This window comes from Anopheles maculipalpis, chromosome 3RL (genome assembly GCF_943734695.1).
Source record: "Anopheles maculipalpis chromosome 3RL, idAnoMacuDA_375_x, whole genome shotgun sequence".
NCBI classification, from domain to species: Eukaryota; Metazoa; Arthropoda; class Insecta; order Diptera; family Culicidae; genus Anopheles; species Anopheles maculipalpis.
This window is the reverse complement of record NC_064872.1, coordinates 92197236-92268506: the sequence shown is the minus strand read 5'-3', so window position 1 is coordinate 92268506 and position 71271 is coordinate 92197236. Positions and strand designations below refer to the sequence as shown.

The 71271-nt window shown below is 41.8% G+C and overlaps 5 protein-coding genes across 10 annotated transcripts in view; 1 reads left to right on the top strand and 4 right to left on the bottom strand.

The window, feature by feature from the left end:
• Positions 1-402, bottom strand: part of LOC126562862 (14-3-3 protein zeta) — a 15061-nt gene extending 14659 nt beyond the window's left edge. For 2 of the 3 annotated variants that reach the window (XM_050219455.1, XM_050219456.1), the window contains exon 1: positions 253-402. The gene's annotated coding sequence lies outside the window, so the exon portion shown is untranslated. Of the gene's footprint in view, positions 113-252 lie in introns of those variants that run through there. The other variant, XM_050219457.1, reaches the window with a different exon arrangement.
• A 465-nt stretch (positions 403-867) lies between these two features.
• On the top strand, positions 868-1859 carry LOC126562768 (mRNA turnover protein 4 homolog). The gene is made up of 2 exons (XM_050219351.1): positions 868-959; positions 1019-1859. Exons 1-2 carry the CDS (start codon positions 932-934, stop codon positions 1840-1842), a joined length of 852 nt encoding a protein of 283 aa, XP_050075308.1. The 5' UTR covers positions 868-931; the 3' UTR covers positions 1843-1859.
• Positions 1860-2229: 370 nt separating this feature from the next.
• LOC126561319 (mucin-5AC) lies at positions 2230-7843 on the bottom strand. Its single transcript, XM_050217393.1, has 4 exons — positions 3998-7843; positions 3756-3929; positions 3349-3680; positions 2230-3271 (listed from the first exon to the last, which is right to left on the bottom strand). Exons 1-4 carry the CDS (start codon positions 7835-7837, stop codon positions 2230-2232), a joined length of 5388 nt encoding a protein of 1795 aa, XP_050073350.1. The 5' UTR covers positions 7838-7843.
• Positions 7844-34905: 27062 nt separating this feature from the next.
• LOC126561557 (multiple C2 and transmembrane domain-containing protein) lies at positions 34906-49560 on the bottom strand. Of its 3 annotated transcripts, none has more exons than XM_050217776.1 (15): positions 49363-49560; positions 39728-39930; positions 39140-39656; positions 38927-39069; positions 38673-38864; positions 38211-38359; positions 37825-38143; positions 37558-37754; positions 37253-37433; positions 36979-37157; positions 35991-36110; positions 35672-35771; positions 35455-35561; positions 35180-35387; positions 34906-35112 (listed from the first exon to the last, which is right to left on the bottom strand). In XM_050217776.1, the coding sequence occupies exons 1-15, from the start codon at positions 49505-49507 to the stop codon at positions 35032-35034; spliced, it is 2841 nt and encodes a 946-aa protein (XP_050073733.1). In that variant the 5' UTR covers positions 49508-49560; the 3' UTR covers positions 34906-35031. The 3 variants fall into 3 exon arrangements, with proteins under 3 accessions (XP_050073733.1, XP_050073734.1, XP_050073735.1); XM_050217777.1 differs by having other exon boundaries at positions 38211-38350; XM_050217778.1 differs by having other exon boundaries at positions 39728-39909.
• Positions 49561-58068: 8508 nt separating this feature from the next.
• LOC126562105 (uncharacterized) lies at positions 58069-60765 on the bottom strand. 2 transcript variants are annotated; one of them, XM_050218523.1, is made up of 5 exons: positions 60534-60765; positions 59829-59973; positions 58931-59680; positions 58573-58849; positions 58069-58502 (listed from the first exon to the last, which is right to left on the bottom strand). In XM_050218523.1, the coding sequence occupies exons 2-5, from the start codon at positions 59865-59867 to the stop codon at positions 58069-58071; spliced, it is 1500 nt and encodes a 499-aa protein (XP_050074480.1). In that variant the 5' UTR covers positions 59868-59973; positions 60534-60765. The 2 variants fall into 2 exon arrangements, with proteins under 2 accessions (XP_050074480.1, XP_050074481.1); XM_050218524.1 differs by having other exon boundaries at positions 58931-59677.
• Between the last annotated feature and the right edge of the window lie 10506 nt (positions 60766-71271).

Below are 71271 nucleotides of genomic sequence, written 5' to 3'. Positions count from 1 at the left end.
ACGAACTTAATTTGACCGTAGCGACTGGTATTCAGTGTGGTCGCCCTAAGACTCATTCGCTCAAAATGGCTGCCCTGACATACACATCGACATGGGCATGGGGTGTGTTGGATGCGTCACACCGGGAGAAAATTTTTCCACCCCTGATTTATACCACCACTTCGCCAATAAATAAGACTTGAATCTTCGCGCACGGTCCTCAACTCGATGTGCCCTTGGGAGCTGGAGATAAGCTTTAACGAATTTACTTACTTTTGGTAAGAAGAGACAATAGTTAACCGTACAAAATTATGATGGCACACACGACTTCTTTACACGGCTCACAGCAGAATTAGCAGCTCAATGAAATCTTTGACAGCTGAAAAAACGCTTCATGAACGCTTTACATTTCAAATCGATTTGGGAACGCGGGTGTGAAGTCGAATAATTGGTTTTGTAACAGAATTCATAATTTACACTGTCGTTAATTATTATTCTGCAAATTTCATGAAGTAAAATTTACACTTTAAAATTTTTTAGGAAGAAAATATCACAAATAAAAATATAGAATGTAAAAAAGTTGACGTTGAAATGGCTATAATTTCCAGTGTGCTACACAAGGTACATATAAACCGATTCATCCAGACCCCACATATTTTAAGTTTTATTAAGATCGTAAATTAGTCGTGAAAATTTTAAACTGCTTAAAATTTTGTATCCTGGCTGGAGAGAAGTTATTATTCAACCAGCAATAAAAAAATCAGAGTTTCAAACATATTTTTTGAAAAATAGTATTTAATTTATTTATTGAATTTATTGAATATGTATAAAACTTGGTCGAAACACACAAATTGTCAAAGCTCACATGTTTGCAAATGCATTGTAAACATCCCGGCTCGTGTACCACGTTTTTAAGAATAGTTCTGTGTAAAGTAATTAATTACTTTTTACGATGCCTAAATCGAGACGAGACAAGAAAGGTATGTGTCTTTTATGCTGGGCTAGAGTGGCGCATAATGCTATACCTGTTCTCCATCAGTGTCCCTCACCAAGACCGATCGAAAGGGTCTGTCCAACAAGCAACAGATTATCGAGGATATTCAGCAATGCCGGGAAAAATACGACAATATATTCCTGTTTTCTGTACAAAATATGCGCAACAGCAAGTTGAAGGATGTGCGAACAGAGTGGAAAAATTCGAGGTTCTTTTTCGGTAAGAATCGTGTGATGCAATTGGGCCTGAAGCTGGTAAGCGATGACGAAAACGAAGAATCCACAAAGCTGGAACACGGTATGGAGCGGCTGAGAGAACAAATGATGGGACAGTGCGGGTTACTGTTTACGTCGGAGAGCAAGAAAACTGTGCTGGAGTGGTTCGAAACGTACCAGGCCGAAGAGTTCGCCCGCAGTGGGTTTCGCGCAACTCAAACGATCAAGCTTATGCCGGGCCCGTTGGAGGACTTTTCGCATGCAATAGAGCCACATCTGCGCTCTTTGGGTATGCCTACCAAGCTAGACCGCGGTATCGTAACGCTTTATAAAGACTTTACAGTGTGTGAGAAGAATAAGTTGCTCACACCGGAACAAGCAAGAATTTTGAAGCTGCTCGGCAAACCGATGGCCAAGTTTAAGGTGATTATCAACTGCTGTTACACGAAAAAGGACGGATTTGAGTTGATCAACCAGAGAGCTATTGAGGTGACGAAAAAGACAAAAAAAATAAAAAAATCGGTAAATATTGCGGGCCTCAAGAATACGAAACAATCGCTAGATGCTATGAGCGAGGACGAGGACGAAGTTGATGATGCGATGGATGAAGATGATGATGATGATGACGATGAAGAGTCAGACGATGAATCGTAGATGGGTCCAAGCCGTACAAATAATGCAAATAAACAAACAATCTATCACTATTTTCTTGCGTTTGAATTGCTTTTAAAATCCCTCTTGGGAAAAAGATATTTGATAATAAAGCGTTGCGTGTAAAATAAATTGTATAAGCATCCTATCCACAAAAAAAAAAAATAAATAAAACAGTTCCAATCCGAGAACCAAAACAACGACGAGACGAACAATTAGAAAAAGATTCTAGCATCGCAGTACCGACCGATCGTTGGAGGATTCGATTTGATCATTCTTTATTGAGCTAATCACTAAAATAAATAACACTCTACACTTATTACAGATTATCGATACACGCACAAACATTGTGTGCGATCAAACGACACGCCTCGTGTCCGCTTTTAACCCTTAGTTTAATTTGAACTTCCGCTTTCGTTTGTCGTCTTCGGTCTTTATGCAACGACCCCGATAGCATATTTCTGTCTCGTGTGTGATACCGTTTGAAACGGATGTCGGTATAACGAGCGAGCCCATAGGATTGATGAACGTAGGCGGTTCCGCGGTTACCTGCACAAACTGCGTTTCACTCGGACTGATATCGGTGGTGGACGTAACTTGTTCATCAAAGCTACCCCCGAGTGAACGTGGATCTTCTGTTGGTTGCACATCCTCATTCTCAATCCCATCGATCCTCTCTCCACCGTCAATAATTTCTTCCGTTTCCGTATCATGCTCGGCCATTTGGTACAAATCGGAAATAGTTTTTTTCACTTCATCAAAAATTCCGTCAGAAACCCTATTTTTTGTAACTTCGCCTTCCGCGAGAAAGCTCGATTCGTCATTGTACACCGCCTCTGGTTCGACCGTAGTCGGCGTTCCGGTGGTAACTTCTGCGTCATCGTGTTGCTCCGGCAGGCTTGTGGAGCTGTGCTCCATGCTAACCAGTATCGGTACATCTTCCGTAATCTTCGTTGTTATGGTCGATGGTGTTGATGTCGTGCTTGTTTGTGCTTCTGCGTACCCTGTTATCACTTCCAACGATGCTTCTTCTGTTTCGGTGTCCTCTGCAGCATTCTCGGCAGGTGCTACGGTAGCTTGTTCTTGAGCCGTATTTTCCTGCTCTTCAAATCTTTCCCGCTGTTGGGGTGCATTCTTGCCCGAAAGCCCAACGTGATCGATATTCTTGAGCGATTCGCCAAAGCGTGACGGTCCATTGTAAACCTGAGCCGCCTGATTAATGTGCTGTGATTCGGCTGTTTCAAACGAATCCACAGCCTTTGAGCGACCTCGTTTGCGAAGGATATTATTACGGAAGTTCGCTACAGGACGTCGCTGACTCTCGGTACTAGCTTGATCCTTCCCATTGCTGTTGCGTTCTGGTTTCTCCTGACTGTTAGCGTCAATGAAATCCTTCATAACATCATTCAACAAGTCAGCAAATGAGGAAACACTAGAAATCACCATAGAATACGAATGATATAGCTAACTTTTACATGTAAAACCATCAACTATTTCCATCGTGCTTACCTAGTTTCTGTGCTATCCTCTGCATTCGCACCTTGCTTGCTGCTATCCTTTTGCCCGTAGTTAGACGATACATTTAAAAAGTACATTTCGTTGTCTCGTGCGGCAGTTACGATTTCCGGTTCTGGTTCAGTTGATACGTTTTCCTGTTGGATATCGTTGGTGCGTGATTCGGTCTTAAGCACCGGCTGGAAGGAGTTTTGGTTCAGTTTGGTGGACCACTGCGATTCCTGTGGCTGCAGATTAAATCGAGTGCGTTCTCGGATGCGGAATCGCGGTCCGCTGCTGACTGGTGCCAACGTGCTTGGTTGCTGCGTAGTAGCCGCTGCGGTTTGCTGCAGAAAAAAAAAAACAAACAAACCGGATATGTTACAGACAATTCATTGAATACCATACCTCCTAGTATGTACCTCCTGCCTGGAGCGTAGTGTTGGTGCAATACGGCGCAAATTGCTGCCTCTGCCAAAAGCTCGTGTCACCGGAGCCTCCGGAGAGGCGGTCGTTGCTGCTGGCGCTGGTTCAGTCGTTGTAGTGGGTCGACGTGTACGGCCTCGCAGAATATCTTGACGATTCTTCGTACGCACCTGTAGACAAGATATAAACATACAGTATAGTGTACGATCACATTGTACAGTGTAGTGTGTGATCTTACGGTGTTAGTTCCGTACGTGGACTGCTGTTGTTGCTCGCTGCTGTATCCTGCGGTCGTGATAGGGCTGACAGTCGTTGTGGCATAAAGTCTCGAAGGTCGTCGCACAAATCCCGGTCTGCGTCCTGCAGCTGTGCGTGATCCTGTACCAGACACGGCCGGTTCTGGGGTTGTTGTACGAGTAGTTGTGGTACGTTCCGTGGTTGTGCGCGATGCATAGTTCTGCTGTGTCTCTCTCTGGCGTGAAACAAGTCCCGGCCGACGGAGGCGAGGCGTAATCTCCATCTTTGTAAGTTCCATCGCTTCCTCGAGCGGCTGGCCATAGGCGGTGGTGAGTTTTTCCTCACTTTCTTCCTTCTCCGACAGATATTGAATGGCTGGTGGAGCAGTTTGTGGGGATGCTTCCGTGACGGGATTTTGTGTCCTCAATGGAATCACTGAATGGACCGATTCTGGATCCCGATTCAGAGGTATAACTTCCTGAGGTCGAACGTATTTCTCCTCTTCCGGCCGATCATCCGTTTGAGATCGGGTGCTATACGAGGGAACGTAATAGTTCGACGTTTGCGATGGCAGAACTGTCGTCATGGTTGGTTCCTGTTCGTAGGTCGAATCACTATAATGTGTAGAGTATTTTCGTGTTACTTGTTGTTGCAGATCTCCTATGTCTTGTGGGGCCTCATTGATGAGGGTCGTGGAGAAGAGGCGCTCTGACGTTTCTTCATATTGTTCCTGATTATAAAGTGTAGTCGAAGGCGTCGTAGTCGTAGCGATAGTTGTCGAAGGTGGTGTTGTAGTTGAGGCGGAAGCGGCGTGTCCCTGTGGACGAATTAAAGGGTAGTTTTGCTTTAACACGTCTCGTTGATAGTCCAGGTTTTCTTCCTCCCTTCGAGGGCCCCGCGGAGTTGTTGTGCGACTGCGGCTACGCCCACGGGGTGACGGACGTTCCTCGTTATTCGGTACATAGCGTGAACGTGATCGTGAGATCGGTGCTCGGGTGCTTGTACCGGAGGTCTCGCTCGTTTCGGCGGCAAAAGATGGGGCAGGAGTAGTACGCGAAGGATGTGGACGCCTTTGCCGCTGAAGGGGCCGTCTGGTGGTTGTGGTTACTGGTTCTATGTCGTACGAATCAACAGCCGATGTTGGCTGAGTAGTTGTACGATGCAATTGCTTGCGGAAATGAGGTCCTCGCGTGTTTCCAGCTGCTGAGGCAGTGTCCGATGCTTTTGGTGGCCATTGATCATCCATGAGCGCATTCACGAGTCCCGGAAGGTTAGCACTGATCGGTGGTAACTCCGAGGGTATGTTGTAATGCTGCAGATCAGTTGTGCGTTGTGTTGTTTCGGATGTGCCTGTAGACGGTTCGCTCGTCGTGACAACTTCGACCGTGTAGCGTAGCGAATCACTGTTCGTATCCGTTTCATACTTGTACTTGTTGATGTAGCTTGTACCGGTGGTTCCAACGGTGGTTGGAAAACTGGTTTCATACTTCGGTTCACGCTCGTAAAACTTGCTACGATGATCGAAATCGCGGAAGAACACATCCTGAGTAGTGAATGTTGAAGGTGTAGTCGTCTCGGTCGTAGTACCGGCTGCCGTTGAAGATGGGTTGTAGTACGTGCTGACAAATTTACTGTGACTGTTTGCCCCAGTATCCTCGTTTACAGCGGCTGACGCTGTGTAATAGTTATTCCGGATGACTTGCCGCTCTGCACCAACACTACCCGGAAGGCTTGTGGTGAACGTAGTCTTGATCATCTCGTCTGTATGCTGCTGCGATGGATGGTTAAAGAAGTCCAGGAAGCCGTGATCTACCACCGATGATTTAACATTATTTGGACGAACTGAGTCTACTAGCTTGAATTTGTGTACAAACTGTTGTTGTTGTTGTTGTTGTGGCTTTGTTTCGATCAGTGATGCAGGAGTGGTAGATTGATGGTGATGTGGACGGCGACTTCGAAAGTTCTCCTCACGGAAATGCGTTCTCATGCGTTCTGCTTCAAACTGCAACTGAGCCGTGGTCGGACGTTCTGTTGTCGTCGTTGTCGTGAAAAGGGTTGTTGTAGTATCATCTTCTTCTTGCGGATAGAAGGATGGGGGAATCTTTTGATCTGGCATAGGCTTGAAATCGAACTGACGTGTACTACCGTATGATCGAAACGGATAGTTGGGAGTGGTCGAAGCTAGGGTGGGTTTTGTCGTTGGCTTCTTGGTTTTGGCAAGGTTAAAATATTCTTCGTTCACGCTAGGATGGCGGCTTGCCGGCAGTGGGTTCGGGTTGCTGAATGAACCAAAGTTTCCAACGCCTCGATCATTCGCGGATGGCGCTGTGACGGGTTTGCCGGTAGGCGAGGAATAGTGATCTAAATCGTAGATCGGTTTGCCGGAGTTGCCCAAGGTGATGGGGGCTTTAGTTGGTGTGGCATTATCATCAAAGTTTAACGTGGAAGGAGTGTAATACTGAACATTGGTAGGAGCCGTTGGTCTTGTGTAAAAAGTACTGTGTTCCAAAGCATTTCCACTGCTTGAGCTGCTCTGGCGCACAATGATCGAGCCGACATGAGGCGGAGGAAGTGCAATTTTCGAATATCCACTGGGAGTTTTGTAACTCAATGGTGCCACGAAGAATGGTAGGTCTTCGAACTTGCGGTGGGCGCGGTTTGAGGAAAGATCCACACTGGACAGATAAGGAAGATCAAAACGGGAGTAGCTCTTGGAAGGTGCCAATCCATAGGGCCCGATGAAGACTTTCGGAGTGTTCTTACCGAACGCGTCCAATACCGCGATCTCGTTGATGTTCTTTAGCCCCATGAGTGCATCTCCGGTGGAAAGCTTGCCCTGGCGGCCATCGTTGTACAAGAACAATGCAAGTGGTGGTTGATTTGGTTTCGGCTTGGATGAGATACCACCGAGCGTGGATGTTGACGAGCGAGATAAGGATGGAGCCGGGGTGTCAGGGGCTGTTGAGTAGTGTGGTGCAAAGGTAGCTGCACTCGTTCGTGGAGCTTTCGGTGTGGTGGTAGTGGTCGTAGCGGCAGTATAGAAATCGTTTATCAATGATGGGCTAACCGGTTGCGGAAGCGTATTGAACCGATTGTTTTCGGGTGCTGGTTGCGGTTGCTTCTGGTTGTAGAGCGTCTCGACTGGCACGTATAGTAGCTGCACTTCTTCTTGCGAAACAGCACCACCACTCGGACCGGATTGTGGACCGGGCGGGTGAGAGTCAGAGTCTGGCTGACGTATTGGTTGGTACGAAAACGGTTGATCGAGAAGTGATGGTTGTTGCTGCTGTTGGCGTTGTTGAAGCAGCGATTGTTGCTTATCGTCCTGGATTAGCGCTCCGGAGACGGGTGGTTTTGAGAGGAACTGTTGTTCGAAGGGATTCGTTGAGGAGGCCGGTTGTGGTAGCGGTGGTGGTGGATGCTGTATTGTTTGTCCCACAAATGGTGCTGTTCGTTGGAAGCTGGTCAAATGGAACGGTTGTTCAATGAGCTCTTGGGCAGGTTGCTGTTGAGGTGTAGGCTGCTGCAGCAAAAAGCGGTTCGATTGTGGAAATTGATGGTTAAGGAAGGTGAAATGATGCTGCTGTGCTTGTACTGCACTATCCGGATCGAGAAAAGTCTGCTGAGGGGCGGTAAAATAGTTCAGCACGCGAGCACCTGCCTGGCGCTCGGAACCGGGCCGAGACAGTGGAATCCAATCATTTCCGGTCACTGGTCCTCCCGTGAATTCTGTCAGCTGGCGTGACCATCTTTCACCACCTGATACCGATGGACATATCGTGATGGCGAATGTCGCTACCGTCAGTGTGATAATCGCCCAAGAACCCAAAGCGTCTCCCATCGTTGTAGTTGTGTTGTGACTGGCGTCCTGAAAGGGGATCGGGGATAAGTGAGGAAAAGCAGTGAAAAAAGTGCATTATACCTGTGCTTTACTAATCGTTACAATGCTAATTATTGTTGATACCACTATGGCGTGCTGATCGTACATATCATCAAGTTGTGTTGTGCATGTTAAACTTCTCCCTAGTGTCGCTTTCTTGGAGATATTGGTACGCGTTTGACCAAGCGTGTCATACTCGTATTGTGTTCCAATATCTCGGCCACAGCGGCTCCACTGTAGCGTAATTACAGTGGCCGCGGCCGAGTGGGTGTTTGTGCTTTTCTTCACACTGTGCGAGCTGTATGAATGTGTGCGTGTGTTAAAAGTGCATTTTTCGATTATTGTAGATTTAACGAACAGTGTGATGCCAATACAGCATGAAAGCGTGAGCAGTGAAGGAGCCCAGTGGAAAGCATCTATACAGTAAATAGATCGTAAAACACACCACCTGTTCCGGTGGCTGTTGGTTATGCCCGAGTGTTATTGCTTGTTTTCACAAAATTTCTATCATGTTAGTGGTGGGAAGATAAAGGCAAGCACGACCACCGCTTTAAATAGTATGAAAAAATGGCACGATCGTGTAATGCCTTTGGTTGTATGTGTGTGTATGTGTTTTTATGGGACGAAAACACACCAACTCATCGCTTTTATCGACTGCTGTTTTAAAGTTTCGCGACAGGATATAGCTTTTACGACTCGCAGTTACGTCCAGCAGACAATGGTTACGGATAACAGCCGGAACTAGGATCGGTACTGGGTACTTTCCAGTACCGACATTGGATTGCATTTGCGTATAGAATTGCACTGCACTGTTACATCCTGCTGCGAGCTGAAAAATTTATCTGTGTGGCATGAAGAAAGGCAAAACGAGTTCCAGATTGCTTAACTATTTATTTTTGCTATTGCGGGCGCAGATCCGGCCGCCACATGTATGATGTGGCATGTGAATTTCCCTCAAAGAGCAAAGGCAGTGACAATCTTGGACCGACAAAAGATGGTGGGGATGCAGCCCACTGCACACTGGACGTATGGTCGCTGGGGGATGCTGGCAAACTAGTAGAAATCCGGTTCCATTCAACAACAATCAACATACAACGTCATCGATGATCCGACGTACCCGTTCCTGCCCCAATGAAGGTGAAAGTGATTGGTAGCAGTTCGTAGGGTAGTAATAATGGAATCGCCCCTTCAGCAGACATTCGTTTTGATATAAAGCAGGTAAGTGTGATTGATGCTTTAGTCTTGAGCCTTGGGACGCCAAACATCTTCTGGTGTTCCTTGATTCTTAATAGTTTTGAAGTATCAAATGATATACATCAAATCTTACAAATGGGGCATTATCATTTCACTAAAACCCGTGAAGGATCAGGTGCAGGGGGCGGGGTAAATGGATCCTATTACCAAAGGCAAACCGATTTCTGCAAAAGCGAAAGTATATAAACCTATGGAAAACAACATGAACGTTTTATGATTGAGAATGAAGACAGGGTCGGAATGCACGTATTTGCACCCAATTTAACGGTTCCTTTACACGGCATGCAAAAGTGCACATTCGTTATTTGACTTTAGCTAATGAACGAAACAATAATCCTAGGTGTTTCGGATGGATTGGTGTAGCAAACAAAGTGAATACCGACATAGTGGGAAACTAGATGAGTTTCGAGCAAGCGAAAGTAAAAGCCGAGCCAGTTGCATTGTTTTTCCCTGCCCCATTCCATTCCTCTTGTGGGAGGTTTGGAAATGGAAAAAGTCAAAACAATCGACCGAAGGCGCAAGGGAGCAAAGCTCGCCACAGCAGGGAGTATACATGATCATAGCACGGTTCGCAGATAGGCTTAACCAGTAAAAAACGCTGCAGGTGCCATAATAATCCGTGGGAAATTAGTTGTCGGCTCCACTGACGTTTTAGTTCACACATAAACGCGTTCTTTTGGATATCTCTTCTGTGTATTCGTCTTGATTTTTAACGAATAGGTACATTACAATAGTGCTCGTATTGGTCTGGAAGGCTAATTTCGTAACCTCAAGAAAGCTCACGGGCACGGTCAGTTCCCGCCTTAGGTTCTGGGTATTTAACTTTAGCGACACACGACGTACTTCTGGTCACTTATTCCCATGAGGATCAGTGTTGTGTAATTTATGGTCTGATCGAGCATTGCGAGCCAGCATTAACGATTACATCGGGTTGAAATCGTTTTTGTTTCTCTTTCTACGTTCTGATTGAAGAAACAACTTCATGGTTGTACTATCTACTTCCAAGCAAGAATAATAATAACTTTTCTACAGAGCTGTATAGTTGATGATTAGAAATCGTTGGCAGCTGATTACGTTAATGGTTTCCTCGTTCCTTGGACATTAGACGTGTAAAGATAAATGGACGGGCTCCAGCTGTTAAGTGGAAATCGTCATCACCGGCTGCCTCAGAATGCCGTCATCGTTTATGTCATTCGATTACGCGCAAGCTTTCGCTTTCGACTGTACAATCAAGATCCACGGCGGGTTGAAGATCGTGGCACCGATTGCATTAATACTACGACTGATGGAAGCTGTTTTTTATACGTTTTTGATTGACGACAGAATCTTTACTTCATACGTTGTAAACCGATTATGTTACGGATGATTATTACGTTCTTCTTTTACTTATTTGTTCTTAGCACAAACCACTAACGCTATGGTCGTCGTTATCGGTTTCGTTTGACGTGCTATAAAATTTGTTGCACAGCATTAACAGGAATTTGTAATCATAAAAAATCTCTCCTAATCACACTGGGTTGAATATATAAAAATATGATTTTTGCTAGGCTGAAACTAGCTTTACTGACCACCAATAACAAAACGCAGACATTTTTGCACCTGGAAACTATAGATAGAAAGTGAACTTTCTTTCAGTATTACATACGCCGAGAGCGAATTATACTGTAAATATATATTATATTATACCCTTTCATCGTCACCTTTCGTCTTCCGCAAGCAATGTTGAACGTTTTCACCATAGGAGATTTAAATGCGCTTAAGAAATTGAGCAGAGACGGATGTCATATTTCATTGATTTAATTTGAATTCTCAAAGAACTCCAGTTAAAAACGGCGATGAACAGCTGAGAATGATGAAATTTATTTAATCAATTACGGCCGGTTTTCAGGCGTGAAATTTTTTTCCCCGTGAGTTAATTAATGCACCGATGGATCGATTATTAATTTCGGCCTGTTTAGATCGTGACTGATATAATCGAATAACGACCTTTCACTGCTAGGGCCTAGTACAATGGGTCGGTGTGACATGAATGAATTGAAACCCTTTTTACCACCGTGTTGAGTTAGAGTAGCAGATGAATTTTATTGTTATCGATATCATTTATTTTGCCACCGGATGCTGTGCTTCAAAAAAAAAAAAAATGCTAAAACGATTGAAACACAGTTCAGAGATATATGAGACATTTTATTCAACAACCTCATGAAGGGCTGTAAACCACATGACCTTGAACGCATCATTTCAAATAGTGCTCGATGAACGACGATTTCGCTTTTCATAGCTTTTGTTTGTGCAGCAGTGTTACCTCAATGAGTCACCAATGCGATATCAGACATGAAATCATTCACAATCATGCACTCATATTGATCACATTTATCTGACACTGTGCTCTGAAGCAAATTTCAACGCCAGACAGCCTTGGAAGCTTGAAACACTCGCACTCCCAGTCGCACCGGAGGCTGTATGTATTTGGGATGAAAGCGAAACCGGACTCCAGAGTAACGCGAGTCAGCCTTCTGCAGTGGCGTGTGGGGTTGCGTTGGTATGTTCGTTGCATATGTATTTTTTCCTTGCGTGTTCCTACTTCATTGTATGGGCCCACATGGAGGTAAACACTCCTTTGTCAGAGAGTTTCTTTTTATTTAAGAAAAAACGGTGTGAATGTATTGCTCCTATCTAAAAGGGTTACTCATCATTCGCTTTGTATAGAGCTTAATTCACTTTACATTTGACGTTGTATGTATCTTTGATTAAAATGAATTTAATTTTATAATTAATTTCGCATTATTGGCACTTAAAGGTTAGCTTTTAATTGACAGCAGTAAACATGACCAGATTTCAAAACGGTAGTCACGATTGAGATTGAACTTGACAAATTGGTCCGCATGTATTCGTTCTGTGCATTGGAAACAATTGAGCAAACATATGTTCTACGTTGGCATCTCATTGACTATTTATTAGGCTTCTCTTAATTTAACCATAAGTTCCTTCTTTGAAGCCACACGAGCTGAAGCTGACCAATCCCACCGTACGAACCAGGGAATTAAACTTTTCTTGCTGCGGTTTAGAAGGTGATTTCCATAAGCCTAGGGGAACGGTTTTGAGGTTGGATGTAAATTCCTCGTAACAAGCAGCACTTTCACCTTCGATTATGAAATGTGTTTACGGGTGGTAAACTTTGTCCGGAGTTTTAGATCGCTTTCGTTGCCTTTTGCGAGCTAGTGCCCTTATGTGAAAGAGTTTCAAAATCGGGTTCGATTTTAGTGCAATAAAAAACCTATCCATTCAGCGAGAATGGATGAATGGAAGATAACATCGCGAAAAGCAAAATGAATGTTTTAAAATTTGGCATGATCGATTAAATCATATGGACGTACCAGTCCTCTTGGAAAAAGCCCGTTGGTCATTGTTTCGGAAGTGTCAAAAATTATCACTTCACACTCAACCGTGAATGAGTGTTTGGTTTCGTTTATTGTTTAAAATTTAACGCTTCACGGTCGCCGACCCTTTTTTTTATGTGACTGCTTTTTCTGCATTACAGCACGAAGTAAATTATTACAAAGAAAGCAAAAATTAGCACAAAACACAGGTGGCAATTTATGGTTTTGTTAATTAAACGTATTCGGTCGCCGAGTGATGAACGAAGGTAGAGCATTATTTTGTTTGCTTCATCGCATTACAAATGCGATAGCAGCGCCTATTAATTAATAGCGCCTATTAAAGGCAATTGATTGCATGGTGAAACAGAACCAAATCGGAAAGATTGATAAGGAAGTAACACTGCTTCCGTGTTTGTCAGAAAATGTGAGAAGTCTCACATGCATTGTCTTCAACTAAGCGAAGCAATTGTACGTAAAAGTATCGAAACAAAATGAAAAAAAATCTTCAATGTCACTGAGAAGGTTATGGACAATCGATCTTACTCACGAGTTGTTCATTAATAATGATATAATTTACGGCAATCCAATTGTTCCAAAATAATGGAAATGTCAGAGCTTGATGAACGTGCATGATTTTGAAACATTTTGGTCACTCAATAAACTAAACTGTTACGATGTAAAATGCAAGGCAAGTTTATATGGGTCTCTCATAATATGATTAAAATCACATTCAACTCCAGTGCTCGCGTTTGATGGTGTTATCGATTCATTTGAAATAAACAATGATTTCTTAAAAACAGAGAGCGAGATTTGCGTAACCGATATTTGACATGTGCCGTGTAATGGAATCCAAATATCTAGCTGCTCCGGAAAAATGGCTGTACTAGGATGGCCAAAGGTAGACAGGTCGCTTAAATTGTGAAAAACAAGTGCGGCCGCATTCCGAACGCCAATTGTAGACATCGAAAGCACTTGGGTTATCCAACATCCTAAGTTTTGTTTGAAATAGGGTGCGTCCTTGAAAGACCTCAGATAATGTCGCCACGACAATGATTTGAAACTGATTGCGTAAGCGCTATGATTTGATGTGATGCGTGGCACCATCGGGAATATGAACAATTTTGATCAGCATGTATGGAGGTAGAGATAGGGAACTCGTAGGTAAGGTAGGGAAAAGCAAAAAGAGAAATCCGGTTCCGGTAGGAGAAAGTGTCGCATTCTTGTTTGGCACAATCGTGCTGCTGCTGATGGTGCGTACAGTCGTGATGTAATAGTATGGTGATCATATGAAATCCCACGTTCGTCGATTGAGATCACATTCGAACGCAACAAAATTCGATGGGAACGCATGGAGACAGATACGGATTTTGTGGGATTTTTTGCTATTGTCTATATTTCTAGTACCTTACGGCGCGGTGGAAACATTTGTTGGTTCATTATTTTCGTGTTAAATTCCTTGCTTTTTTAACGACAAGATAGAAAGAGATCTCTACTGTGCACATTTGTACGCGCATTTGTGTCAATTCGTTTCATTTCCTTGTAGTTTAGCTACGGCACTGTTGACATCTTTATGGACGGTCCAGATTGCAATCTGTGACATTATCGTTCGGACACACGTTTTCTCTCGGATCACCGGTGTTTTCGATTAACACAAGGTACCAGCAGGAAGGTGATTAAAGGATGAAGCAATTATTGCAAACCATGCAAGAAAAGGAACCACCTAGGAGGCAATTGTTCATCGTCAACAATAACGGGCATTAATGTTTCAATCGGCACACGGGGTCACAAAGCTCGCCTCGGTTTTTGTTCCGTACGCTTCTTTCTTAGTTGTTTGAATTGTGGCATTGTTGCGTCATGTCAGTCGTTTGTTAACGAAATGTCGCAGGTTTGCCGCTGCTACAGATAGCCCTGGGATGTCTTCGAGCTTGGTTGATGTTGGTACTACTGTTGCTGCTACCATCTGTAGCTTGGTTGGCAATTTCTATTTCGTTCTCTATGTTTGCGCACCAACGAAGGGGCGTTGAAGATTGTGCTAGCTCATGCGCAAGACGATATTAGGATTTGGAAGGATGCCTTCGAGATGTAAGAGCTCCATGTAGTGGTTTTTTGTGACGAGGTACACCGCAATATATATGCACAGTGCACGCTCAGCCTAGGATGAAAAAAAAACCTATCGTATGCTATACTCCATAGCATAACTACTGCGTGCGCACTTGGCAAAGGAGAAATATGGCATTATTAGTAACGCCTGAAACGTACTTAACTACAACGCTTTTACCTTGGTGCTGATGGATAGCAAAAAAGAGACTGTTAATCGTTGTTTAAGCACAACTCTGGCGGGAGAGAAACTTAAAGCAACATATGATCGTGTTGGTGTTTAAACAATCATCTTCACGGTGGTTTCTTCAGGTAAAGCCTTTCAAGAATCAACTCACTTGTTTGGTTTGTTTGCTAGCACTATAAGTTTTGATCTCTCTTGTCCAATACGAAGCGATGAGCGCTGTCGAAAGACACAAAATCTATATAAGCAAACATAAGATGAGGAAGAGTTCCGGTTGTCTAAATTGTCGTACAAGAAGAAGACATGTAGACGAAGATAACCTAACACAAAACCTTTTTCAAATTGGATTGAATAAATAACGCCTCCGGTAGGGCGGCCCGGTGGTGTAGGCGACAGCAGCGCCGGACTTCAAACGGCATGACCGGGGTTCAAATCCCATCCGGACCGTCCCCCCGTAGTGAGGACTGACTAACCAACTACGTGGTATCGTCAGTATAGAAAGTCATTTCGATGGCCGGCATGACCTTACAGGCCGTTAAGTCAAGAAGAAGAAATAAGGCCTCCAATCTGAGGCATGTTTAATGTTAATTTGTAATTTTACCATGTTATATAAAATGTTGGTATATGGCTTGATTTGACGAAAGTGCCGAAAATCAATACTGAAGAATAAAATAAAATACAAAATAAAAAAAAGTAAAGCAAAATTCATATTCCGAACACTACACCATCGTTTGCATTAATGATATATGGAACGCGTTTAATTTGAGTAACGAAAAGTAATGTATAATACCTTCACAACTCGAAAATTGCGTTAAGCTCTTTCGCGTCTTAATGAACTTCGTTTAACAGTTCATCTTTCGGTGGAAATTGGTTCGCATATTGCAGTTTCCCTCGCGCGTGCACTTTTCAATCTTTGCTGAAGGGCGATCTATACCGGCGAGGTCTAAGGAAAGCACCACGGGATGCTATGTATTTTTTGATTGCGTTCATTTTGCCCAGCTCCTTTAGAAAGCTAATCATTCATTAAATGCGTCTATGCGCTTTTTAACAATGGCGCCAGCCGTAGTTATACAGTGAGAGCGTGATGTAGAGAAGAAAGAAAAAATGCATCCAAATCACCGAACTCTGGCGGGATTTTACGCTACACTGACCATAGGAATTTTCTGCCCCTTCATAAACGTCCCATCGTCTTATGGAAGGAGTATTTATGAATGTAGGAGAAAATGGAAATGTTTACGAGCAAAAACGGAACATTTTCGCATTTTCCCTGCACTAGTGGTCGTTTCGAAACAGCCGTTTGCCGTCGTTTCATTTAGCATGAAGCAGGAAACTGTCCTCTAATCCTGCATTGCTTTTTTTTTTGCAAAAAGGAAAAGAAAATTTAACCCCCTTTCGCCCGCTTGGTGGCAATTTTTAAGCACATCAGCAACGAGACCGGCAGGTGTTTAATCATCGGTTGCAGTTGAGAAATCATTAAAATGTCACATCAGTCGCAACAATGACTCGCGCAGCATGAAAAGAATTACGTCCGTCATCGTGAGGGAAGCAGAAACAAGCAAATCTCCAGCTTTTCGGTGTTTGCTTCTTATTTCATTTTCCACCTTAAAAAATGTCAAGCGAATGTCATGCTTTCTTACACTTTCACTGTTACTTTCGAAAGAGTTTTCCATCGAGTTCCGTCCACATTTTTGGGGTACACGGGTTAGCTTGGTGGGGGAGAAAACCGGAAATTTTGTTCGTGTATAAACGATACTTACCACTTCTGTGAATCAATTTAGAAGAGTTTCCAGCCAGCTTTAGAGATGACGACAGTTTAAATGTTGTTTTACCCAACTTTTAGTCTCACTGTTTAACAACAAGAGCGTATTATTTACTCTGTGTATCGTTATAGCAAATATAAACGTACAATCGCACAAACCTTCCAGCTATTAGCTGCCAAACACTTGCACTTTCATTTGAGAAAGATCGACGGAAACGTTACTTCACGAAGAAAACAGAAAGAGAACGAATTTTTCGCACTTCACTAGTCGGTTTTTTCCCAGATCAACGAGCTTGGCGAGCGTGCGTTAACGACGATGACGCGAAGTGTATGCAACTTTCGCTTTCGTTGAAATCTTTCACTCACTGAAGGCACTGATTATCGGAACTTGAACCAAACAAAAATCACACAAAACTGTAGTAATGTCACTTGAGTTTCAGCTAGTGTACGAAAATGACTGAGGAGTTCTAAACGGAGTTTGTATTAAAACAAAGCAAACCGTTTGAAAGTGAAACACTCGCCAAGATCGTTGTGCTTGATCGAGAGCAACAACGATCAACAGCGAAATCGTTCGCCTCGCAGTGGTGTGGAAGGCGTTGCGTGTGTTGCTTCCAGCGTGTCCAAGCGCAGACTGACTCTGCACGACGCCGGTAGATAGAAAGGCATTCGCGCAGCCTTCGCAGGCAGCATGCAGCTCCAGGCAACTACTCGTACCAGAGACGTTCGGTATCTCGATTGCGGTGCACCTCGAGTGGGGAAGCGAATGAAACCGTAGGAGATCTGGGGGGAATTGGTTCGCAGTTTGGACGACTTCTTGGTAGATTCCTGGAGCTTTGTTTTCTATACTACCATACCGTGCGTGTCTTGTGGGGCTCTCCGTTTCTTAATGGACATCGTAAGCTGTGAGTTTGTGATGGACTACTACGTACATCAAAATAAGTTGAAGCATCATCCTGAATCTGTGTTCAAAATTGTGAGAAGTTGTTGTAATACAATCTTCAAAAAGGATCATCGGAATATAAGTAGTTTTGTACAGTGTGTTTGAGCAATACACTAATCTGTTTAAAAACATTGTTCTTATTGCCAATGACTTGAGGAAACCAAACAGTTTTCAAAATCCCTAGTCCGATTGGCAAGAAATCAGTTTAGAAATGGGGTTAAGTATGCGTCAGCATTGGTAGCGTATGATTCAAAGCGTAAACTATATAATACCATGACATAACGTATGACACATGCTGGATTTGCACGAACGTTTAAACAATCCGCATCAAGCGAAGGGAAGTCAGTTAAGATCGGCAAACCAAGCGTCTCTCAAGGCCGTCGACATTTTTCTCTCGATTTAAGGTACGTTGGGTGGAATGTTTGTAACATGGTGTGATTGGGCAGAAAGCTTCCAAGCTTGGAACGACCGGTTTAAAATATTAACATTAGCTTAATTATACCCAAAAATGCCGTAATACACATCACGTTATATCTTGTGCATCAGTCCTATATTGATAAGATTAACTTGAGTGTAATGATGGATTCGTTGGGAAGGTACCAAATCTAAGTGGAATGCCATTGACAGCCACTTTAAATGCTGGTACAGATTTATCTTATTATCTCAACATCAACAGCATTCATTTTGTTGGTGGTCGCGCGCATCTAAAGTACTCGTCGGATCGTACATGTTGGATCGTACAAAGTCAGATCGTACATGTTGTAACTTTCTCTACCGCGGTGGAACTGGGTGCAACTATGTGTACGTTTGCGATGTGCGATGTGTACGTTTTGAACGAGCTTTTATATAAATTTGACCCAAAACTATGTCTCACTTAACTCACTAATTCTAAAGGCCGGGCTACATTGATCGTACTCGCAAGCGTAATTTTTATATTCACTAGCGCATCTGGCGGCGACCAGCGCAAGCTAGATGTGGGTATAATTTAAGTGCCAAAATTATTCATGCTTGGTGTCTCATCAATTTTCGACCAGGCTGTCTGTATGCCGTAACACGTGCTATTTTTATATTAAATGTATACAAATAGGCCGGTAAATTTTGCTTACAATTTTATAAAAAAAAAAGTTCTACCAAGCAATATGACAAAGCCGTTCCTCATGAATAAAAAAACTCGCTCTATACTAAAAACCGCTACAATACCAAAACGAACAACCAGTTTCACACACTCTGCAATGTAGTTTAAATGATGAAATAGATGGACAAACCCTACAACAAATTATTTAAGCACTTGTGAAACCTACAAACACTACATTTTTCAATAAAATGTTCAGCTCAATTGCGGCCCCGAGCCGAGCCGGCGATTCACAGACAACAGTTCACACACACACACACACAATTTTCGTTAAAAACAGTTGTACTTACTATTTTTTCATTGCGTCCACTGCTTCCTGCTTGTTCCATGGCTAGAAATACAATATGTATGTTAAATTACCACATATTTTCAAAAAAACATACACGACAAAATATCGAACATACTCACCGAGCTGTTTGTTTACTGGTTTGTGATCAAAATTATAGGCTCCTCGACCCAAAACGCTTTTTGACAGATAAATTATACCAGCCTCTAGCTTCGACCCGCCGCCGCTAGATGGCGTATGCGTTCACAAAAATTACACTCAGGAGTACGATCAATGTAGCCCGGCCTTAACTACTATCTATTTTGTTGTTTATTGTCTATTTTATATTCATGAAATTTTTGTTCAGACTCGATGTTGTCGTCGGTGTCGTCATCTGGCCATGAAGAAAATGATGGTGATTTTATTTCAAGAACCATGTGGCGGAGAGATTTTAATTTTTTTTTTCTACTGAGAGGGAAAAGGAATTTGCTACAAAAGTTCGATCAATACGAGGCGTAATGGTGCGTTTGATGAGTTCGAGGTGGCAAAAAATGACCTACTGCTCCTTATTTTAGGATGTCAAATTATCGACTGTCCAAACACAAAGATAGATCGGCCGTATCCAGTATGATACGATGGTATTTTTGAAATCAGTGAAGGTGTTTCATTATCATCACAATTGCTGACTATATTGAGCCATATCAAATAAAAGCCAAAAAGCTCACCGAGGTATGCGAAATTGCACAATTTTTGTTTATTGATTTGCAAAGCAATTGTGAGACAAACGTCGGATAAATTGTACCCTCTCTTCTAATAATGAAACTAGTTCATCAATTCACACCTGGCGTTCCTTTGCCTTTTTTGCAAAAAGCGCATTCGTCAGAAACCGCAACATATAACGGTAGAGATTGAGATCAAATTTGAAGCGATCGCATCGATCAACGGATGATCGGTAATGCATTGCGACACGTTACAACGATGCATGTTTTCAACAGCTTTGAAGCTCGGTGACCCAAGGTTGATTGAGATAACTCCAGAAAGCAAACATGCAAATACCCATTCATTCAAAACTGGTACCCATATTTTGCCACTCGATTAGACCCACGTACCTCTCGCTTTTTCATGTATTTTCCACCTGTAACCGAACAATTTGATGGTGAGAGAAGTGGTTCAATAGCAAGGATAATTCGGTAGCATTATTGTAGATGGTCTATCTTTTGGCATCATGTGTTTTGCGATCTCGATAGATAGACCTCATGCATTGGGAGGCATTATGTATTCGGTTATGCTGATACCGTTGCCTTGCACTATGTTTGGGAAGCAGTACAGACTACTCTTCCCTTGCGATACAATGTTGCTTCTATGTTAATCTACTTATTCGTTTCGTGCCATTATTCGGCCCTGTGTTACGAAAAGATGGCACTATTCCAAGCGAATCAACGTTCAGAATTTGCAAGTTTGATATGATGCATGGGGAAGAGCAGGAAGGGGTGGGGTAGGTGTTTGTTTGATTTTCATTACTTTTCGTTTTGGGTGCATCTTTATGAATCGCGGGATTATGTCATCGCGTGCTATGTGGAATTTGAAGCGATCAAAAAGAAAACCCAATAGAATGCCCTGAATCTTGAGCTCTTCTCGTGCCAAGAAACAGGGCATAAGAGAGATGGTTTTTGTTGCTGACGTGAAGTATATAACGATGGGTGTTTGAATCAATCTGCCGAATAAAAATGGCGGTTGCGTGCTTGAACTAAGCACCTTTCTTGCATTAATTATCAACCTAAGGTTTCAGTAATGCAAATAGCAGGTATTGGTTTGCTTGAGAATTTTGTACTGGTTAAAACAAGGAAATATGTTTTTTGGATATCGCATCATAATCCAACATGAAACACAATCTATACAATATGTTCTATTACGCACCTTCTGTCTCGTTAAATGTGCTCTTGCTTGTGCGTGAAAAGGAGCATGTATGTGCAGCATGTGTTCAAACACAAATGCTCAGACATTACACAAGGTGTTAAATGAAGTGGCAAAAAGGGGCACTAAAGTACCGCACGTAAAACTACAAAACAGCAGACAGACAAGTAAAATGGACTAGTTGTCGGAAACGGAACGATGTACGGTGGTGCAATGCTGTTGTTTGCTTTATGTCAGCCGTGCTGCAGCTCATACTACGTGGTCGTTGAGGTAATCGTCCAAAGAAGGCGAAGTGTTGAATTTTTGTGTGCGTAAGTTTTCAGATTGAGAACTGAGCGTTGTGTTTTTCTTAACGTTATACATCCCACTCAAGCTTGTGCGAAAAGAGTTACAGCTGTACGATATAACAAAATTATATCGATATACTGGGACCATCTAAAACAAACGAGTAACGTAAACAATTCATTGCCTATTCATTCATAATCAATCATTTTATTAAGAATCAACATAAAACGGATTATTGGTTTATGCTATTATGACAGATGTTGGTAGAATCATTTATTAATACGGCAGGCATGCCGAAATTATGGCATCGTCTATGAGCAAAACATTATTTCACATGTTTTTTTTTCTGACGCCATTAAAATGATGTAAAATGACTATGGGGACGCGTTATTGCATTTCGCTTTCTTACAAGTTGATGAACACTTGGTGCCTTCGTGCACAGCAACTAGCGTCCAACGCGTTAAAAATTCGAAATCACCAAGCAAAAGCAACAGACGATCTGGACGAACAGACGATAAATTGGGAACCGCTCCCATAATCTTTGTAATCGACCAACTGAATGAAAAAAAAAAAACAAAATAATGCTGGCAAAGGAAGCAAAGGGAGAGCAAGAAGGAACGCACCAACACAGAAAGACAAAAGAAAACCGGAACGAACTATAACGAAACTGCGCAAAAGCCGCAAATTTACCTGCACTGGCACTAAAGTCCATATCACCGTACACCGGACCGATGCTGGAGAGATTAGCCGTGGTGAAAAATTACATATGACTTATGCTTTTTACGTTGGAATCGCTTGTCTATAATGGAGATGCAGGTGCTCGCGATGGTATAGGAAAACTTTTTTTTCTTCTTCCTACTAGCCAGCGCCCACTGCTGTGCCATTGCGTGCTTGCGTTTGACGCAGTGAAGCCGAACCGATGATCTGCAATCGTATGCGATCTATACTATTATCTTTGCCCACGAAGTAGTAGGTACTGGTTGCCAGATCGGGATCGTTGGAGTGGCTGGAGCTGCTGGTTTTAAATGGAAAAGGTAAAAGCTTGTGCCATAAACTGGCCTTCGTGTGAGAGAAATGGTTTTGATCTGACCGTTTAGCAGTCACTGCGGCTGTGCATGTTTATCTGTTGCTGCCGTTGGTCTATTTTAGCCATTTAAACTTTCTTTGTGTTGGTCTCTTACCCCTTTCCTTATGGTGGCCGTGCTTGCAGTGCAGGTGCATTTTTATGCGCATTTCTATTTGCACTCCAAATTGCACTGTCACTGTGCTCTTCTTTTCTTTCCTCAACCGACAGAAAGCGTTGGTCGAAAAAGAAGTCATCCAGCAGCAGCCTATTTTGCAAGGATTTTGCAGCAAAAGCTTCTCTTGCACCGTCTACCTACCTTGGTAGTGCAGCGTGATAAAATACACTAATGACCGAGGGCATCTTTATGCAGGAAGAAAGGGAAAAAGATGGAAATGGATTGGTGTATTGGTCCATAGCTTGATCACGCTTCTGCCTTGGCAACGGTTGTTTCACTTTACTTCCGAAAAACCTGTTCTCGAGGGCGTTGTAGAGAAAGTTCGTGGACACAATCCTTCAGACCGCACTGGGCGCCCTTTCCTTCTGCGTTGTGTAGGCTATTGGGCCACCACGCCCTTTTGTGGTAGGTAGGTTGTGGAGTGCAATCATTACGACATCATCACACCACTGTGATGCTCAGATTGGACATGATTGAGGCGATCCAGCTGGAACTTACCGAGCAGTGTGAGCTCTGTATGCGAATTGGCTAGTAAATGCGCACCGATGTACCGCAGATGCAGCAGTTCGTATTTTGGACGTAATACCAATTGCGAAGGATGTTCTGCCATACAGCACACAGTGTGCGCATTGCCCAAGAAGCGGTTAGCATCGACTGCACGTAGATGCGCAATTTGGCGAAAATGAGCAGGCTGAAAAGCATCGTTTTGACGTCGTTTGATATCGAGATTACGCGGCTTGTGCGTTACAAGGGAGTGTTTGAGCACGCATTCCAGGAAGTTTGTGGCACAAAAACCGCACGCACGTTGCATAAGCCGTGTAACGTATGATCCTTACACGAAAGAAGAGTATGAGGGGAGGGAGTGGGGGGAGAGGGTGTCAGACTGAGGAAAAGAGGAGAGTGTAGTGTATCCCGAGGATAAAATTGTGATCGCAAAACACGCTTATCGCATCGCGGAATGTGAGCAAAACGCCAGGGACCCGGTTTTTAAGACGCCATCGAGACGATGGTCTAATCGATTCGGGGTGGAGGTGTAGGGCAAAGACGAGTGTTAAACCGGATTGTATCTCTCAGGTTGATGGCAGTGCTTTGCTACGTTGTCGTCTGTCTGCTTGCGGATATCAACCGGCGTGATGTAATATGGTCATTTTGAGCGTGACCCGCACACACGTCTAATGACGATCCTAATACCTGGCGGGGAAACTGTCAGTAAGTTCACCAATTATCACCATTCTGATGCTGGTAAGCTCCCATTTGCATTGAGACTGATGGAACTCGAAGTCCAACAGTTTTATTTAGAAATTAATTCGCTGTAGGTAGTGAGAGATTCTGGTGGAAGTTTTGAAAAATTTCCTCTAAAATCATTAACTTTGGTTAGCAATACGGCCAGGCCGTCCCTTATGAATAAAAAAAAAAAAAAAAAAAATTAACTTTGGTTAGCATCTCATGTGTTTTGATTTGATAATTGAAATATTCATCAGCTTTGGCTAAAACTTCTCAAAAAGTTAGTCAATAGACAGCTTGTTAGTTATAAAATCCGTAGCTTTATTTTGTCGGCGAATTTTGGCGATTTTTGGCGGCGCCATGTGAATCCAGGTGCAATCAAAGCTCTGATTTAAATTTCACCGATTTCTGGTTGATAGACAAGCTTGGTGCTGTGGAATCAAATAGATGTGGGGAGCCCAAGTACTATTCGCTGGGCTGCGGAAACGCCATTCATTTATCTATTACTACGACGCTGTTGTTGGGAACGATGTTTCAGCCTGATTGGAGTATGTTGAGCAGCGATTTTATCACTCAATTAACAGTGCTATTATAAACTGCCTAGATAGAGAAATCACAATGCTTGCAGTTTGGTTCTTAATCGGATGTGTACAATGCTGCGTAAATGATGTAACGTTTCCCTATAAAATTTACCTTCAATCAAATTAGGAAGGGAAAACTTTCCTACCGGCCAGCAAACATTATCAGCTTTTTTTACCTTAGCCGAATGTTTGTGAAATGTCTGGTGTTAAGTAGCTTTGAGATCTAAATTTAAAATTCACTTTCAATAAAAGATCAAAAGTGGAAAATATTTTGCAGTGCCCTGCGGTGAGTGATGCTTTTTTCGCCCTTTCATAGAAACATTTGTTGCTGCTGTTGCTGCTGGTTAAAGTCTTCTTGGACTGTTCAATTACATCAAACTGTAAATGGTCAATCACAGTGGAAGTGTGCCCGGAGGTTAAGGGTCAAGTTCAAATTATCAAGCTTTTTTGACAAAATGCTGTTGTACATTGATGAATATCGAAGGTTTCCCAAAAGCTAATGCGTGTGCCCTTGCGAGTAGCACAAAGAGGTCTGGGGTTTGTGTTTCGGTAGGGTGGAGGCGCAGTTTGAAAGCGAACGCCATCTAACTGTAGCGATGGCTTTTCTTGATGGACGATAGAGGTTCGTAGCTTGATTGCAGCGATGCGCTTGACATTGAAGTCTTTTGTTTTGTTGGCTGTTCGCGCTCGTGTTAGTGATTTAGTTTAGTTGCCGTGCACAAACGAACGGAAAAGGGAGAGTACACGGCCCAAACGTTTGCACGTCTTCCTTCCTTCCTTTTTGTCCATTTTTTCCATAAAGAGAGGGATTGTCACGAGCTGTTTATCTCTTTTACTGAAGCTCAAGGTACTGACGGTGGTGTTGCACACAACGCAGCCGATGGGTATGCTAAGATGGCTAAAGGGGTCAATTGTTGTTTATTGGAACCACTGAACAATGCTTTCCAGTGATGAATCGATTGAGATAAAAACGAAAAAATGTATAAAAATGTGCATATAATGTTACGCTTACGGATGGATAAGATATATTTTATCGACTAAATTCGATCGTAATATTTTCTTAAATGTAGATCATTTGATTGGTAAGTCTGTTGTACTTGAACGTAATTTTACATTTGTTTTCACTTATAATCATCTTTTCGGCGAGCCATTTATTGGCCATTTTATTGTATCAAATCGAGGTTATCATTCGCACCCGTTCCCTCCTCGAACCGTGTATCGAATGGACTATTAAAAAAACTATTGCTTCCGTTGGCTCGCCTGCTGCTGAATGAAACACGGAAAGGAAATAGATATTGTTACCGGTTTTTTGTTCAAGGTATTGTTGGTGACACGGTCAACAGTCACTGTGTAGTAGCGTTCGCAAGCAACCATTTCCCGGTGCTTGTTCAAGCACCCAAGTTCAAACCATTGCTTTCTCCTTTAGCGAACACAATATGTTTCGGAATGATTTGTTTCGTGTTAGCTTCAAAATATGTTCCCTCTTTTTCTTTTGAACCCATTATTCCCGGGGCGCGAGGAAAAGAAAGTAAAAGTAGTCGACAGTCGAAATATCCTGAGAGCTACGGGATAGAAATTTGGCACCTTCAGCAAGATACGGAAAGAAGAGTTCTATGTATTAGTGCGATCGGGATGCTTGGCCGCCCATGAAACCGATCCGAGCGTATGGCGTCAAATCGCTCTTGAATGGTATGTTATGGTCGGTTCAGTTTTGTTCGTTAGTTGTCCCCAACAGGGGCCACCGGCTTATTCCTATAGGTATGCTCGGTGTGCTACTTTATTATATAACCACCTACAAAATGCCTACATCAGGTCGATGTAGTGGTAGTCGATTAAATCCATTCACCTATCTCGGTGCGGAAGAAAAGATTTTAGAAAAAAGGAAAAACGTTTAGAAAAACAAACAATGTCCTCGTAAATGAAATGGATATATTAATGATGGTTTTTGAAACATTAGTATTTTGGAATGTTCTTACTGCTGCGAATGACAACATTGCTTGGTTCAAGTGTATACTAATCGTAATCAGTCTTTTTCACTAGCTGGTTAAATAAAAAAAGCTAAAGCTTTGATAAATGTTATTAAGCATAGTTGCATAACAAAGAGCAAAGAGAAGAAATCGAAAGAGTGTAATACACTCGAATGTTTCATTTCATTTCAAGCGCATAAAAATTCCGTCCTTTTCTGGGATGCAACTTGCCTGCCCCGTTTCCTGTGGTAGAACATAAAGAAATGAAAAGAAAACGAAACGAAGAGATTAAACAACGGTCCATTCTCAGCAACAATTTTTGACCAATTCACACCGACCCGACGTGACACAGGCGATAAGAAAAGAAAAAAAAAGGCAGTGCGGGAAAATGGTAAGTGGGCTTTCAGTGCGCTAACGATGTTACTCGTGTTTGGAAATGATTTTTTATTACCTCAATTATGATAAGAGGAAAAATAAAATCGGTTGTCCTAAAAATGGATCCCACGTGAGGGGTATTGTTCCTTACCGCTAGTAGAGTAGTTGATGATCAATTCATTAACTATATTTCCTCACTTGCTGTTAGCACCGCGCGGCTTGTCTTATGTTGACAGATTTTATGGCAAAGAGCTTAGTTTGGTCTCTGGCGTTGTTCCGAGATATGTCGCTCGATTTCCACAGGACTGTTTCTGTCTCTGCAGAAGGCAATGAACGTGTGTTATTTGAATTGCTAGTACATGAGCGAGCAAGCGAGCAATCAAGCAAAATACATTTCCATTCGTTAACTTTCGTAGCCAGGAAAATGTGCACGCTTTTCTCGAGCGTAGTTGCAGCGCCATCCTAACCATTCCATGATCCATGATTTTGGCCTCTGAAATGGATAGAGGTGGAGTAATGAGCTTTATTATACGCGGAGGGTAATCTCACCGTGTTTATCATCGTGTTACACGACTTTAGACAAACGGCAAATGGTAAGCAACAAATGAAATAATGCAGTTTCTCTGCACCTGTTTATCATGTAATTAAAATTATTATGCAGATATTCTGGTGCGAAACGGAGGAACTAAACGGAGTAGGAGAAACAAAGTACTCGAGCACAAACACAATGGACTAATATAATAACCCTTTTCTTGAAGCACCAATGAATTGATTTTTCATGGCGCAAGGCAACACCGCTTGCCATTATTTGTTCATAGACACAAAGCAAACTTTAGGATAAAAAAAGCTTTTTTCATTGCATTGCATGCATGTGTGTGATCAAGTCTGAATTAAATTATGATAGAAAGAAAGAATATTCGCCAGTTGAATCAGAGAACACAATTAAAAGCTAAGTTAAAAAATATTACAAAGACGAAAAACATACTATATTAAATTTTATCAGTAGGAGCTGCAGAACGTTGGCAGAATAATTGGACCTGCACAGGATCTAAAAAGGTTCGAGAGAGAATAGGTTCACTCCTCTTTCACTTTCACTCTTCTTCGGATAGAACACTACGAACTTTATGTGTCCAGTTAGAAGTTTTGCGCACTTGATTGTGATGTGTAATGAATTACGAAAGAGTTTGAGCACTGTGTAAGTAGTGCAGCTCTATGTGGTGTACTTTTGTAAAGAAAGGAATTGATAGGAACTCTTTCATTTGCTATCTTTACCAGTACATCAGCGACCACTGTGTGTTACTCGCTGTTGTTTTGGATAAACATTTGAACTGATTGAATATTACTTCAAGTATTATTTTTCGATAGTGTGCAACGCTGTACGGTTTGGCAATTTTTTCCTCGTCTAACCTTTTCACTTCTCATCTTATATTAGCCCTATGTAAGCATTCATTGCCAGCAAATCATTTTTGGCATGTAGCTTATGTCAATACTCGATATATTTTTTCACCTTGCTTTCGACAACGCTTTTTTCAATGCGTTGATCGCCTCGGGCCGCACCGGAAACGACAGGAACATGTTTCCCATCTGTGAACCTGATGACATGCGACCGTGGTTGACCACGACCTCTTCGGTGTTACGTAAATACTCTGTGGATATGGTCCACCTGAGATGGCAACGCATGCAGAAGGGTGGCATGGTTTGTCCGGTAACTTTTTCATAAAATGATGGTAGAAAGGGAACGGAATTTCTCCGTCAAATACACGAGCGACAGATATGGGTGTCATTTTTCATGATTGAATTTCTTCCAAATCGTTCGCTCCGTAGCAAAAACAAAGCACATAAGGCTGCAACGATCGGTCATGCAGATGGGTATTGGTGGTGAAGATATGCAGAGCTGAAGGGTGAAGGTTTTTTTTCTCTTCTTTAGCATGGTTGATGAATTTCTCCAACGGTTTGTGAGATGAGTGAGAGAAAGTAAGATATTACTGCATGCAGGAAAAATGACGAAGTGGACAAACATAAATCATCATAATAATATTGCGTATCGGTTTGTTTTGTAGAGAATGGGAGTTTGCAGCGTGAGATAATTGAATAATAGAGTTATGCACGTGAAAGTGTTGCTGAAGGCAAGAGGGTTGAAAACTGATTTTTTTTCAATGAAATGCTTACAACCGATTCTGAGATGTACTGCTCACAGCTTGGTCCCTCAGAACAAGACCTTAGCTTGAGTACAGTTTACCAATACTTCTTACGTTTGTCTAATTTAAATAATTGGACTATATTAATAAACCATAAACGAAGTCTAAATAACTCCGTGTCACAATGGCACATTGACCAAAGAAAATTATACCGATACCCTAGGGTCTTTACGTTACCGACACCAATCCCTCGGGTATATATGTAAACCGGACCATTATATACGTTGTTTTCTGTCTATGGTTCTCCGTGCATCCCGTCGGTATAGAGAGGACGAAAAGTACGGGCCGCAATTCCGGATTCATCCGCTACTTGGGTACCGGTTTTTGGAGGCACATATTGCATGCCTCAAGCTGCATCGATTGCAGTCGTTGAATTTTACACGTACCATTGCATCACGGTAAAAGTTGCAGAGGAAAGTAGACCGGTACAGTTATGCTAAAGATTACTGTGTTTCACATTAACTAAATCAAAGCCGAAAGTAACTTTAAATCAGAGTGTTGCAGTGATATTTGCTACGGTGGTGAGAAAATGTACCAAAAATATGCTCATAGCCAGCAAATCGAATCGTTCCTGTTGAATGGCTCACAACATTCTCACAGAATTCTTCAATCATATGTGCTACTGATTGTTATGCAATCCCGATAACATCTTCGTACGACCAATAAATCGAATTAAAAATCAACCAGTATTAAACGCTTACTTTGGTCCTTCCGCAACCCAAATGTATGCATCAACACAACAACCGCTTCTGAACATTAAAAAATGTTGTGCACAATACACAGCTGTTACGAAGATGGATTGGGAATTTGAATAACAGAAAAAAAGAAACTCACTTTCGAAACAAACAAACGTGTGAACAAACACAAAAACCGCGCGAATAAAATTCAACCAAAGTGACCCAAAATGGTGGTGGCGTAATGTGTGCTCTACTAACGGGGCAATTGATTCGATTGGATGGATTGGGAACGATTTCGACATCATTATTATCACCATTATCATCGCTGTGTAGATGGGTGTGGATGGGTAGGACGATGCTGGTAATTTGTTTACATTCTGCCCATATACATAACGTATGCTCCTGTTGAGCGATAGAAATGAATGCTTCTGCGTAGTTGTTTGTTCAACCGTCTATGGTTTCTCATGACTGTTTGATTAAGCAAAAATGTATCTTCAGCTGAATATAATACTTCGATTAAATAAAAAAAACTCCTGGCATTTCGTACGTTTTGTATGACTTTTCATTGGATTAAAGCAGGTATGTTTATGTGTTTGTGTGCTGATCAGAAATGGATTAGACGAGGCAACATAATAGCTTTGGCACACAAACAAATGGATGTTTAATCAAATTGGTTGTTATCGTTATGTTTACACAGACACATCAATGCGGCGAACAACGCACAATTGAAAGCATAAACAATTTGTTATTAGATCATCCATCAGTTGGCCAGCATCTCGATTTTGTCGGTCGACTCCGTGTCAGGTGCATCCAGAAGGTTGGCAATGGCCATCGATTTTATTTTTCGTTTTCATCTCCCCACACGTACATCAATTTGCCGTTGAATCAAGCGAGTCAGTTTCGCGTTACATCGTTAAATGAAAGGGCGCATACGGTGTTTCGTGTGTTTTCTTTCTCATATAACGTTGATGGATCGATTAATCTGATGTAAAACAAGTAGGAAAAGGGAAAAGGCTATTTAAATGTTGTTCGGTGATAGATTGATGTTGACTGAATTTGAAAATCAATCACTTCAACAATTGCGCATTTAGGAACCTATTATATCCGTCTTTAATTACAATTATATTCCGAAATAGATTGAATATCAGAAATGAATCCAATAAATTCATCAGTCCGTTAAAGCAGAAACAGTATTTTGGGTCCCAAAGAGCTGGTGGATAATTAATCAATCGCGCACGGAGATACAGAGAGATGAAACACTGTGATTGAACCTTTCAATTCACGTTTGGCTCAATGAAAATGAAAGGTTCTTCGCCACTAGCATCCAACACAACCCTGTCACATTCCATGCAATTTGGGCCATGGGTGTGTTATGTCATTGGATCCGATTGCCATTTCCGGCAACTGCCACCGGAGTTTGGGTTGGTAATCGAGCCGGCGCTAGCGATATACGCTTATGCACAGATGGAGGACGATGATGATATGCGGACTTGAATGCAATTCAATCCTCGGTAACGTAGTGATTCCCCTTTTGTGTGACAAACGAATGACAAGTTGTGACACAAGCAATATAGTATAGCCCTATGCTTTATCGGATAATGCGATGTTTGGCTCGTTTTTCTCTTTTGTGGCGCGCAACTGAGACGCTAATTGTCCAGATTGCCTTTCCCGGAACGGGCGAGACCGTCGTAAATACAAATTAATTTTTGGCGTGTTCAGCAAAGCGGTGCGGGAGAGTGCTTAGATAATATACGCAGATCGAATGACGCTGGGATGTGTGGAAGCTGACAGGTGGATGGGTTTAATAAGGAGAAAATCGGAAACTACAAGATGTTGCATCATATAACAGAGGGAGAAATGTGAAGAGAAAGCCAAATAGCAACAATTTGCTCTCGGTGTGCTTTTTAATATCGAAATTATGTATATGTTGCATAATGTATTCAGACACATTCTACGAATATTTTTATGCATCGGACGGATAAGATGTTCTTCTTTCAATGAACGAAAACAATAGACACATACCGTGGTACTTTTGCTTTGGACACGTGTTGTCGTTTCAGTGTCGTTTGTATTTCGTTTGCATGTTTCGTTCGTTTTTTCTCTCAAAAAAGTGTAAAAAAAATTGAAAAACTCTTTTGCTTAGTACAATCGTATCTGTGTATAAACGTAAGTTGTATATTCAACGGGCGAACGCATAACACAATGCCTAACATAAGAAGTGAAGACCTAATTCGGTTCCTGCCGTCGTGTTCAATGTATTGCTCCAGTTATCTGTGGGATTAGGTTAATGCTGTTGTGTTTCGTGTTCCTCTATTCTCAAGCGAAATCGTTGTTTGACGTGCCATTTTCTGCTTCTGTTACAACAACATGTTAGCACATAGCATTCCTGTTTGATGTTCTTTATAATCATTTCGTTCTATGATTTTTTTTAATTTCGTTTCTCTATGGTATAGTTTAAATTTTTTATGTGATTTGTTATTCCTTTTTACAATGCATTTTGATTACGAAGGGAACGTGTGGGGCGAATATTTCTAGATAGTTTAACTTTACTTATACTATTGATGGAGAAAATTTACCATTGTAAGGAGAGTGTGTTTATCGTGAGTTAAAGCTTTTGCATGACGATGAGACGGCAATAAGAGTGAATGATTTGTGTGCATCGTTTGTTTGCATGTACTATAAATTTAATGCCCTTTGTGTAAACATTGAAATGAATGACTGCAAGAACACCGGATCAGTGATTGTGGTAAACGACCTCTTGCATTTAGAGCAGAATGTTTGCAACGTTTTCTTAATATACATCTTGTGATTTATCTTTTTGCTCAATGCGTTTTCAATGAAAATCGTGAGATTGATTGGCGCTGTTAACATAGAATAGAATGCCTTGAGAGTAATGAAATGATTTGAGTTCGATCTTAAGAGTTTTTGTCAAAACGTTGGAGTACTGACTGAACTGATAAAACAAAACAAGCTGTTTTTTTCTAATAATAATCTGTTTCTATCCAGAACTTTAATACATTTCACTGGTGACGATAATAGGATATGAAAACAAATATGTCCAATATGTTCCTTTTCTACTTTAACAGCGTTTCAATACAAGTATGAAATACTATAAATAAATATTAATCATAGTTAACTCGTTATCACAATGATTTTACGTACAATCGTGGCGTTGCTGCTATTATAAGTTTTATGTTCCCACTTTTCTGATTTATGTGTGCTTGTTTGCAATGGGAAATGAAGATGTAGTTACCAGACGAAACTAGAGAAGACATTGCAGTGATGAATTGAAGAAACATTTTTTCGAGTTTTTTGTTTCATTATCCGGTTTGGTCAATATCTTTGCATTCGAAGCCACCCATGCGGCTGTCAACTCTGTGGAGAGTTTACGCGCACCAAGAATTTGTTTATTTCGCCTAACTACGCTGGGTATTCTCTACTAGTTTACTAAAGTTAATTTTATTTCAAATACTTCATCCACCTTATCCAGGTGGAAGCAGTAGGTAGGCTTGAGATCACATATGGGTGGAACAGAGTATAGGAGGATGGTGGAGCAGTTTCAACGACAAATTGTGCTTAAACTAAATCAAGTAGGTAACTCGACTCAACGTGTAACTTAACCCAGTTCGTTATGAGATAAATTTGCCACATGCTAGCAGGTAACAGTAACTATGAGAACAATTAGCGTTTTGTTGTACATGTAGCACAAAATATAACATAAATCAAATTTTGTGTTATCAAACAGAGCTGCTTGTCCGCGTTCCTTCCCAATTGTTTTTTTTTTTTTTTACATTTCCACCTCACGTAATTTGATTGTTAGTGGTGTTTATATTACGCTATTAAAGTTAATTTAATGTTTGGCCTAAATAATTTGACTCTAGCTAATTAACAGTAAAGAGTGTACTCTTAGGCAAAGGAAACTTTAGACGATCTATCTTAATAAGTGTTTTGCTTTTTTACGTTATTTACCGTTATGATCCGGCCACATATACCAGCTACATTAAATACAAATTGATGCTAAACGTATCAACGTGGTTTGGTGTTGCTTAGTTAATCGATAACAAGAATAATTATTTTGCGTCATGAACCATTCTCCAGTGCTCATCCTTTGCAAAGGAAGAACATTGCTATTCTTTTCTTGTGCATATTCTTATCACAAGTGCATAATACTTAAAGACGAGTTAAGAAAGCAAAAACCATGCATAACAACCGATTTCATCGTATGGTGCAATCAGTAAAAATAGAAGAGTATGTGCAATAATAGTTCTTAAAATTGTTTCCTTCTTGCTCTTGGTGCACACGAACGAATAACGATGACTTAAATATGAAAAATAAATCTTGTCCTGCTTATATTACAAGCAGTTTTTCTTAGATTTAGGAAACAGATGCCAACATCTGCAATAAGATGCAATACTAGCTGTTTTGTTGTTCCTGAACAACCTCTCTAATAAGCAACGTGTTTTGTAGTAATGGAATTGCATTCAATTAGCATTTTTCCGCAAGCCAAACAAACAAGCAGCGTCCTTCCTTTGTTCGCACTTTCTTTTATGGTCATAAGGATTTCACTGCTTATTATCCAAGGTTTTACCTACAAAGAAACTTATCATAGATCATTGCCTACCTACCATCGCTGTTTTATACTTTTTGCCACTTTTTTACATTCTCGCTCGTTTGTTTATGCTCGCTCCATACAGAAATCAACAACAGAACAACACCAGTGGTCATTTTTGATATATTCGGTTCATGGTTTACCCCGCAAAGCTTGTTAGTTTTCCTTGTTTCTTCTACGTTGGACGGAATTTATCGAATAAAATGCTTTCCATCGATTTGGTCGATGAACAGTGAATTGTGATGTTGAAAGAGGAAAATTTGAACTATTGAAGTCTACGCGAACGAAGAAAAAAAAACTACAATCTAATTTGTCTGAAGCTGAACTAGGTAGGATTGATAGATACACAGCTTAGCCGTCCTAATATGAATGAAAAATAAATTGTAGGATCAAGATTTGGAAGCCTTGTCAAGAGGAGACACTTTCACAGCAACAGTTTCTAATCTAGATGGAGAAAAAGATGTTTTAAAGTGTACTATTACATTCTGTACAGGGCAGAGAATTCATGGCTTATGGCTTCTTATTTAATTTTGGTGTGCGTTTTTTGCCATTTTCATCTATTCTTAAGTTACTGTTGTCGATTGCATCGTTTTCTTTGTTGGTTGTATTTGGGTATCTTTATAGTTACGGTTCACTTTTTTTTGTTTTCTGTGGAAGAAAGTATAAAAGCTTTCTAGCTAACTGTTTAGTGTGGGACTACAAGACTAACGAGAAAGAATGAGAAAGAGAGAAAACGAGATTGAAAGAGGAGTATTGAGGAAATTGAGAGAAAAATGGAATGAATGTTCTTCTAATGACTAATGATTTTCCAAGGTTTTGATAAGGTAGCGTGAGTTTAGCATTTGATAAGTTTGTTTGATAATGTTGTTGCTTTTGCAATGAAAAATGGAAGTATTTGGAGCTGACCAAGCACACTCCCAGCTGGTTGAAGGTGCCATTGCTTCGTAATGGGCGAAACGTGAAAACCATGAGATTCGTCCCCTTCACGCATCCTTTGTGTTTGATTTGACCCTACTGACGTGCAGAGCCTTTTTAAGATTATCCCTAAAGTAGCGCTTCAGGGTAGTTTGGTAACATTACGACACTTTATGCTTCTTTCGCGGATCCCGCCGGGCCAATTCGGGCGTCGAGTGGAGCGGTAACTCTCGCCACATGATCTAAAAATGTAGATAAATGTAAGCTTCCACATTGCTTATGAGGATACAGTTAGCATTTTCATCTTACAATCTCCTCATCGTCGGGAACACGAGATAGAAGATCTAGCACCTCGTTGTTGGGAACACTGTGTGGTCGGATAATTCTACGGCTGAATTTTACTAAACCCCACAGCAATAGCAACACCCTTATCGGAACGTAGTGTAGAACAAGGCAGGCAGCTAGTAGCAACAAAGCTGTCAACCAACTTAACTCTGGTACGGAGAAGTTGAATGTGCTAAAATAAAATATGATACGATTGAGATCGATTGTTTAAACATGGAGAAGAACAAACAGTCAATTACTTTTTAACGCTTTCCCCCAGCGATGCTAGGAATCCGATCGTGTTTTGTACACTTTGCGACACTTCTTGTATGGCCTGCAACCGTTCCTTGATTGTTTTTTTCTCCTCCTGAAACATAAGCGAGGTAAAATAATGAAGCAATTGTTGTACTACCCTATCCGGCCACATATATTATGCAGGCATAATGATGTAATTCCGGGCTTGTTGCGATATTTCACCTTTTCCTTATCCTCTTCGTCTTCGTCGTCGCTGGCCACGTCGTACTCGTCGGCAGTCGATTGCGACGAGCTTCCGGTTAGCCATCGAATTAACCAGTTCCTAACGGACAGCGGAATCAAAAAATGAAGAACAGATGATACAGAGAAGTAAGGGTTAGTTGTACAGTCGCAATGTATAATTCATACTAAGTAATATTTTATATTGCTTGGGCGCTTCGAGATCTACTAGATCTTCTTTTTATTTCAGCAGAATCCATTCTGCATCTTGTTTGTAGTTGTAACGTACAGGAAACAAATACACAAACCACCGTTTACTTACTTCAGCAGGTATAGCAGGGCAACGGCTGGAATGGTAGAGATATCGAACCAGATGCAACCGCAGACCCATAAAACTAGCGCAATAAACGACCGTATTGGTGATTCCCACTCGAAACAGCTCCTGGAATATTTGGAAGGGTTATTTGGTAAAAAAAAAACAAATTATTCTTGGTTAGTCTTCGCAACATAGGTCTAATGTCGGATATTGTTTACGTTGATGTTTGCCTTGTTGAGAGCATGATTTTATTTGTATCGATTACAATATCGCTCTACCGTTTGCGCAGGAAAGCACGCTACAAATTGATAATCAAATCCTTGACTCTTTTCAAGGGGATGGGTTAGATTTCATCATTGGCAAGAATCGTGAATGAAATTTCAGTAAAAACGATTATATTGAGTCATCACAACAGCATTAAAGCATGCAAAAGGGATAAAATCAGACAGATAAAGCATGTGTTTTGATAGCTACCAGGCGCCTCCATCAATGAGGAGAATACAAGAGAAAAGGACGAGTACAAGGAAAAGTCCAACCAGAAACTCATTTCTGCAGTCCCCATGCGAATACAAACAATAGCAAATCTGCAAAAAAATTGTCGTGAATAGTGGAGTACAATAAAAAAAAAACACGTGCAATCACGACATCGAACGGAGGGTTGTAGATGCCAAAGCATTATGCATTTATAAGCAGCCTATGAAAAGCATTTTCATATTATTTGCTTTTTCACACGTTCCAGGGTAATGTAATAAGGATGCTCAGATTTTTTTTCCTTCATTCCTTTTTCTCATTTTTTCTCATGAGAACGTAGGAAGAAAGGAGATGGAAATAAATGATGGAAAAATAAGTTGGTGAAAACCCATGGAACTTTGGTCTTTTCAACAACGATGTCATCGCTAGAAACGACTTCCTTTTTGCTTTAACAGAATGTTCCTATTCTTTCAACAAGGCTTGTTGTGGCATGGTTTGTGGTGTACAATGGTACAATACTCACTGCACGAACTGTCCCACTTCGATAAAATACATAATGACGGCCTTCAGTCGGGTGACATTGCGCAGGAAGAGTTGTCTCTTGAACTTGGCTTCCTGCTGTACCAGCTTTTCCTCCTTTGGCTCGAGCACTCGTAGGGCCGCTCGCAGCTTGTTCCACATAACCGTCATTTCCAGCAGAATCTAGCAGAGTCAAAACACAAATCCGAAAGAAATATAATTATCTCTCGAACGTGAGCCATAAACCGTGGACTTAGACATGAGGACTCATTACCCACCTGAGGTTGTGTGCCTTTGGCGCGTGTGTACATCTTCTTGTCTTTGAGTGCGTACCAACGTTTTTCGCCATTGCGTATTCGTAGCAGCGGAATGACGACTTTTCCAAGGAATTCCACCTTGTGGTCGCGATCCTCGTCATACACAGTGATTTCCAGTACCGAGGACATATCTTTCACGTTGCTAGTGAGATAAGCGAAGCGACAATATTAAAAGTAAAAATATATTTTAAGCTTACTTGTAAAATTTATTGTGCAATCCGTAATGTGATTTTTACGAATCGTCAGTATAAAAGAGAATCCCTTACAAAGTGAAGATTTTGTTCCAGTTCGGAGTGAGCGTTTTGTACTCGGTTTGCGTTTGTAGGCGAGCGTTGATTAGCTCCAATACGACGAACGGGTCTGATTTACCACCAATATCCGCTGCTGCGAGACCGGTTGCGCCAAACACCTTCACGGTGAGATGACCAACGTCACGCATGTTTTGAAGTGATTTGTGCCATACCTGAAACAAAATTTAGATAGCTTTAGGATTGAAGCATTCCAGGAGGCTTCATCTTGTTATGAACACCTACATAGCGGCTTTGGATGAGGGCACGCTCCTTAGAATCTTCCTTATAGGCCGTTAGATCGGTGATAGTTTCCGAAGCTGTTGTCCCACTGATTGTCAACATGAGATGAACCTCGCCGGTACACTCTTCTAGGGGTTGCCAAATTCCGTGCGTACGTTCGCGTGGTAAACTTCGTAGATCGATGGTACACTTTCCGTAGGTATTGTACTTCCCACATACTATAACCTCTAGTAGTTGATCATCGTCGAAAAGATGGAGATCGAACTGCTCCAGCCAGCGTGCGCGATAAGCGACTTTAGACTTGTATTTCTCGTTTCCTAGCCTGTATGGCAATCAAAAGCAGACACTGCACTATTCAGTCTGTAGTCGGCAGAATGCAATAAGCTCACCTAAATCGAACATAAATATCGTTCAGTCCGTTTTCTGCATCCGGTGGGAGTCCTTTGGCTTCGATCAGCACGATAGTGACGACCGAGCTCCAGATCTGCGACTTCAGACGGCGTGACGCATCGGCCAGCTTCGGATTGCGCTGAAAGTACTTTCGAGCGTGAACAGAAACGGAAAATGGGAAGGCGGGAGGTGGTGCGTTTTTAGAGCAGAAAGAAAACAACGAGCACACCCTAGGGCAGGTGTAGAAATATGTGAATGCAGCTAAGTTGAAGAGGGTGATGTGTACAAAAAAAATAACCTTAAGGTCCATGGAAAACGGTGTGGATTCCAATGAATTGAAAGATTTGTAGATGAAATCAGGAAAGAAAGGTGTAGAAAACAGCAACATATAGAAAACTTTGGTTGCCTCGGGACAGGAAGTGATACAGTGTGGTGTGACTGAAGTGTAATAGAGTTCTCACTTGTTCCTTATCCTCTTGGGTCTTTGGCCACAGTGTGACACTTAGTTTTAACTCTCCGAGATCTTTTGATGCACGTTGGGCATCCTCGAGCTTGATCGTTAGGTCTTCTGCCCGGTTTAGCTCCAGCGAGGTGAGGTAGAGTTTGGCTGAACCCATGAAATCATCCTGCAGCCCCCAGTCATAATCAAATACCTGCTTCGAGGAAAGCACCAATTAGCAAGCGAAACCCTATGATAGGTAAAACATGTCATCACCTTAATCACTATTGGTTGAAAGGGATCTTCCACTGGCACGACGAATGTTTCGTCCCACGTAGGGTTTAGGTCTTTATGAACTGTTTTCGATTTGTACAGCAAACGTCCTCCAATTTTGAATTTGACGTAAGGATCACTCGTTCCTGCGGCAACCAGTGAAATTTAAAGTTGCAAACATTAAAACATTAAAAGACGATAAAATTTACCGCTTACCGCTTTTATCCATTGCCACGAGTCCATGACCACTTATTAGATGTACTCGAAGTTGGAAGAAGGAGTGTTGTCTAAGCTGTGCTTCTCTCCTTCTTTGTTGTTCGTCCGCAGGACTCAAACTGGACGTCCCACTAGGTCCGGGTATTTCCGAAACTTTGGGCAATCCACCGATTGTGAAATGACCCAGCCCGCTAGGACCTGCTGTCGCCTCTACTTCCACCTTCGTTGTGAGTACTTTTAGTACATTGGTGACCCCTGACGAAGACACACCTTCACTAATCAACCCCACCCCTCCCGTACTACTCATCGTTGCATTCCGGTCCACTCCTTTGGCCAGCGGTGAGTCTCCGATTGTTTGAGCTCGGTGGCGAGGCGATTGGTGAGGTGTGGCCGAACTGCTGTGCTCTGCTGAACTGTTGTCAGCCGCGTAATCGCTTTGGCTGTCACGACGACCCTCGAGCTCCTGACCGAGCGACCCTCGGATTCGTTCCTTACTGCGTCCTCGTGACCATCGGTGCTAAAGAATGAAGAAATGAAGAGTTGTTCTATTAATTTGGATAAAAAGTGGTTACTCGAGAACGTACGTACCCTGAGTGTGTTAAAAAATCCGTGCGTTCGTTGTATAACTCCGGCCGGTATGGTGGGAACGTTTGCCGAACGGGCACGCTGTGGCGAAGACTGTGGAGAATCGCCGTAACTGCCACAATCGTTACAGCTGAGCTCCGAAGCCGACTTGCTCAAGTGTTTCCGCAACGAGGAGCATTTGGATTCTAAATTCAGTCGAGAACGTTCTACAGAGTTGAGGATGGCATTGTTTGGGGTTTTGTTTGTTTGATAGAGCGTGGAAGAGGGTTGCACATTTTGCAAGCATAGATGAGTTGCGGAAGAACAAGCAGACAGTTCATGTATTTCGCGCCAGCATACAAACAATGAAGTACAGAGATAAGCTAATAAAAATGTTGCTCATTTGGCTCAAATTATTCTACAAACTACTACACTCTCACTCACGCTCTCAAACAAACACACACATACATAGTACAAATATAAACAAAAGCACACATAAAACTTTTATTTACTTCGTGGCAAATAAGACATTTGATTAAGATTCTAAAAATTGTTATAGAAGAACTCCAACAGCATGAAGATTTTTTTGTGCATCTCCAAAAAACACGGAATACACTAACCGGGTTGGATCCGTTGAGCCAACTCATCTTGATAGAATGTCGATAAAAGATGTTCCGTAGCTCTGCGCTGACGGAAGAATTATGAACATATTAGAATAAAAACATTCATTAGGTATCCATCGCTGTCAAACCATCGCATAAGGCTCAGTACAACAGCCATAATTCACAAGATCATCCCCCCCCATCAGTTACTTGGATAACTGTGGAAAAGCCAGCGCTAATACATGCAACATGCCGGGACCGCTATAACCCTCGCGGGTGGTGGAACTGGTGCACTTATTAGTAAAACCAATCGCCTCACGCCTAGCCTATTTGATTCGAAAAAACCAATTTCACAATAAGAGATCTTTTGTGAAACGAACATGGTAATTAAGATTCACATGTTAATTGTTACCAAATTATCACTTTTAAATTCTTACAGACAGTGTGGGTAAACTCATGTGTTCAGTAGTGCTGATGTACGTACAACTTATATGTAGTTTGTATATTTATGTTATGTGAATTTGTGATTTTAAATGCTTTATCAAACGCGTTGGAAAGCCATTGAAAAGAGAAGGATATTCTGTTTATGCAGCAAATGCAAGAGAAACTTTTAACTAGCATGATTTATGATCCTTAAAATTCCTGGGAAAGAAGTCCTCTAAGAGCATATAGTACTGTTTGAGAACTTTATTTAACAAACAAATCTTACACGGAAGCAGTTTTCCAACATAAAATTCAACAATAACTTCCCCACACTCGTCACAAACTTGTAAGAACTTGTCGTCGTAAACGACGAGTAGAACAAGATGCTTTGGAAACTACTCTTTTGGCTGAATCATCTCTGACACCGTCCCAGGAATGTGAGTTTTGCATGATTGTGTTTATTTGAGACGAATCCGCTGAGATACAGCATTCTACCGGCATTTGTTGCTGTATCAGGCTTTACCAACCAGTTCCAATACTTCTGCAATGCACATGTTCGAGTGCTGTTTATTTATAATTATTTTACCCCATTAGTGCGCCTTACTGTTTGCTTCCCAGGTGAAGATCGTTAAGTGTATTGACAGGAATTCAAAACGAAAACCAATGAAATCCCAATAAAATCAACAGGTGGCGTACATGAACGCGCGCAAAACAAAGGTTTGCCCTAGGAACAGTTCGATCAACGTAATGGCCGTAATGGGATAATAAATTGATTTCTTTTTATGAAAACAATACTGATCTTGTTTACGAACAAGAAATGATTTAGTAATGACAGCGATGGAGAAAAGATAGCGTAAACAGGAAAATTCATTAGAAAGCGCTAACTCGGCTCCTCACTGCAAGAAAATGCACGAGGATTAAATCGATCGAACTGATTTGATAGGATTTAATTTACTGCTTCAGTGAAAGTATGATGGAAAATGTGGCAAAATATACCTGTTAAGCAGATGCTGTATGTGTATACAAAAGGATACCGCATTTACAACGTGACATCAAGTGAGTGAGCTCACACACACTCAGGCCGAGTGAGTGCGGGGTTGAAACTGTAAAGGATTTAATCGAGCAAAATGGAACAGCAAAAAAAATTCTTTGGTACATTATATTTTAGCATTATACAGCATAGTTGAGCACTTGGAAACATTAAAGCTGATGGGGAACGATGGGGTTCGGTTCATGTTTTTCAGCACGTACATTGGAAATGTCTGCATCTGCTTTATCCCTAACATTGCGCTGCTGAATACTGTTTGTGTCATTTTACTTTCCACCTGAATGAAAATGACTGTAGCTTGCGTAGCTTTGCGTGAGAAGGCTTTTATGGTAGTTTCCACTATGGCGTTAGTTGGTAATTGTAACAGTACCTATTATGTCCTGAATCCGAGGCATCATTATCAAATTACATTCGAACTGTTCCGTATGGTGGCGGAATATATTTTTTTCTTTGGGGTAATTTTAGTAACATTTCCAGAGAAACCTCACATAAGAGAGCAGCACTTAAGAGGTATCGAAAAAGATTGAAAAAGGTGGAAAATCGGAAGGAGCTAAGTATAAGTAGGACCAATAAGGGCAAATGATTATTTCTCCTCAAACGGGTAAGCGGTTCGTGACTTTGAGAGCTAATCAAGACTCGGTAAGATGAGATGGTTTTGCTTAGAGAATGCCAGTTTAATCTCTTTTTTCATCCATCAAAAAGCTGTGTTTTGTTGAGGGTGTGCTGGGTTAATTACGACATAGCGCCATAACCATAACCACAACTACACTATGTTATGATCGAGTTTGTTTTTTTATGTTATCTTTTATCTTCATTCAATGGAAACGCCATCATAATTAAAGTGCTAAACCGTCCACCACGAAGTTAAAGAAGCAACAGGATCGCTTCTATCTGATGCATCAACAGGAGGATGGTACTTTAACAGTAGAAACAAAGCGGCTGAATGTACATTTATCGATTCATCGTCAACGCACAACTGCAAAATCGAGACCTAGTTGAGCATTTAGAAATGTTTCAAGGTACAAAGTACCCAAGAAAAGCAAACAAAACGCTGCTCAAAACTTTGTAATTGATACAACCCAAGAAAATAGCACTGTGGCGAGTTGCAAAACGACTAGAAGGTTTACCTTCGAGGCATTTGGTAAACTAAATATTCAACGCCTATATTTGGTAGGTGGGCTCGATTGTCCTGCGGAAAAGGTCGACTGATTTGGGAGCAAGTTGCATAAAGTTTGATTGGCATTGGCTGTCCGATATGTCAGGCCCACAGCAAACATAGTTGAAAGGCTACGCAAACATTTGTTGATTTACGGAAGGGTTAGCAAATCCAAAAAGAGTAAAAACCACCTGGTAGCATGGACAGAGAATAAGGTGGTAAATATTGTTCCTAAAGATGATTGAGGTTGCAGGAATTACATGCTTAATTAATGTTGCAGAAGACATATCAACTCCAAGGTATCCATTGTCAATTCCAAATTTGTTGGCAGTAATGTTTACAGAGAAGATGATTCGAAGTCGTATCATATTAATGTCTCAATTTCAAATTACTGTTTATCCTTGAAATGCTCTGCAATATAAAACGGAAGTGCATTGTTGACCATTTATGTAGTGGTGAATGCAAAATGAGCAAAAAATTAAGAGAGAAATACAAACAACAAAAAAAACCCAGATATGAGAAATTGAATTCGTTAAGGTACAACACGTGGTGCTCATCCAATCCGCTCAGTGTGTTTTGTTTTTTGTATGTTTTATGTTTGTTTGATTAAATGGCGTTCCTTTTTTAAATTTTTGTAGCGAAGTCACAAAACAAATGATTGCCCGCATCTGGCTGTGAGTTTTTTAAATGAAAAAAAAAACCAATCAAAAGCAGGGGGATTAGGTTCAAAATAGTATCACCTGATGATGCAGTTAAAAGAAAAACTAATTTCAGAAAATGTACTCACAGTAGGCGAAAACCGCGCAGTTTCAATGGTGTTTAGGATGTAGATACGACAAAAATAAACATGAACCCAACCAACAAAGGCCACAAGACATACGCTTAGCCAAGTAAACAAGACAAGAACTACTCCTACCTCAGCGTTTTGCTTTGGGAACAATCAAACATTAGCCACCAAACATGGGTTCAACCATTTTCGTAACAGGAAAGAAAGAAAAACATAAAACTAACTATTTTTTTTTGGGGGTGAAAAAATCGTGTCTCTTTTCCTGCATACGCGTATTATCAACGAGAGTTGAGACCAACATCATCAGAATTGATCATCAGTATCATTGTGATCATCACATTGGTAAATATAAACGTTCTCTACTTGAAAGAGAAACCAACAAACATGAACAGGATGCTGTTTCACGTCATTTTCCTTCTCATGACAGGCCTGGGAGAAAATATGGAACGCTCCGTATTGAGTTGAGTGTCACATTACTATACGCCGGTAGCCTATATTTTCCCAACTAGAAGGTCAAAGTTCAGCTGGAGGAAACAGAGAACTAATAAATTAAGACTTACAGATTGTGTTTCGGAGGAAAACAAAAACCGGTCGCTCCATTTCTTCTCTTTCGATGTTCATCTGGTTAAAATGGGCAAACCAATTATGGCCAAACAAATGTCATCTCACGGTGTATATTCGGTTGTTGCAAAGCGGGAAAAATATGCGTGGGTCATACCTTACGGAACGACCAGCGGCAAAATATTGTTAATAAAAGCTAAAAAGAGTTTCTCTCGAATAAGCACTGTGAAATGTGGCGTAAAAGCACACTTTTTATGGATTCGATTGACCTAAAAAGGATATGAAGAATTTGAGTTCTTCAAGCTTGTAGAAGTTTGGGAAGTATAGTTGACCCACATTTAAAAAATCTTGAGCGTCTCAAAAAAAGAGAAGAGAGATGGTGAACGATGAAAAAAATCCATTGGGATGGTTAGATAGCGTCTTATTGAAAGATTCTTTCAGTGTTTTGTGCTACTCTTTCTTCGTGAAAGCAAAATACCAGATAACAATGAAAGTAAATCAAATGAGGATTGTGAAAGAAGTCCGAATCGAAACTTGCCATTAGAAGACAATTGGTCTTTAAGAGTCATTACGAAGGCTGGTTTCAAAACATTGTGCGCCAAAGAGCGGGTAATTCAGATTTAATGATGTGACGAGTTGACGGTTTCGTGCCTCACTTACTTGCTTGTAATATTTACTGTTTCAGGAGATTTTCTTTGCTATTTTCACGATGTATTCCTGAACGTTCAAACCATGACGAAAAAAGATTTTATTTCGATTTTTTTAAAGTGGTCACGTGAAACCTAATTAAACTAGAATATTCCGAATGCACCGGGTTTTTCAAATGGCAACGTTTCACGCTGGTGAGAAATTTTCACACGTACCATGGTACCACACATAATTTGCTCTTTCTCTTGCACACACTAGACACACGCACGCACTAGGATCACAGCACCATACATCAGCACCCTTGGTCCCGGATACTGATACCGGACATGTGCAATGTTGAATCACGTCGGTCCGCTCTGTTCCGTAGACGGAGAAAAACTGAGCCGAACAACAGAATCGGAACAACTGGCGCTGCATGATAGAATGTTTCCGCCAGTCAGCCAGTGTTAGCGATTGGCGCGTTTTCCGAATTTTCCGCTTATGCTCCAACTGGCGCTGGTGTATTCAAGCCGGTGCTTTTTTAAGGGAGAAAATCTCCAGCACCGGCAGGCACGCTCAGCTGATGCAATGAATGAAACGAATGCTTATGTGTTCTACTCTTGAATGTAGAAGAGAGATGAGCGATACAGGAAAAGCGATATCGCTTTGGCACTGGCACTTACAATGAATATAATTAGGAAATTAATGAAGCGCGAAAAAATCAATATCAGTTTCGGAACTTACAGTTGTAAATTTAAAAGCTCAATTGAATAACATAGAATGGTTTTGAAATTATTTGCTGTAAAACTAATTTAGTTATTTATCTATTTTTATTTCGTAATTACGTCCATGCCTTGGTTCTGTAAACCAAAATTAGAAACTCACTCAATCCATTCATTAGATTCCATGTAATTTAAAATTGCAATCGTTCAAATACTTTCCACAAAATAGTGCTTTAAGAGAAGGATATCATAAAAGGACAACAACAGTAGAACAGTCGGTCCAAAACATATTTGACCTTGGCCAACATAGCATACTTCCTGCTGAAAAACAGCATCTTTCTCAATGCTCAAACCACGGTAGATTCGGAACAAAATTTCGAAAACGCTTGAAACGACTGATGAAAATGATGGCTTAATAATCAGCCCACAGTAGTTTCTTTTGAGAGAGTAATGGAAAAGGATTGATAAAAAGTTGAAATAGTTGTGTACGAACTGGGCAGTGTAACAACAACTGAAGCTTACTTCTTTACAAGTGTTCTGATAGTAGAAATCGAATCGAACTGTTGTACTTTTGATCGAAACGCTTCCATCCGTAACGACTTGAGTTTATAAATTTTCTGGAATAATGAGGTAAAATGTAACCGTGTTTGTGTGTGAAATTTGATGCTGTTTGTTTTGTTACAAAAGAACATATGTGACGAAATAACTGAAAATGATTTTATCACAAGGTTTTTGGTCTTATAATATGTGACTTCATTAAAAATGGGCGGAATAGTGATGTAAAGCCTCCCTTGGTTCAAACGTGTTTAAATGAATCCAAATGTTATCGTTCAAAAAGATGGTTCATTTACAGTGTGCCGCATCGATCGGTCGGACATACGCAAATCGAATTACATTTTCAATCTGCACTATCCGACCTTGAATAAGCGATACTTCTCCCAAGATCGTTCCGCAACTGAAGCTTTTTATGAGCAATGAGTTTGTTTTTTTTTCTAACAAATAAGGAACGGTTCGGATGACAGTTTAGCTATACATGGTTTCTATTATGTTGAAACCAAAAGCAACGAATTGAAGCATACGAAAAGCGTCCGAAAGTTAAATTACCAACCAAAGCTCGAATACTCCCTGAGGGTTGAAATAGTAAGCGTCAAACAGGATCCGGAACCTTCGCAATGACCCAATAAATTATGTACCAACTGATGTAAAGAAGGAGTTCCATGGTACCCCTTACAAACGTAATCTTATCGTGCACACAAAATATGGAGCATGTGGCACAATTTCGAAAAAGATGTGTCTATCGGACTCATTATTTTTATGCTACTAGTGTCGAAGGATAGCCCTTCCGGAAAACAAAAATCTTTGCCACATTCTGAACGGAGACAAAATATATAATTCTTGTGTACTATTTAAACTTCCATCCGAAGACTGTGGAATTCGAGCAGTTTTGTAACGGTATTGAAGCATTGCTATCGATTCCCTGGGCAACTGTTGCGTCATGCTGGATCGTTTGAATACATTTACTTATTTTCCTCTAGTTGTTATCATTACGAGCGGTTGGTTGAAATGTTCTCGTATCCCTACTACAAAGGGTACAGTCAAAAACTCGTCCCCCTTAGGGGCGGAGAAGCCACACGGTTGACCATCATGATACGTACGCACGCGAGTTAAGTCCGAGATCTAAAAGCTGGAATTCTGGCGCGATAAAACTTCCTTGCTGCCTAGTAACGAAAATGGTACTGGTAGCGACACTGAGACCGTGCTCCGGGTGTTAAAGGACGTTGAATATTGTATGATCTCATGGTTGCGGTCTTCCGGTGGGTGATGCCGAATTCGCGATTAGAGTGTCGAATTATAAATGAGAGTCGGCGATGATGATTCCACCGTCCATACAAATAGTTAGCAATACTGTTGAACTAACTATTTTTTTTTAATAAATCATTACTAATACTTCAAGTATTACATAGTTTATTGTGCGTATTCAGCATGTATTAGTTAATGTGCCAATATAAGATTCTATTGTTAAAAGTAACACAATTTTTCATTTGTTTGTTCATCCACATATTGCGCAAAGCTTGTTTTATTAAACACTATTTCTTCTGGGACGTGTAGTACGAATGTTCGTATCCATGCCCTTAAGCTTATTACTAATCTATTATTCAGCATACCAGTACCATTGATTCCATCCGATCGACTTTTCCTAATCAGCTTGTGGTAATTGTTGAGCAACCACAATAGCTTATGTCGGTTGTCAGGAGGAAAATACAATTTCCCCAAGAAACAGTGCCAGCGATGGGGAGATACTAATGGTTCAATTGTAGGCAACGTGTTGGATTGAACGCTATTTAATTATGCCAGCTTTGTTATAAGTTGCAATAAGGGTAGAATTGAGCAGCACTTTCATTGTGATTAGTTGGCTTCATTATGCTATAAAGTTTCAGTTTTTCCACAGTGGAACTACAAAATGATTGAGAATAATTATTCCCTAAAGGTTATACATCACAGCTTTTCCAAGGTTCTCAGGGCTGTTGTTTGAAACAGTTAACTTAGTAACATACTACATTAGTATAAATGATAGAGAGAACATACTATGGAAGGTTACAACTATACAAAAAGAATGAATTAGCTCCCGGTTGTATTATAAAACCAGGTGTTTAATTTGCAAGGATCCTACAACCTTAGTTGCATAGAGATAGAGTTGATTTCTTTTCTTTATCTGGATGAACATCCTGCTAACCGTGGCAGGACTAATAAAATTTACGTATGTAGATATTATTCGAAATTCTATTATCTGCTGATCGTTCAATTGAGACAAAGTTGATTGATGCAGATTTCCTCTAGTAAGCGAACTAGTATCTGATAGCAGTAGCCACTTGACTTTTGTTATTTTTTATTCATATTGATCGGCTTGTATGTACACGACCACCTACCATTATCTTCTTGCTCTTCTTGGCTCGACAAAGGGCTTACTAGACTCATTGGTAATCAGGTATTATATTCATCGGTAGTCAGGCGAACGATCCGGATGGTATTTGAACTCTAATCCTGCTGTATGAAGATCGGCGCCGCTATCGCCTCTACCACAGGGCTGACTGGCTTTAACAAGTATGCTTCTAGCGTTATAAGAAGTATATAAACATTTACTCATCCTAATTAATGAAACTATACCGTGAAAGTTTTTTAGTACAGTGCCATCACTAGTAGCAGTGGTTGTTTTCAGTTCAGATTTGATGGCGATTAAACGCTGGCCATTCCGTAGCGCTATCGAGTACATCAAAGCCCGTGAAAGGGTGCTGACGGATCAAATGTCGACTATCACGTCACCTAATTTTCGTTGCTTCTGCTGTGTACATGCTATATTTAACCTCCTCGATAGATTTCCTCCCCAGACTAATGTCTCAGTTGAAAGGAATGCTGAGTTCATGTTGCTCAAAGCGAAAGCATCAGGTTCAAACATGAATGGCCCGTAGTCATTCAACATTCGTGAAATATTAATTATCAATTAAGTCCCTTCAGGCGACTACTGGTACTGGTGCTGGGTGTTAACAGGAAGCCTGAAAACAAGCCTGGTAATACACAAACACTGATTCTGGGGTACAGTCAAGAGAAGTTATGTTTCGATAGCGAAGCTACAAACCACGACTAGCGTCTAATAAGGACATTCACACACTAAGCAGGAAGCAGATTGCTATATCGAAAAGAAGGTGCAAAAAAGGACTAGCGGTGCGGTACTTACTGCTTCCACTGCTACTGCTTCCTCCTCCATTACCCCCAATTCCTCCAACGGTGCTGATGCTCGCCACTCCACCTCCTCCTCCACCACCGAGACTGCTGCTTCCTCCTCCAGGTGTAGCCGCTGTAGAACATGCTGTTGCCGCCATTCTACTACTTGTAACTGAAGATATGGTGACGCTGAGCTGTACTTATTTATCCGTTGTGGTGTTGATACTTTCAATGATTTTTTTTTTGCCTCGTTCCTTAACCATGCGTGCTCGTCTACTGTGTCAACTGTCTCAGGCCCTTATTCCACGTGCCTGATGATCGCGTGCCTTCGAGGTAGAATTTTGAGCACTGTTTGCATTGTGTTTATGCGCGGAGAGATTCGGTCTCGCAGTCACTTAACGGTTGTTTCGTTCTACTATTTAAAAGCAAATGGACACAAAAACACGCACACGTACGCACACAGTGCAGCTGGACTGGGAAAGCGCGAGTTGTTATTTTGGCTTTTATCAGCTCGTCGAGCGAGATCGGCTACGTGTTTTAAAACTAACTCCGATCGTCTTCGAGTCCTTTTCAAGACATTCACCTACATTTTCCAGCCCGAACGCGGACACACTTCATTTTACACGCATCGCTTTCGTTTAGTGTAGTGTGTGAGGTAAACCGGGTGAAGGAGAGGAAAAACGAGCCACAAGGGATCAAAATAACTCTACCCCGAAAATTTAAGTCAGTGAAGGAGTCCTTTTTGTTCTGCGCTGCACACCCTTCCGAGTGGTTAAAGAATGTGTGAAAAGAGGAAGAAAAGGCCTAGAGGAAGGAATCGATGAGCTCGCACACCATCACGACGACTAACTACAAAGCGAATGGTTCGGCAGGCACTGTTGCACGAACCGCGAGTCAGCCACACCGTTCGGTAACACCACTGACGAAGGGCCAAGCAGGACGGGCAGGTGTGTAGAAAAAGGATTCGTTATGGCGGGACACATTTTTCATTACAACTCCAACACACTGGAAATGTATTCCGACCGTACTGGAGTTCGATGATGGTGGTTGGTTAGTCCCTTCCCACGGCAAAAAGGTGTTGCACGTTTGCTTTTTCCTTTTTGATGATTGCAAATTCTTTCCTCTTTGTTCATGCGACTGTCACGGGTGAAGTTCTCAACGGGTCTGAGGCAATGTGAAAGTGGTTTGTTCGATTTCCGTAGGCAATTTTTGTGTTGTTGCTAGTTTTTTGTTCCGCTCTTTTTTTAACAAAGTTTCGTAATTCTTGTTGCTCCTTGAGCTTACAGACATGCCGATTCGTTCCAGCAGACTGTGTTCCTTGGTGCTGCAAATTGATTTAAATTGTCAACTGATGATTGCGTTAGAATGGTGTTTGTTTGGCAAGGTAGCTTTTTTCCTGAAATAAATCAGAGACAAATGGAAAGCGTTGTTAACGGAAGCAAACATATATAATTTTTTTTTAACGTAAGCAAAGGTATGCATTGATAATAGGTCGTTTGTAAAAAGAAGAAGTAATAAATTGCATAAAAATAGTGGTATTTTATGCTGGTTGCAATGTACAAATTCCTTTTAATAATTGGGCGAAAGCTACGAATTTGGTTTATGGACACCATTTTTTAACCCGCCTGTTAACCCGCCATTAACAAGAACATTTTTGTCAGGCTCAACCAACCGAAAAACAACGAACGCGATTACGGGTATGGAATGTACACGGACAGTCTGCTGGTGTTTGTTGATTTGCAACTAGTTTTTTTACGTGCCTATTCTTGTTGCATGCACCAATTTATTATACCCTTCAATTTAGTTCTTGCTGTTGTTTGTATGTATATACCAATGAAGTGGAAGTAAAGTGTTGTACCAACTGTACGGGTTTATGTTGGTAGAAGCGCATAACACATCGATTTTAAATTGTGGGTTTAGGCTTAATAACTGCTAGTTTAATTTACGAATGACACAAAAAATAACAAAAACAATTGAAAGTGTTTGAATTTAAATTTTTATTGTATTTGTCTCTCATAGCATATTTGTAACTATTGAAAAACGAGACGCGGTTTCTTTTGCTTTTTCCATATAGCTGAGCTTCTCCTTTATTTCCTTTATTTATTTTTTCTCCTTATATTCGTTTTTCCGATCTTTATCCGCGCGTGATTGGTTTTCGACTGACTCAATCGTTCCCTAACTGATCCCGGGGCAGGCCCGTCCTGCCCTTTTCTGATTCTTCTTGTCTCTCCTTTTCTTCTTCGCGCCTCCTAACTGACAGGGCGTTGGGAACCTTATAAAGTTTCCAATACTAACGTTTAGTGTTGTTACCTTTTATTCTGTATTTGTATGACAAAACAAAACTAAAGTAAAACATGTGTACTTCAGTGGCACAAGTCACGCTACTGGTAGCATAAATTGAACGTTGTAAGTGATAGTTTAGAGAATATTCAGCTTTCCCAACTATAGCTTAGCATTTCTGTCGCCGCAAAAAAGATGCAAATGTCTCACACATGGTGTTGGTTGAGGCATAAAAAAACATTATTCGAACACGTCATATCCTAGCTGTAGTAAAGCCACGTAAAAAGGGCATAAATGACCAAAACAGCCATGCGGCCAGATCGTACATTAAACTTTATTGGGATTTGTTTTAGCAAGCGGTAAGGCAACCACATGACCAGCTAACACCTGTTCCGTTTCAGGAGAAACGCGTAGGAAATAAAAATTAGCACATCGTTTTCTAAGAACATTTAGCTGTGAGCTTGTTTGGCACGGTTTTCACTTCCCGTTTTCCCTCCTGGTGGTCTACTATCACCCTAAGGAAGCATAATCGATCAACGAAAAGCAAGCAAAGCTCCCTTTATAGTAAAACCCCAGACAATGCAGTAGCGATTGTTTTTGGTTGGCATTGGGCCAATCGTCATTAGGTCTCTTATGTGTGCTGTACTCGCTGCCTCCATCATCGGGCTAGACTAGGAATGGAATGAGAGAACGAATTAAATTTTTGGGCGACATTTAACCAATCCCTCGTTAGATTGCGAACCACGCGCTGCTGCAGTTGTGAAGTTTACGAAAAAAAATATGCTACGTAGAATGAGTAGCTCTTGGAGACTTGGTAACAGAACAAATCAATCGTTACCATTGCCAAACGGCATATTATTACTGACCAATTGTTTTAACGGGACAGTATACTTGTAACAATGAAGGAAACTCTAGTATATGGCGATGGCCATCCTTGTTAAGAAAAAAAAAAACTTTCGAACCGCGCCCTCCACCATCACGAAAGTGGGGCATGTTTATCATTAATTTCGTTTTCTCCATGAATTCTTATTGCTCGCCAGATTTGCATTCGCTAGTAGTTGCTTGTTTTATAATTTAAATTGTAAATTAAAAACGCAACATTCTCTGATATTAAGACCGTGTATTTATGCTGTTTTCCGGCACCTTATGAGACCAAGAGTCAAGGAAGCTTCTTTGTTATTCGCTGTACGATCGCAAGTTCCACAGAGTCATCAGCAGTATTGTACACCCTAATCTGAGTATCATGGACACATCACCCAAAGCCAGAAGAGGAGAAGATTGAAATCGAGTAGACAAACGGTTAAAATAAATGAGAAAAGGACATTCAAAAGAGATAAACAGATGCTCTAGAAAAGATGCAAATGGCTGACAGCTGGACGCTTTAGACATACGTTCCAACTACAAGACTACATGGAACGTCGCAAAAAAATGTTTTACACACACTGGAAAGGTCGTAGCATCGTAGTTAGGTGATACACGGCCTACATAGTCCGAACGTACGATGGTGGACGGAAAAATGACTCGTTCCGACAAATCGAATCATAAATCGAGTTAGTAACACAGAGACTTCGAGAAAGGACGTTTATCTGGTTGAAGCAATAGCGAGTATTCAGTTTAGCGAACGCAGTGCTCCCTTTCCACACGGAATATAGTATTTCATCATCAACATTATCGCCGCTTAGGACGCCATCATTAGCATCATCGATGTCGCCTTGTGCAGCCGATGAAATGAAATCAAGATGGGATTAAATGCATGTAAAAGCAAATCCTAGACAAATCAAAGATGGAATATCTTTACTCAGATGTTCAACTTTCTGCTAATGCGAAAGTCAAACCAAGACAAGCTTTGGGTCGTGCATGGCAAAACTTATTCACTTATTTACTCTAAAATTATGTTATGTTGGTTTATATACTATCCATTGCATTGAAAATCCTTACTGTTGTTTTTTCAATATTTATCCCTGTGAAACATCTAAAACTAAGCTGATGCTTTTTAGCACATTCTTCTTAAACCAAGAACAACCTACTAGGCCGGCTAGATTTGCTAATACTACGTAGTTGGATAGTCAATTCTCACACTACTGTGAAACGGACTGGATGGGATTTGAACCCCGGTTCTGTTATGTGAAGACACCGGTCGCTCCTATGGTGGAACCGACGGCGGTATGGGTGCTTGTAGCACATTATTCTTGAAAAATAAAAAATCATCCAATGCCGCATTTGATTTTCTAGCAGTGTGAGCCAAAACGTAAAGAACATGGTACATAACATTCGAAATCTTGTACTGAGCTTAACGATCCAGCTGGCAAGAAGAAGGGTGCCGTTTGGAGATAATTATGGTGAACACAAAGAAGAAAAATAGGCATGGAACATTCACAACACCCATCAGCGCCAACGGCATCGAACATACGATTTGTGTGGTCCCGTTCGCTTCGATGCAATGGAAAATGGATACCGAATACTGCCATCAGAAGTATGAGGCGAGCTTTTCAGAACTATGAACGATCTCTGCTATGTAAAACGATACAAAGACATGCTGGCTGAGGGGACAGAGGGAAACTCAGTCCTTGACACTGGGTAGAAGTGTAGGGAGTGGACCAAAAATCCATGTTTAGCTGATTAATTATGCGACCGTTTTGGGTTGTGTGCGACTGGAGTGGTTCCATTCAGTTGCTGGGTGGTAAATGAGGGTATTGGGATATAGCTCTCCACCGACTTTTTTGCATGCCACACAAACATGGCTCTGCGTATGTATCCAATTTTCTGAAGGGTTTGGACGAGCTCACTGGAGCATGTGCCAATCTTAGTCCGAGGCGATTAAGCCCCGAGGGACTCGCACGTTAGTCACGCATTCTCACCTTGCTCTGCAGGTGGATCTCGGGCTTTTTGGTGTAATCTTTCACTGCATGAATTCTTCACACATGGACACGAACACATTAACGAATCCTGTGGTTCGGAAAGTATGCAACAGAATATTCCAACATTCAGGTTCGAGCCACGGGGGAAAGTCTAGTCTAAGCGCTGCTGTTTTCACAATTTTATGACCAGCTAGCACCTCAGTGGCGCCAGAAGGCTACCCCTACACCAATCCTCGTATAGCTTCATGTATTCTCCGGAACTGCAGGGGTCTTTCGGTAGACCGAGGAGGATGGGAAGTAATTATTTTGTCAACCTTACGGCAAATAAATGGTAACGGAACGGGACCGATGAGTCTGCGTTCGTGTGGTTCTGGTGTTGGTTTAGTTTGGAGTTTTCTGCCAGACCAAACTCATCGAGACACGAAACCCATGCCCGAAGCTTGACCAGCTTGGTGAATTCTAATTAATTTCACATTAACACGGTGTATGTCTGCTTTAAAACCGCAGGACACGCAAGTGAGTTCCTTTTAAACCAAATACGAAAAATAATTCGTGTACCGTATGTACATATGTTTGCAATATTTGCTAGACTAGACTTTAAAATACAATTGTTTATCTTTGTTACCTTGCGTATTTGGTTGAGAAGAAGAAATCCAAAGCTGGTGCAGCATACACCAATCATCATTTAAGCAAATTAGCGTTCTGCCAGATGCTTCTTTGTTGCCTGCTCTATTCTACATCTTCACTTTCTAGTTAGAGAAAAAGTAATACTTCACGCACAACCACCAACTTTATTTCATTGCGTTATAAATTTGTTCAGAGCCTGTAAGAAACGAACAGCAAACAAAATGCACTAATAAAGAAATCACTTGTATCCTTAGGGTAAAGAGCAGGACATTAGAAACGTAGGGATGAAAACGCACGAAAATTCGTACAAGCACACACACATAGAAGTATACGCACATTAAATGAATGGGTCGAAAGGAGCCTTTTCCTTAGTGAGCGTCAGCTAACCTTAAGGCTCCCCAACGATAGCGACACATGATACCGCGTGGTGGTGTCACGCAAAAATCACTCACGTACTCACGGAACACTTTGCTCTCACTCTCGTCACATCAAAAGCAACACGAACAGCGCATCAATTGAAGGAGTGCGACTTCTACGACGAAAAAGGGCTCGAATGCCTACACTACACTTGGCTGTTTTCTTAGTGAATTATTTGCTTCCTGATTTCGGTTCGCTTATAACGTAAATGAGGTCAAATAAGTGACATTTTGGAAGGTAGTTAATGGGACACCAATCTCACTGACATGGTATTATAGTAGTTGATCTGTTGCACGTTACTTGGAATAAAACAATTTCTTCCATTTATGTTCGAAATCGGATGAAAAATCACTCACTGCCTACTGGCCACTGATACACTCGCTAACGACTTCGCGTTTGTCCATACAATACACTCGATTGTGGGTTGGTTAGCATCGACCCAACAGGGTCAAGCCGGGTGAGCAAAACACAAAACACCCAACCCCTGCTTATTAATACTGTTGTGCTGCTGGTACTGCTCCTTGTGCTGCGATTCTCTCGTTAGGCACACCGTGGAAAGAATTCAGAGTTGCGAGTATTGTTCCAGAGACCAATGAATGATTAGGCGAGTCTGTGCTTTAAGATTTACTGCATGACTCAACGCAAATACACGCGTTCGATGGTTTGTTTCACTGTAGAACAAACTTCAAACACTTGAAATCCGACTTACCTCAAACTAGTGGGCCTTTTTTCGAATGCAAAGATCTTGATTCGACTCAAACAAAAGTTTTTTTGACAGCTCGAAGCGAATTTGGACGGCCAAACAGAGGATAGGGCCACGAACGCACCTTACGCGTTCCGCTTGGTTCCCGGTTATGATCTCAACTGAAAGAGAACGCTCTCTGTTGGGGATACCACCACTAGCGCAAAACTGCTCGGCTCTCAATGTGTCGCGAGGAGGCTTCCACACAATTCCCGGCGCACGCATTGGCAAGATAGGAGAAAAAAAAATCCACAAATGCTTGAACACTGAGCTTCCGTTCCCTTGTTTTGGTTTGTTGTGCTCTCTGCTAAAAATAAAGGGGAAGCAACCCGCGATCGAGAGAACCATTTTGCGAAGCTTACGGCGGAAGAGCAACCGAATTACCACGTTGGAAACGCGTGCGCGTTACTCACTCACACATGGACCTTAGGATGGTGATACATCGGAAAGATGGTGGAGGCAAGGAGAAGACACGGGCATACTAGGATGCCAACAAGTCATGCAAACTAGATGCACGAAACTATAAGGGCAAACACTAACGGCGTTTCTCTTTGCTCATATGCTACTGTTATTACTGGTGAGTTAACATACTGGGTTTCAATTGAAGATGTGGGCAAAAGACGCATTCTCGTCGCAGTACAAGGTCTGCGACAGACTAAATGTGTCCGCAAACTAATTGTGCAAGGTGTAAACCTTATTATTTGCAGAGAATGAAACATCTGGCCGGTTGATTGTTTCCAAACCCGATACAACATTAACACTAAGAACCGTTTATCTGATGCGGGTAAATGATTATCACTTTGCTATATGAATATTTGTTGTTGCTGCAGTTTGTGTGAGTATCGCTGCATTACTATCGTAGTAGTTCTCTTGAAACGCATTTTTCATTGATAAATTGTTGATTGCTAGCTGCCTAAGGGAAAAAGGCGCTTCGTGAGTAGTGAGTGCAATATGCGAATGAGTTAACTAAACACACAGCACAATAGAAGACGGCAAAAGAGAACACTCATTAGTACAACATTCACACACTCCCCACGGAGATAGGTGAGATAAGCGAAATTTCTCTTGCATGTCATCGTTGCATCGTTGCATCGGTGAATTGTCACTGAAAAAAAAACACTTCTGTATAGAAGGTGTTGGAAGGAGTTTTTGTGAAGCAGTGGTATAACAGTAACTAACATCTTCACTGGGGTTGTGTCACAATTTATAAACGCTCACTGGGGAATACAAGCACCGTAGCATGCAACTGAAATGCATTCAAGATGCACTCCATGGCAAACGCGAACCGTGTGACCCACAGTGTTGTGGCGTTGAAGTTGACAATCGAACTGTGCGCTCGTGCGATACATACGATAGTTGGTTGTCTCTGAAACATTTTGAATGAAATTCTTCGGTGAGTTTCCATGCGCAATAGGGACTTTACTCACTCTCACAGTGTTTGAAACCCGTTCTTTGGTTGAAAGATTTCTTTTGAAGCAGCATTCGAGCGAATGTGTTATTTTAAGCTTTTCGGTTGCCACTCGCAGGTTTGTTCCACCGTTAAGATTATCAATCCCACTTTAACAGAAAAACTAAAAATGATGCATGTGGGAAAATTTATTAACCATCGCTACAGCGACACTACGGTAAAACCACCAAGAAACAAAACCGACCCCATTTCAAACAATGTATAAACATAAAAAAGACAAATAACAAATTACGACAACAGCATAACACATCCAGCGTCTTCTGGGAAGCAAAGCATGCAACGGAAGGTGGTCTAGACTTCCTTTAAGTAGTACCATTATCCTTTCTCCTAAGCAAACGACTGAGTAGGTCCCTTTTTGTTGCGAGATTTCGCGCCATTGCTGACATGCTGTTGTTGTTGTTGTGAAGCTTGTTGCAGTTGATGCGCCTGAGTGGCAGAACCGGTTGGTGTAAGTTGCTTTTGATTCGATTGTTTCTGTTGCTGGAAGTTACTGCGGACATCGCTCATGATCGGAGAGTGCTTAGCCATCGTTGATTTCAGAACCGTTGGCGAGGTCGATTTTATTTGAGCCGCAGCAGCAACGGATGCAGTTGGTCCGCCACCAACATTCTGATTGATCGGTTTGTTCTCATTGTTTTCCGGCGAACAGGAAAGATTTGGGATACTCTTGGAAGGTGTAGTACTGCCAGATATGTTGGAAGTAGTTGCACTTTTGCCCTCCAATTCAGAAGTGTTTGACGACGATTGAGCATTTCCATTTTCTGCATAGGTAGGAAATAAAATGTAAATTAATGATAGTTGTAACCGTTTGTCGGTTGAACAAAAAGTTACCCAAATCAGCGGCAGACTTTGACCGATTGCCCGAATTAATGGTCTTTTGCGTGGCAGTTTTTGTGGCCTGTGGTTGCGAATCGACACCACTCTTGTTCTCACTCAACGAACGTGTTAAAATATCTGATTTGGATGGCGGTTGCTGTTCACCGTTTTGTTTTGGTAAAGACTGCTGCTCTCGTGGCTGTTCGTCACTGTGGATTTTTTTGGGTAAAGGATCAGCATCGGAAAGAGAACTATCGGTGCTGTCTGAGCTGACCAAGGAAGCGTCTTCCATCTTGACATGAAATAGAAAAAAAAATACCAAAAGCTTCAATAAAATCATCATCGTTTTGTCATTTGATGACATGATAATTACATTAAAGCTTGAGTCTTCCTCGTTGGCATACTTATCGAGCAGCGCCTTGCATCCCGCATTCTCGAACGAGTCCTCCTCATCACTTATTTCCTCCTCAGCACTCTCTGCTTCACGATGATGCAGACTACGCTTTTTAGAGGCAATTTGCTTCTGGTCTGCGCTTGATGGACGGTCCTTTCGGAATACGACGGCGTGTGCGACGTCCGAGTTTTCGTCAATCGATCTATATGGGCGCGTGCACATAACCATTCGGAATGGTACAATGATCCGTTTTAGCCAAGTCGCCAGATTAGGATCCTCTTCTCGCTCGTTTTGAGCAATTCTTTGCAACCGTTGGCCACGGTACTTGAGGGCACGAAGCTTCCGTCGCTTGTTCTGCAAAAAGCCTACCACGGACGAGGGTAGAACAGGACCCTTGCCAACAACACGAGCACCCATTGAAAGCACACTACGCACCATACGCAGTGTAATCAGTGCCGGAAGGAAGAGTAGCCAAGGTAGTGGCCGTATCAATGGTGGACGTGAAATGTTGCTGTCAATGTGTTCACTCTCCTCAGCAGTAGATGTTTTGGAGCTTACTGACGCAGGCGACGGTTGTGGAAGAGACCATCGTGCAGTTTTCTCTATCGTCCACAGTAGATTGTCGATGCGCTTGTATACGAACTGACCGACAGACGTCGTAGCAGTGCGGGCCACTACATCGTAAAGCATGTCCGGAACATTGGTTCCTCGCACTTCGGTATACTCCTGCTTATTTGGGATCGGATGTCCGGGAAAGTTTAAGCAAAATAAAAGCAATGAATGACGTGTTTTTCAAAACAAAAAATCTAAATATTGTCTGTATAACAGCTGTCGAATGCTTGTTCAGGATTGTCGCTAGCATCTTCACCTTCCTTACCTGATCGTCTGCTGTACTGATCGTCTTGGTTTTGCCCATGGCTTCTAGGTAGTTGTTGCTTTTGCGGCTGCTGGTCACACCCTGACTCAGTGGTCGGTTCCAAAGGTACACACCACTGGATGCACGTAAATCGTGTCGATCGAATCTGCGGTAGAGTATTTCAGATGATAAGTGAGGTTAGAGTTCTCGAGCGTATGCCATGAGCAGAGACATGTGTGTGGGAGTGCGCCATCATCAAAATCCAATTTCTTATAATCTATAATTATAAGCAGCTACTACCACTAACAGCCACCGGTTAAATGAGCTCGAGTGCACTACTACTAAAACGAAGCACAGGTAGATCTGGCGGCATGGCTCCTAAATATATGTCCTACAAATTGGTCGGGCTGTAAAAAAAATATAATTCACTTCGAACATGACCTAATCGCTACCGAGGGTCATTTAACAATGCACAGTTTTTTTTCCTTGGCTTGAAATGGGTTTCTTTCCATTTTTTGACTTTGAGGCGCTGCTATCATCCTAAAAAGCAATGCATTCCTGACCACTATCAAAGACCGCATGCAAGATGAGTGAACGAGAGTTCAGAGATTATCACATGTCGGAGGGTTTATTAAAAAGAAATCCTGTATAAACACACAACGCGAGGAACACTAGCTCTCAGTCTTGAGGCTGAGGGGTTCTCCCGGACGGTGATCATGTTCTTACCTTTGGTTACGACACCTTCACAGCTTCCCCTTGGGAAGTGACTGCCGTGGTGGAAGCGCTAGGAATGATAACGCGTTGCTTTCTCCGGACGGCAACTAATAGATAGAAGACTCGACTTTGTATGACTAACACTAACGATCACCCGCACCAAAAAAATCGAAACGCTCACGCATACACACGCATGCACTAGAACGAGGAATGATCAGGACAGATCCCATAAACCGAACCAGTAATCGCGGATTTTCTACTGATAACACACTGTCCGCGTTCACTATGGACTGAACAAGGGATCTATTTTGTGTCGATCTTCACTTAAACGAGTGCAGTTGCCAAATGCCTCAGTTACATTTCTTGGCTTGGTTGTGTTTTCTACTTTTTTTTCTTTCGTTATTCCTTTTCTTCTTGTTCTTCGGATATTCTGCACTCTGCAGTATTGCCACCCGTAAAACGATAATCTTATTGGACTGATATCGACGAAACGGTTTAATCGATTGGATAGATACGGTCGATTATGCTACCACCACCGCTTATGCTGCTGTAGTCACCTTTTCCGCGTGTTGAAAAGAAAGTAATTTCACCAGAAACAGTTCGACTGTGCACCTGCACTGAATTGACGAAGTAAACTGAAGCGAACGGATCCTTTGGGCGGAGGTAATCTTCAATCATACTGAGTCGTGGTGTGTTTTGGTGTTTGCAAAAATATTATCCCTCTAGACACCCTTCCCACATGCCCTGTTGAGACAGCTTATCCCCACATGTCCGATCGAACACAAATATTGTTTGAGAGTAATGAAGGCAGGACGATTGTAAATAAATAGATTCTCGCATTCGATGCATACGGTGATCGATAGCGCTTGGAAAATGCAATTGCTGCAGTAGTCTGGGGAGCTGCACTTCGCTTTGGAAAGGGAAGCTTGTACAGAAAATGTTTACATTATACTATGGTTAATGAATTGTGTCCGACGAAATGGTAGCAAGTGATAACCGCAGTACAAGTGTAATGTAGAATCTTCGTGCCAATGATTTATCTCAAACATGTTTCATTCCTCCGGGCTTTATATTCCGGTGGTTCGGCGGCAGGGGCGATAGCTGCGCCGGTCACACGGGTGAACCAGTGCTAACATCCCATCCGGATCGCTTCTCCGTAGTGATTACTAACGAGGTATCATTAAGTCTCTTATGCCTCTTAGATAGATGACCGGCATTCACCGGCAACAGGCGCCGTAAAGGTTTTTTCTATGTTAAACTGTTACTATTTTTTGGTAATATTTGTTAAAAATGTATTGTACATTGAGTGAATTGATATTATGTCAATTAGACAATTGTAATAGAAGCAATGAAAATGATAAAACGTATGCACTTTCAATGGTTTAAAGCACTTATTGGAAATATGTTTGTTATAACATCTGAACTGAAACGCCACAGCCCAACTTACGCTACTAGTACAGAATCTCACACACAGAGGGCGTCTCAAACCGCATTGCACGCAACACAACCATTTAAAAATTCACACAAACACTCAAAAAGGACGCTCGCTGTTTAATATTTTTTTCACTACCTGGTTCAGAGAAAGCTATACAAACTCATAGCTTAAAGTGTCTATGAATGATAAAAAATTGTAGGAAAATTAAGAAACTATAAAAAAAGTTAGTATTAGCTAGGGCATTGACGTTAATAATCTACCAAATATGTACCTGTTAGATAGTCGTGTGCGTGCTAACTTTTGCTCACATGATATTTCGCTCAGTTTCTCTCACTTCTCACTTTTGTGTATGTGTGAGAGCTGTTTGCTGCAGGGGTGCTTGAACTGCAAATGCTGTGCCCGATAGCAGAAATGTTTTAATTGAAATTCACTAGAAATTATTTTGAGTCTTATACACAGCACCGAGAACTGCAACAAAATAAGACATTTTATCGTTTATTAGCTTGCTTCAGTACATTTATATTGCGTATTTTGTTGTAAATACAAAAATGATATCATTCATTATTGCGCTAGTAAACCCCTGTCGAGCACGAAGAGAGAACGAAACGTGAGCACATCAAATGTATCAACATAACTTTCAGTCTGCTCTTTAACCTCTCGAAGTGAACATTGGAAGCGCCGAACCGCTGTCCAAGTGCATTAGCGTAATATAGACAGCTATTAACTTCAGAAAGGTTAAATAATACAAAAGTTTAAACAATAAGCAGTGAGAAAAGTTCATATCTACAATTTATTTAGCATCGAGTGGTACGTTTGTTAGTTATTTCCGTTCTACAACCTCTTTATTGTGCTAACGAAACGTCAATCAGTTTGAAGTGCTCGTACACAAAATAAGTCCGATAGATATTTCTTTCTTCAAGTAACCGAGTGATCGATATGACTCACACACCAACCATTTTTAAAAGATTACAATCATTCGTCAGATCGAAATGCGTAATCTATTGGCATTCAATACCTGGCGTACTGTGCGTGTCTTCTGGAGGGAAACAAAAGCGACAAAAAACAGTGCTACTGACCCTTGTGAGAAGACGGTTGTCGTCAGGCTTTTGTCCTGCGTTCGTGTGTTTTTGCACACTCTCCTGTGTGTTTTTAGTTTATTTTATCCAACCCAACTGCCTGCTGGAGGAACTTTGTCTGTTCTGTGCAAACCTGATTTGGTCAAGTGTCTTCGATCGATTGGGCTGTTTTCGGACGGACGAAACAGCAGGGCAAAGCAAAGCACAGTAAAAGTCGTTCCGCTGACGATGGGGTTTTAAAGTCAACATCTAGCAGCTTCTGGTACGGGTTCGAGAGGGAATTTGGGTCCGTGTTCTAGGCGAGATCGCAACCGGGGAGAGATGAAATCGCGAACCACATGGGTGACATTTGCGTGTCCGTACTTTTTACCCAAAGCAACGGTGTCTGTTGTTCTTGCTTCGCACAACAGCGTGTACGATCCATTCTTCGCATGTGCGCCCGTCCTTGTACGGCCAATTCCGTGGTCCTCGAGCCCTCTCCGTGCCCTCCTGCCGCTGTAGCGTAATATGTGTGTCGGTGAAGTGTTATGGATTAATTTGCTTGCTAATGAAATGAGCAGCATTAATGTGTATCTTCGTACGTGTATGTGTGTATGTGTGCTTGCATTACTTCATCGTCCGTAGGGTACCATATCCAGTTTTGCTCGTATGTCCAGTTTTCAGCACAGTGGCGCGTCCCCACCATTTCCTCTCCTAGGGTTAGTTGATGGCGGCCGATGGTGGTGGTTGTCCTTCTCGAAAGCAAGTTTGCTGCGCCCGTGGTCCGAGAGTGCAAAAAGAAGTCACACATTCTCTGAGCTCATTGCGCCCTGCGACTGTTCCCCTTGAGTGGAACCACGCGTCCCTCTATGTATGTGTGTGTGTGTATGTGTGTGTTGTGTGCGTGTTCATGTGTGTTTGTGTTCAGCTCCGTGTTACGCACGCCAGTGGAAACAGAAACGCGTAAGCAACTACTATTCTGGGGCTAGTAGCTGTTAAACGCAACATGTTGTCAACAAAAGCCACGAGGTTGTCCCCGTTCAGGAAAGGAACCCTTGTCGTCCATGGAGTGAAATCTTAAATCGTATACAAACACAAAAACTATCTCCGTTCAATCCCGCCAGAAATCGAAAGCGCAACTCAATGTATGTCGTAAAGAAGCCATAAAATCGTATCTTTTCATTTGCTTCGATCACTTATCAAAGAAGCAGTGTTGAAAGATTGCAGCCGCCTCGACACACTATCATTATCATAATTTCTTCTTGTGAACGGTGGCTTCCTTTCCTTTAGACGACGCCTGCGCACTATCAGTGCTGCAGTGATCGATGGGATTATTGTAAAATGGATGAAAAGCGCGCATGGCAAGCAGTGTGCAGACTTTTGTGCAGGTTTTAAGATATTTTACCTCTTGCGATTGTGATTCTGTGCCTGTGTGGGTGTGTGTGTAGCGATGAAACAGTTCGAACAAGTAGTATATGCGTGTGTATTTGTGTATGTGTGAATGTGCGGATGGTAGTGTGGAGAGCGCTCTTGCTTAATAGTAGCTGATGGAATCTTCCGACGTAATGTGGTGATTGTTGGTCAATTACTGGCAACTCATCATCATCACCATCATCCTGCTCATCATCATCTTCGGCAACATCATTGCCGGTTTCGGATGCTGCGTCAAATGTAGTATTTTCACCCTCGAAACTGGATAAATTGTTGCTTACAGTGCATACTTTGTTTTATTTGTATAATTTTTCCCTCTGTCGGTGCACTATACACCACCTATTGTACGTTGGCGCGAGGGAGTTGAAATGAGCCAGAGGAGAGTCATTATTATCTGAAGTGGTTATCCATCATAGAGCAGTGCGTATGCGCGTGTGTTTGTGGCGCAGAGTTGATTGGAAATCGATTGGTTTCGGAGCAATTTTCGTCAATCTTGAATTCGCTCCCGCCTCCTGTCAGTTGTTCTCATATGAATTGAAAGCAAGATCCACGAACACCACGGTGTAATGTGATGTGTTGTTGTATAGATACGAAAAGGTAAGAAAAGTAAATCACTTTAACGTTTACCGGTTCGCTGTGTGGTTGGCTAAGGTACAAAATTACTCCCCTTACTAGAAAACATAGATCTTGGGAGCTATCTTACAGCCAACGCGAAGAGGAATCGACGGAGGAGGATCGATTGTGATTGAAAATGGCAATAGAAGTGCGACGATGAGTATCTCTTTCGTTATTCAAGCACAAGCTTCAGGGAGGACATTGCGCTGAAAACGGCAGAAGGAAAGCAAACGCATTCGTTACAAATAAGGCATGAAAGCTTGCAACATGCAGAGAAAGTTACCAATCGAATGTATTGTCTCTGGTAGGAGACACATCTGGGCAAGGAATTTGGCATATGCTCGTACGGCGAACGAACGATTTGAACGGGCGAATAAGCGAGAAAACTTGCCCGCTCGACATGGGACTTTATTTTAGTGAACTGGAATTTGGGTTTTTGGGAATGTTGAATGGAGTCAAAGAGTAAATCTTGGATGTTCTGAAAATCAACGGTTTGCAGAGTAATTATCGGCCAAGGTTTATTGATTGAGACATGTGCCGGTCGTGCTTATCGAATTGGAAAATAGGGGTAAAAACGGGAGGTGCTTCAAGCTTTCGGTGGTCCGCAGAGAAATGCACCGCTAAAGGTATCGGCCAAAAAATTGACCATGGATCCCGTGTATTTCCGAAGCCGAAATGAAACCGTAAATTATTCCAAACCGAACGGAAAAGTTCACCGATCCGTGAAAGTCCAGGTGAAAAAAGCCTTACAAACGAAGGAGATCAGCGATGGACGGCAATGCTCCGTTGGTTTCACCGACCCGAGAGGTTTGTACTGACTGTCTGCAACCTCGTCCCTGCCCACCTACACCCGCCAGACGAATCCGTGCGCCACCCGCGTACGAATAAATTTTCCTCCATCGTGCTCCGGGACTTTGTGTTGCTTTTCTATTCTTGCTGCTCAAGAAGCACTATGTTTCTGTCCCGCGCTAAGGCACGATCTGGTCTCGGCCAGCTAGCAGCCAGCTACGGATGCCGCAATTGGCGCTCAGGTTATAATAATCTAATTATAGTCCGCAAAGTCAACATACGGTACTCAATACAAACATGATTTATTTAGAAGGAATTTCCTCTACCATCGGACCAACACGCATACAACTGCACACTGTCAGTGAGATAGAAAGATGCTAGTGTGCCGGGGTTAACGCAGACAGCGGCCCACCGTACTTTTCTGGGCTGACGAGTGCGCGTGTGCCGGTTTTTGCGCATCGCCACCCTCTCGCGCACCCTATTTCTTCTTTGGAGCGACGATGAAACGCGATCTTGTACGCTGCTTCGTAGGGCTGGAGGACCAAGGTTCGGGGGACGATGCGCTCCATCTTTTCATCCTGAGCGTTTGTGTTTGGAGCACAGGAAAGAAGGAAACCGCAAAACCGGAGCCGGTCATGCTCGAGTATGATTTCATCCATCGCTTTTGTTTTTTTATTCGTTGCCGTTTTGATTTACCATTCCACTAGCATTGCTCGGTGCATGAGCAGAGGGAACCTTTAGTCCTAATGTTTCTGCTGTTGCTGTTGCTTAAAGCGAAAGGCTAATAACGGTGACTGATATATTTTTTCTCTCTCAATAATAAACATTAAGGTTTTTTTAGTCGCAAGCGATGTTCCGAAAATCAATCATTGAACGGAGAAATGTTCATTTACAGGGTGGTTCTATCACGTGCGAGATGATTGTCGACATTTTATTCTTCCTCGGGCTCAGGTTGACACCGATTGACGGTGATAATATGTTTGGATCTTTACTCTTGTAGGCGTTTAGTCGTCGCATCAAACGCACTGGATAGTCATTCTCTCGTTTCATAAAGCCGTCTCAGTTGGCTGCGCTTCGCTCACAGGCCACGTGGGAGGTAATAGACATGGCTCGTTTCCCGTTGGAAAACAACGTCGAATAGAAAGATTGGCAAACAAAACCAGAAGAACCACCTTGCTCACGGATTGCACTTTAGATCGTGTAACATTTGAGAAGCAAACCAGTGGTCAGGTCTGTATCTAGTCGATGAAATAGCCAAACAAGATACGAATATGATACTTTTAGTTGCAAGCTCGTGGCAGTTGTGCCTTTGTGTTTCACAATCTACTGTTCTGTTCCATTGGATGTCCTTACCTGTAACAAGCTGATCTGTAACATTTAAGAGAGTTGCTTCTCTTACGAGCAGCAAATATTTGAAAAGTGTAAAGCGTACAACCCCACATATTTTCGTTTTTATGTCAAAAAGAGTTTTCCCTCTACGTAATGCTACTTAGCTAATACAAAGGTTTTGCTGACGCTTGTCAACCACCCGGTTGGTGGAAAAGGGGGTTTGAAGTTTGATGCTTCAACGATCTTTCGATCACCATTTCGAAGGGTTGGTGCGTTCACTGTTAGCCGAAGATGATCAGTCATGAATTAAAAGCCACAATAAAGTACGATAAAAATAAGGCAAACCGACAGAAAGCACAAACCCCGCTCAAAACGTCTGCTTCCTCCATGCGATTCGGACGCATCATTCACCAGCAAAGTGAAGTGAAAAGCATACAAACCCCTAGACGTGATGATGGAACAGAGGAACTTGAGCACTCATACTCGCTCGCACAGAAGAAAAAGAAGCAAAGAACAGGCAATATATTGATGAATTTTATTGAAACAAAACCGATACAAAAAAGCACACGGCGATACCTGGTCCATGAAGGCTAGGCTGGTTTTTGCCCGGTTGATGGATTGATTTGTAAAGTCAGTCGAGCAAGCGAGAGAGCCTTTCTTATTCGTAAGCAATGCTGTTCCCTGGTCGGTTTGCTTCGGTACCGGCTCGAATGGCGGTGGAAAATTCGATCTTTCATCCGCTCAAAAAACTCGGTCCTGGGTTGGTTTCGAGCGAATCTCCCGGTCTCAGCACCTGCCTCGTTTACGTCCTTCTGCATCCGTCTGGTTGTTCTCTTTCGCGTAAAGGTTAAGTCCCGCCACCGTTGCTTGCATGTATTGGTACATTCGCACCCGGCGAACAAGTTTCGCGTCGTCCTTCGGGCCATTCTTCTCATGATACCGCCACATTTTCCCCGAATGATCGAGATCAATCGATTAATCAGCGGCAACATCGATCGATCCGTCGTGGGCAGGCCGATGCTTTCCCTTTGCGCATGAGTTACTTGCATGTGACTCAAAATGCAATAGGGAACCGTTTTTCTTCTGTTCAACCCAATGTCTCCATCCAAACGACGCATGAGGTTCCGTTTTGTGTGAGAGTGTTTACAACTCACATTGCTACATTTGCAAACGTTCAAAGAATGCAAAAAAAAAAGTCGAAAACTAAAGCGCCAATACAATGCCAACAGTCCGTTATAAAAACCGTGAAACTGCCGACTTCAAAAACTGAACGGTTCCCCGAAATTGCTCTATCATTGTAATCATCGTTATGCACGCGTATTCATTGCGTATGTAGGGTTTTTTTATTTGTTTTTGCTCTCATCTGCCTTTTACCACACGTGTAATGACACAGAGCGTTCATCAATCGTCGAGTTTACATTTCGTCATCTATCATCAACGCGCTGACGTGTGTGATCAGGAAGAAAAAACGGCCCATTTAGTACGGACAGTATAAATATAAAACGACCACGACGCTTAAGTGCACGCGTCGGTTGTGCGTAGTTGTCGCCGAAAAGCGTAGAGCTAAATCAAGCTAAAACGCTTTGATGTTTCGTTGCGACAGAGAAAGCAGGAGGAAAATGCTTGAAATGTGCTTCATACAAACGAACCCGGTTTAGTTTATGTTTAATTTCTGTTTTGTTTCCGCTACTCTTTCTTTACAATAACACAGGAAACATACAGTTTGGGTTCGAAGTCATCAACACGATGCAGCCCGGCAGCATGTCAGGGGAAACCCAATAAATTCTCGATCAACTGCAACTGCGGCGATCACGACGGGAAGGATCGTGCAACATCAGAATCAAGTTCGGTGACCCTTCTGGTAGATACTTTCAGTGCTGTGAGCTGGAAGGAGCTGAAAAGTTCAATTGGTTGATGTGTCCGTGCGGTTGCTTTGGTGCAGATCAGTGCAGTGTGTGCAGTGTTGTGGCGAAAAAGGGTGAAAGGGGCAGAAAAATGCAATGATCTGGTGTATTCGGTGTACCATTGATTAGAAGTGTGTGTTGGTGCAGTGTATCCGGAAGAGTGGCGTAGCGTGCACCTTAAAGAGGTGATGAGTATTAGGGTAGTGATGTGCAGTGTGGCGAGTCTACGAGTACGTTGCTAGTGCGAATGGCGTGTAATGTTGTGGAAGAGCGAAAAGAAAAAAAGATCATATTATTCCAAAGTGTAAATCAGTCAGAATCAGTGGTGTGGTTTTGTGCCTGCCTCAGAGAGTATGTAGTGAGAGAAGCTGGGTTGTTGTTGCTCTAATAGAATCTTACAGGCGATCCTATGACCTGTTCCTATGAGTTTTCGTCTAGCAGAAAAAAAGGTAAGACTTGCTGCTTTTTCTCTACTCTTTTACGCTCTGTTTTAGAAAAAAGGTTACTTCATGCTTCATTTTGTGAGCTGTAGTGCAACAAGTGCATTACACTTCCAAAGGTGGTGTAGTGAAAAACTGATCCAGCCCAGTTTCCTTTTGCGATGGCACAATAATGATGCGGAATTCTTTCGCGTGCGTTGATGAGCATCCGCACTCTGTAAGAAGGACTCTTTGAACGACCACTGTGGAGCACACAACAGTAACATTGTGCTACGTCGGGTGGGGATTTAAATTAAATGCCTGTGAAGTAGCAAAGAATCATATACAACAAGCTTAGGCAACATCACCCAATCGCTCCAAGCATTGTTGCCTGTCTCCTGTGTATGATGGACTCTTAAAAGATCATCAAGAGCGATAAAAAGAGGGGTAGGAGGGGGGAATTGTCCTTCACTCTTCTCTCTCGTTGAAGGTGATTCAAGTGTGTACTGGAACGTTTATGGCTTATGGGAATGTACTTAAAAAATGGACAACCATTCGACGCCGCCGATCAGTTTTCGTTCGCCTAGCGATAATGAGCTCGAGAATTGGAGTAATGAGCGTCGAGCAGGTTTTTTTTGCAAATGCAAAAAAAAAAACACTGGTGCAACAAGGTTGCAAGAGGCCACGAAAGTCTTCGGTAGTTTTTTTTTTTTTTAATAAGAATTAAGATAATAACCATTCAGTTCAGCAGCTGCAGTGCTTATCTGTTTCGTGCAGCTTATACAACTTATAAGTTTACAATATAAAATTTTATCTGTAATTGCTTTGAAAAAATATTAGATTTGCATGAAGAAATGCTTATTGATTTCATTTCACATGCTTTTTTCTTTTAGGGTATTTTTATGATCCAAAAAAAGTGCCCATAAATAAGCGTCAACGTCCACTGCATGGTGGAAGCGGCAAATAAAATTTGTATCTTAGTAACCCCCCATCAATTCCCTATCAAGTAGAGGTTCAATATTTAAAAAAAACCTATCAAACTGTCGGGAAAGTTAATATTTTTCCACACAATAACTATCACAAAACTCAAACTCTGACGTTTGAGCTATGCGGCTCATGCACAAAATTTGTTGGTTGCTTATCCGTCTTTATAGCTTTTCGAGTAAATATTTGCCCCCACTGTATAGCTGATCGTAAAACGCAGCATCTGAAATCTCGTTCGAGCGTACCGATTTCAACACGATCGAATTTCAACAGCAGCATGGAATGTTTGAACATGATTCGTTCACCAAAAGTCGAAATATGTGGAATGTCAGAAGAAGAACAGAAAAAAGGTCGAGCTAATTTCAGAGACATTCTGTGACAAAGCCACCCAGGACGATGAAGCGCTCTGTTGGTGGTGTAAAAAGGCGCGAGGAAGGCGTTCCGCCTTTGATTCGTTCCCTGCGATTACGAATTTCTGATCACTGCTGGAAGAAAACGACGATAGAAATGGGCCGCTGAAACGATCGTCCCTCAAATGGTCGTCACATATGTCGTAATATTCCACATAGAGATTTGTATCGAACCGATGATTCTGTGGCCCTTTTGCTGGACAGTGGGTCTTTTGCGGAAGAAAACAAATGGTCCCCGAAGCATATCGAACGACAGGTTTAATTTTACCGCAAGTCGGCAGGGGTGCTTCCCAAATGAGCCCGATAAACGATAAACAACGGTCAACAGACAATTAATAACGCGCCTAGGCGCCGGCTAAGAAAAGAAAGCGAAACGTTC

Coding starts and splice junctions, on each gene's coding strand:
- LOC126561557 (XM_050217776.1), bottom strand. CDS start 49,507: ATGGCGGCAACAGCATGTTCTACAGCGGCTACACCTGGAGGAGGAAGC. Junction 39,070..39,139: donor CGTGGCAATGGATAAAAGCG/GTAAGCGGTAAA, acceptor TGGTTGCCGCAG/GAACGAGTGATCCTTACGTC. Junction 35,388..35,454: donor CTGGGGGAAAGCGTTAAAAA/GTAATTGACTGT, acceptor ATTTTATTTTAG/CACATTCAACTTCTCCGTAC.
- LOC126562768 (XM_050219351.1), top strand. CDS start 932: ATGCCTAAATCGAGACGAGACAAGAAAG. Junction 960..1,018: donor ATCGAGACGAGACAAGAAAG/GTATGTGTCTTT, acceptor GTTCTCCATCAG/TGTCCCTCACCAAGACCGAT.
- LOC126561319 (XM_050217393.1), bottom strand. CDS start 7,837: ATGGGAGACGCTTTGGGTTCTTGGGCGATTATCACACTGACGGTAGCG. Junction 3,930..3,997: donor CCACGTACGGAACTAACACC/GTAAGATCACAC, acceptor TCTTGTCTACAG/GTGCGTACGAAGAATCGTCA. Junction 3,272..3,348: donor GAGGATAGCACAGAAACTAG/GTAAGCACGATG, acceptor GGTGATTTCTAG/TGTTTCCTCATTTGCTGACT.
- LOC126562105 (XM_050218523.1), bottom strand. CDS start 59,867: ATGGGCAAAACCAAGACGATCAGTACAGCAGACGATCAG. Junction 59,681..59,828: donor TCAGTACAGCAGACGATCAG/GTAAGGAAGGTG, acceptor ATCCCAAATAAG/CAGGAGTATACCGAAGTGCG. Junction 58,503..58,572: donor AAAGTCTGCCGCTGATTTGG/GTAACTTTTTGT, acceptor CTACCTATGCAG/AAAATGGAAATGCTCAATCG.